Below are 72,089 nucleotides of genomic sequence, written 5' to 3' on the forward strand. Positions count from 1 at the left end.
GCAGTCTCTGACCATCTTCTGTATTAAGTCTGCAGTCTCTGACCATCTCCTGTACCATGTCTGCAGTCTCTGACCATCTTCTGTATTATGTCTGCAGTCTCTGACCATCTCCTGTACCATGTCTGCAGTCTCTGACCATCTTCTGTATTATGTCTGCAGTCTCTGACCATCTCCTGTATCATGTCTGCAGTCTCTGACCATCTTCTGTACTATGATTGCAGTCTCTGATCGTCTCTTGTATCATGTCTACAGTCTCTGACCACCTCCTGTACTATGTCTGGGGGCTCTTTCTAACAGACTCTCTAACAGACGCCCTCTCTGTGTGCATCAGAGAGACTCCCCTCCAGGTCTCATTAGTATACGCTCTTCCTGTATTTTCTTTATTGTTAAAAGATCATGGGAGGATCCTAGGGTAACGAAGACTTCTTAGGGGAGCATCTCTGTTTGAGTCGTTGCCATAGTAACATTTGTAAACTGGAGGAGTTGGTAAAGATGATCACGCCCACGTGGGGGCGCCAGAAATATTTCTGCACCCAGGCGTCTGTGACCCTAGGATCGGCCCTGTTTGGTGGTATATAATCACTCCTGGGTTTTTTATTGTTTCCTAAAGAAACAAAAAAAGACCAAAAATGAAATTAAAAAAAAGTTTTTCTTAGTTTAGTCAGCCACCAATTGTGCAAGTTCTCCCACCTAAAAAGATGAGAGGCCTGTAATTGTCATCATAGGTATACCTCAACTATGAGAGACAAAATGTGGAAACAAATCCAGACAATCACATTGTCTGATTTTTGAAAGAATTTATTTGAAAATTATGGTGGAAAATAAGTATTTGGTCAATATCAAAAGTTCATCTCAATACTTTGTTATATATCCTTTGTTGGCAATGACAGAGGTCAAACGTTTTCTGTAAGTCCTCACAAGGTTGTCACGCACTGTTGCTGGTATGTTGGCCCAATTCTCCATGCAGATCTCCTCTAGAGCAGTGATGTTTTGGGGCTGTCGCTGGGCAACACGGACTTTCAACTCCCTCCAAAGGTTTTCTATGGGGTGGAGATCTGGAGACTGACTAGGCCACTCCAGGACCTTGAAATGCTTCTTACGAAGCCACTCCTTTGTTGCCCGGGCGGTGTGTTTGGGATCATAGGTGTGCGCAGCCTAATGCATTAGGGTGTGCACCCTTAAGCTCAAACACTCATGCATGTGTATGTATCTACATATATTTATGACCCCGGAACATTGATCTCCCTGCTGGCACAGTGAAAGAGAAAAGGATAAACACTTCTCTTAAGGCAGAGCCGGTAAGAGGGAGATCTTTCCCATGTTCCTGTTGCTACACAGAACGATAACACTAATGCGCATGGGGGGATTAGGGTGTGCCTGGGCACACCCGACACACCCTGTGTGCATGCCTATGTTTGGGATCATTGTCATGCTGAAGGACCCAGCCATGTTTCATCTTCAATGCCCTTGCTGATGGGAGGAGGTTTGCACTCAAAATCTCACGATACATGACCCCATTCATTCTTTCATGTACATGGTTCAGTCCTTTTCCCTTTGCAGAGAAACAGCCCCAAAGCATGATGTTGCCACCCCCATGCTTCACAGTAGGCATGGTGTTCTTTGGTTGCAACTCAGCATTCTCTCTCCTCCAAACACGACGAGTTGTGTTTCTACCAAACAGTTCTACTTTGGTTTCATCTGACCATATGACATTCTCCCAATCCTCTTCTGAATCATCCAAATGCTCTCTAGAAAACCTCAGAAGGGACCAAGACATGTACTGGCTTAAGCAGGGGGACACGTCTGGCACTGCAGGATCTGAGTCCCTGGCGGCATAGTGTGTTACTGATGGTAGCCTTTGTTACGTTGGTCCCAGATCTCTGCAGGTCATTCACTAGGTCCCCCCGTGTGGTTCTGGGATTTTTGCTCACCGTTCTTGAGATCATTTTGACCCCATGGGGTGAGATCTTGTGTGGAGCCCCAGATCGAGGGAGATTATCAGTGGTCTTGTATGTCTTCCATTTTCTAATTATTGCTTCCACAGTTGATTTCTTCACACCAAGCTGCTTGCCTATTGCAGATCCAGTCTTCCCAGCCTGGTGCAGGTCTACAAAATTTTTTTTCTGCTGTCCTTCGACAGCTCTTTGGTCTTCACCATAGTGGAGTTTGGAGTGTGACTGTTTGAGGTTGTGGACAGGTGTCTTTGATACTGATAACATGTTCAAACAGGTGCCCAGGGCCGATCCTGGACGGGGTGCACGGGGTGCAGTGCACCCGGGCGCCACAGAGGTGGGGGCGCTGCAGCACCAGAGTGCTCCCCTCCCTCGTCCTTCTCCTCTCCTTGTCCATAGTATGCGGCTCTCTCCGCCGGTCACCGCAGCCGCTGCCGCTTTGTTTTTTGCTGAAGCCCATCCCCCCTCCCTCCTCCTGTCAGAGGAGGAGAGCGGATATAGCTGGAGATCGAAGCGGCTGTGTCTCTGTGTGCAGAGAGACCAGCCATTCAGTGGCGTCACGGGGGGGGGGGCGGTCTGTGCCCGTGTTCCAGCTCTCCTCATCCTGTGTGCAACTCCCGCCTGCTTCCCAAGCCTGACACACTCTCGCTCTGTTCTCCACCCGGGCACCGCGGCTGCACACTGTCCTCTCCTCTCCAGCTGCCGCCCGGGTGTTTTTTAATTAGCTCAATGGAGGGGGTGGTTTGTCGGGAGTCTATACTAATGGAGGGGGGGTTGTCCTGGGGGGGTCTATACTAATGGAGGGGAGGGTTGTCCTAGGGGGGTTCTATACTAATGGAGGGGGGGTGGTTTGTCCTGGGGGGGTCTATACTAATGGAGGGGGGGTTTGTCCTGGGGTCTATACTAATGGAGGGGGGTTTGTCGTGGGGGGTCTGTACTAATGGAGGGGGGTGCTTTGTTCTGGAGGGTCTGTACTAATCGAAGGGGGTGGTTTGTTCTGGGGGGTCGGTACTAATGAAGGGGTGGGTGGTTTGTCCAGGGAGGGTCTATACTAATGGAGGGGGGGTGGTTTGTCCTGGGGTGGTCAGTACTAATGGAGGGGGGGTGGTTAGTCCTGGGGGGGGTCGGTACTAATGAAGGGGTGGGTGGTTTGTCCAGGGGGGGTCTGTACTAATGGAGGGGGGGGTGGTTTGTCCAGGGGGGTCTATACTAATGTAGGGGGGTAGTTTGTCCTGGGGGGTCTGTACTAATGGAGGGGGGTGGTTTGTCCAGGGGGTCTATATTAATGGAGGGGGGTGGTTTGTCCTGGGGGGTCTGTACTAATGGAGGGGGGGTGGTCTGTCCTGGGGGTCTGTACTAATGGAGGGAGGTGGTTTGTCCTGGGGGGCTCTGTACTAATGGAGGGGGAGTGGTTAGTCCTGGGGGGGTCAGTACTAATGAAGGGGTGAGTGGTTTGTCCAGGGGGGTCTGTAATAATGGAGGGGGGTGGTTTGTCCTTTGGGGGGTCTGTACTAATGGAGGGGGGTGGTTTGTCCTGGGGGGTCTGTACTAATGGAGGGGGGGGTGGTTTGTCCTGGGGGGTCTGTACTAATGGAAGGGGGTGGTTAGTCCTGGGGGGGTCGGTACTAATGAAGGGGTGGGTGGTTTGTCCAGGGGGTCTATACTAATGGAGGGGGGTGGTTTGTCCTGGGGGGCTGTACTAATGGAGGGGGGGTGGTTTGTCCTGGGGGGTCTGTACTAATGGTAAGGGGGTGGTTTGTCGAGGAGGGTGGTTTGTCCTGGGGGGTCTGTACTAATGGTGGGGGGGTTTGTCCTGGGGGGTCTGTACTAATGTGGGGGGGTGGTTTGTTCTGGGGGGGTCTGTACTAATGGGGGGTGGTTTGTTCTGGGGGGTATGTACTGATGGAGGGGGGTGGTTTGTTCTGGGGGGGTCTGTACTAATGTAGGGGGGGTGATTTGTCCGGGGGGTCTGTACTAATGGAGGGGGGTGGTTTGTTCTGGGGGGTCTGTACTAATGAAGGGGGGTGGTTTGTCCTGGGGGGTCTGTACTAATGGAGGGGGTGGTTTGTTCTGGGGGTCTGTACTAATGGAGGGGGGGTGGTTTGTCCTGGGGGGTCTGTACTAATGTAGGGGGGTGGTTTGTCCGGGGGGTCTGTACTAATGGAGGGGGGTGGTTTGTTCTTGGGGGTCTGTACTAATGGAGGGGGGTGGTTTGTCCAGGGGGGTCTGTACTAATGGAGGGGGGGTGGTTTGTCCTGGGGGGTCTGTACTAATGGAAGGGGGTGGTTAGTCCTGGGGGGGTCGGTACTAATGAAGGGGTGGGTGGTTTGTCCAGGGGGGTCTATACTAATGGAGGGGGGTGGTTTGTTCTTGGGGGTCTGTACTGATGGAGGGGGGTGGTTTGTTCTGGGGGGGTCTGTACTAATGTAGGGGGGGTGATTTGTCCGGGGGGTCTGTACTAATGGAGGGGGGTGGTTTGTTCTGGGGGGTCTGTACTAATGAAGGGGGGTGGTTTGTCCTGGGGGGTCTGTACTAATGGAGGGGGTGGTTTGTTCTGGGGGTCTGTACTAATGGAGGGGGGGTGGTTTGTCCTGGGGGGTCTGTACTAATGTAGGGGGGTGGTTTGTCCGGGGGATCTGTACTAATGGAGGGGGGTGGTTTGTCCTGGGGGGTCTGTACTAATGGAGGGGGGTGGTTTGTCCAGGGGGGGTCTGTACTAATGGAGGGGGGTGGTTTGTTCTGGGGGTCTGTACTAATGGAGGGGGGGTGGTTTGTCCTGGGGGGGTCTGTACTAATGGGGGGGTTTGTTTTGGGGGGTCTGTACTAATGTAGGAGGGGTGGTTCTATACTAATGTAGGGGGGGTGATTTGTTCTGCGGGGGTCTGTACTAATGGAGGGGGGTGGTTCTGTACTAATGGAGGGGGGGTGGTTTGTCCTGAGGGGGGGTCTGTACTAATGGAGGGATGGTTGGTTTGTCCTGAGGGGGGGTCTATACTGATAGAGGGGGGTGTTTTGTCCTGGGGGGGTCTGTATTGAGGGAGGGGTTTATACTTAGTGGGGGATCTGCACTGACAGAGGGTGGTCTATACTTTGTGGAGGGGGGTCTGTACTGAGGGGCGACTACAGTTGGTGAAGGGGGGATGATACCATGTTTTACCGCACCGGGCGACACCCCTCTCCCTCTGCTCTTCGCGCGCTCTGCTGTACTAGTGAGCGGTGCACTATGTTTCTTCCCCCCCGCCTTCATATCGGCCAGGGAAGAAAAAAAAATGGAGCAAAGAAGAGGATTGTGGGATATGTAGTCCCGAGGACTGGTAGCCCCACTGTAACACGGAAACTGCAGCCCACACAGCATGCTCAGCTGAATGGGAGAGAGAGAGAGAGCCAGGAGCCCGGGAAAGCTTTCAGGGAAGTACACCCAGAACTCCAGAGGGAGAGGTCAGTGCTGAGAGAACGCCATCAAAGAGAGAACCCCGCTGCCCTGAGCCACCAGAGGGAAAGCCACACAGCCTAGCGCCATCCCAGGCGGAGAAAGGAATGGAGTCATTGCCACGAAACAGATCTGGGTGCTACCCAGCGGAGTCGCCACGGGCAATTCAGAGTGAGCTGAGCTGACTCCTGATCAGAGGAACCGTTGTTGCTGTATCGCTGGGTCAGGTGAGAGGGCCAATCGGCCATTATCTACTAAGGTCCATAGGAACTGCAGTCTCTGACCATCTCTTCTAACATGTCTGCAGTCTCTGACCATCTCTTGTATCATGTCTGCAGTCTTTGACCGTCTCCTGTACTATGTCTGCAGTCTCTGACCATCTCCTGTATTATATCTCCAGTCTCTGACCATCTCTTGTATCATGTCTGCAATCTCTGACCATCTCCTGTACTATGTCTGCAATCTCTGACCATCTCCTGTACTATGTCTGCATCCTCTGACCATCTCCTGTATTATATCTCCAGTCTCTGACTGTCTCCTGTAGTATGTCTGCAGTCTCTGACTATCTCCTGTATTATGTCTGCCGTCTCTGACCATCTCTTATAAAATGTCTGCAGTCTCTGACCATCTATTGTAACATGTCTGCAGTCTCTGACCATCTCTTGTATCATGTCTGCAGTCTCTGACCGTCTCCTGTATTATGTCTCCAGTCTCTGACCATCTCTTGTATCATGTCTGCAATCTCTGACCATCTCCTGTACTATGTCTGCATCCTCTGACCATCTCCTGTATTATATCTCCAGTCTCTGACTGTCTCCTGTAGTATGTCTGCAGTCTCTGACTATCTCCTGTATTATGTCTGCCGTCTCTGACCATCTCTTATAAAATGTCTGCAGTCTCTGACCATCTATTGTAACATGTCTGCAGTCTCTGACCATCTCCTGTACCATGTCTGCAGTCTCTGACCGTCTCCTGTATTATGTCTGCAGTCTCTGACTGTCTCCTGTAGTATGTCTGCAGTCTCTGACCATCTCCTGTACTATGTCTGCAATCTCTGACCACCTCCTGTAATATGTCCGCATTCTCTGACCATCTCCTGTACTATGTCTGCAGTCTCTGACCATCTCCTGTACTATGTCTGCAGTCTCTGACCATCTTTTGTAACATGGCTGCAGTCTCTGACCATCGCCTGTATTATATCTCCAGTCTCTGACCGTCTCTGTAGTATGTCTGCAGTCTCTGACCATCTCCTGTATTATGTCTGCCGTCTCTGACCATCTCTTGTAACATGTCTGCAGTCTCTGACCATCTCTTGTAACATGTCTGCAGTCTCTGACCATCTCTTGTATCATGTCTGCAGTCTCTGACCATCTCTTGTATCATGTCTGCAGACTCTGACCATCCCTTGTAACATGTCTGCAGTCTCTGACCATCTCTTGTATCATGTCTGCAGTCTCTGACCATCTCTTGTATTATGTCTGCAGTCTCTGACCATCTCCTGTAGTATGTCTGCAGTCTCAGACCATCTCCTGTACCATGTCTGCAGTCTCCGACCATCTTCTGTATTATGTCTGCAGTCTCTGACCATCTCCTGTACCATGTCTGCAGTCTCTGACCATCTTCTGTATTATGTCTGCAGTCTCTGACCATCTCCTGTATCATGTCTGCAGTCTCTGACCATCTCCTGTACTATGATTGCAGTCTCTGATCGTCTCTTGTATAATGTCTACAGTCTCTGACTATCTCCTGTACTATGTCTGGGGGCTCTTTCTAACAGACTCTCTAACAGACGCCCTCTCTGTGTGCATCAGAGAGACTCCCCTCCAGGTCTCATTAGTGTACGCTCTTCCTGTATTTTCTTTATTGTTAAAAGATCATGGGAGGATCCTAGGGTAACGAAGACTTCTTAGGGGAGCATCTCTGTGTTTGAGTCGTTGCCATAGTAACATTTGTAAAGGGGAGGAGTTGGTAAAGATGACCACGCCCACGTGGGGGCGCCAGAAATATTTCTGCACCCAGGCGTCTGTGACCCTAGGATCGGCCCTGTTTGGTGGTATATAATCACTCCTGGGTTTTTTTTATTTTTTCCTAAAGAAAAAAAAAAGACCAAAAATGAAATAAAAAAAAAGTTTTTCTTAGTTTAGTCAGCCACCAATTGTGCAAGTTCTCCCACCTAAAAAGATGAGAGGCCTGTAATTGTCATCATAGGTATACCTCAACTATGAGAGACAAAACGTGGAAACAAATCCAGACATTCACATTGTCTGATTTTTGAAAGAATTTATTTGCAAATTATAGTGGAAAATAAGTATTTGGTCAATATCAAAAGTTCATCTCAATACTTTGTTTTATATCCTTTGTTGGCAATGACAGAGGTCAAACGTTTTCTGTAAGTCCTCACAAGGTTGTCACACACTGTTGCTGGTATGTTGGCCCATTCCTCCATGCAGATCTCCTCTAGAGCAGTGATGTTTTGGGGCTGTCGCTGGGCAAAACGGACTTTCAACTCCCTCCAAAGGTTTTCTATGGGGTTGAGATCTGGAGAATGGCTAGGCCACTCCAGGACCTTGAAATGCTTCTTACGAAGCCACTCCTTCGTTGCCCGGGCGGTGTGTTTGGGATCATTGTCATGCTGAAAGACCCAGCCACGTTTCATCTTCAATGCCCTTGCTGATGGGAGGAGGTTTGGACTCAAAATCCCACGATACATGACCCTATTCATTCTTTCATGTACATGGATCAGTCGTCCTGTTCCCTTTGCAGAGAAACAGCCCCAAAGCATGATGTTGCCACCCCCATGCTTCACAGTAGGTATGGTGTTCTTTGGTTGCAACTCAGCATTCTCTCTCCTCCAAACACGACGAGTTGTGTTTCTACCAAACAGTTCTACTTTGGTTTCATCTGACCATATGACATTCTCCCAATCCTCTTCTGGATCATCCAAATGCTCTCTAGCAAACCTCAGAAGGGGCCAAGACATGTGCTGGCTTAAGCAGGGGGACACGTCTGGCACTGCAGGATCTGAGTCCCTGGCGGTGTAGTGTGTTACTGATGGTAGCCTTTGTTACGTTGGTCCCAGATCTCTGCAGGTCATTCACTAGGTCCCCCCGTGTGGTTCTGGGATTTTTGCTCACCGTTCTTGAGATCATTTTGACCCTATGGGGTGAGATCTTGTGTGGAGCCCCAGATCGAGGGAGATTATCAGTGGTCTTGTATGTCTTCCATTTTCTAATTATTGCTCCCACAGTTGATTTCTTCACACCAAGCTGCTTGCCTATTGCAGATCCAGTCTTCCCAGCCTGGTGCAGGTCTACAAAATTTTGTTTCTGCCGTCCTTCGACAGCTCTTTGGTCTTAACCATAGTGGAGTTTGGAGTGTGACTGTTTGAGGTTGTGGACAGGTGTCTTTGATACTGATAACATGTTCAAACAGGTGCCCAGGGCCGATCCTGGACGGGGTGCAGTGCACCCGGGCACCACAGAGGTGGGGGCGCTGCAGCGCCAGAGTGCTCCCCTCCCTCCTCCTCCTCCTCTCCTTGTCCGTAGTAGGCGGCTCTCTCCACCGGTCACCGCAGCCACTGCCGCTTTGTTTTTTGCCGAAGCCCATCCCCCCTCCCTCCTCCTGTCAGAGGAGGAGAGCGGAGATAGCTGGAGATCGGAGCGGCTGTGTCTCTGTGTGCAGAGAGACCAGACGTGCAGTGACGTCACGGGGGGGGGCGGTCCATGCCCGTGTTCCAGCTCTCCTCATCCTGTGTGCAACTCCCGCCTGCTGCCCAAGCCTGACGCACTCTCACTCTGTTCTCCACCCGGGCGGCGCGGCTGCACACTGTCCTCTCCTCTCCAGCTGCCGCCTGGGTGATTTTTAATTAGCTCAATGGAGGGGGGGTTTGTCGGGGGTCTATACTAATGGAGGGGGGGTTGTCCTGGGGGGGTCTATACTAATTGAGGGGAGGGTTGTCCTGGGGGGGTCTATACTAATGGAGGGGGGGTGGTTTGTCCTTGGGGGGTATATACTAATGGAGGGAGGTGGTTTGTCCTGGGGGGTCTATACTAATGGAGGCGGGGTTTGTCCTGGGGGGTCTGTACTAATGGAGGGGGGTTGTTTTTTTCGGGGCGGTCTGTACTAATGGGGGGGGTGGTTTGTTCTGGGAGGTCGGTACTAATGAAGGGGTGGGTGGTTTGTCCAGGGGGGGTCTATACTAATGGAGGGGGGTGGTTTGTCCTGGGGGGGTCTGTAGTAATGGAGAGGGGGGATGTTAGTCCTGGGGGGATCGGTACTAATGAAGGGGTGGGTGGTTTGTCCAGGGGGGGGCCTGTACTAATGGAGGGGGGTGGTTTGTCCAGGGGGTCTGTACTAATGGAGGGGGGTGGTTTGTCCTGGGGGGGTCTGTACTTATGGAGGGGGGTGGTTTGTCCAGGGGGGTCTATACTAATGGAGGGGGAGTGGTTTGTCCTGGGGGGGTCTGTACTAATGGAGGGGAGTGGTTTGTCCTGGGGGGCTCTGTACTAATGGAGGGGGGTGGTTTGTCCTGGGGGGGTCTGTACTAATGGAGGGGGAGTGGTTAGTCCTGGGGGGGTCGGTACTAATGAAGGGGTGGGTGGTTTGTCCAGGGGGGGTCTGTACTAATGGAGGGGGTGGTTTGTCCTTTGGGGGGTCTGTACTAATGGAGGGGGGTTGTTTTTTTCGGGGCTGTCTGTACTAATGGAGGGGGGTGGTTTGTTCTGGGGGGTCGGTACTAATGAAGGGGTGGGTGGTTTGTCCAGGGGGGTCTGTACTAATGGAGGGGGGTGGTTTGTTCTGGGGGGTCTGTACTAATGAAGGGGGGTGGTTTGTCCTGGGGGGTCTGTACTAATGGAGGGGGTGGTTTGTTCTGGGGGTCTGTACTAATGGAGGGGGGGTGGTTTGTCCTGGGGGGTCTGTACTAATGTAGGGGGGTGGTTTGTCCGGGGGGTCTGTACTAATGGAGGGGGGTGGTTTGTTCTTGGGGGTCTGTACTAATGGAGGGGGGTGGTTTGTCCAGGGGGGTCTGTACTAATGCAGGGGGGGTGGTTTGTCCTGGGGGGTCTGTACTAATGGAAGGGGGTGGTTAGTCCTGGGGGGGTCGGTACTAATGAAGGGGTGGGTGGTTTGTCCAGGGGGGTCTATACTAATGGAGGGGGGTGGTTTGTTCTTGGGGGTCTGTACTGATGGAGGGGGGTGGTTTGTTCTGGGGGGGTCTGTACTAATGTAGGGGGGGTGGTTTGTCCTGGGGGGGTCTGTACTAATGGAGGGGGGTGGTTTGTTCTGGGAGGTCTGTACTAAGGGAGGGGGTGGTTAGTCCTGGGGGGTCGGTACTAATGAAGGGGTGGGTGGTTTGTCCAGGGGGGTCTATACTAATGGAGGGGGGGTGGTTTGTCCTGGGGGGCTGTACTAATGGAGGGGGGGTGGCTTGTCCTGGGGGGTCTGTACTAATGGTAAGGGGGTGGTTTGTCCTGGGGGGGTATGTACTTATGGAGAGGGGTGGTTTGTCCAGGGGGGTCTGTACTAATGGAGGGGGGTGGTTTGTCCTGGGGGGGTCTGTACTTATGGAGAGGGGTGGTTTGTCCAGGAGGGGTCTATACTGATGGAGGGGGGGTGGTTTGTCCTGGGGGGGTCTGTACTAATAGAGGGGGGTGGTTTGTCCTGGGGGGCTCTGTACTAATGGAGGGGGGTGGTTTGTCCTGGGGGGGTCTGTACTAATGGAGGGGGAGTGGTTAGTCCTGGGGGGGTCGGTACTAATGAAGGGGTTGGTGGTTTGTCCAGGGGGGTCTGTACTAATGAAGGGGGTGGTTTGTCCTTTGGGGGGTCTGTACTAATGGAGGGGGGGTGGTTTGTCCTGGGGGGGTCTGTACTAATGGAGGGGGGTGGTTTGTTCTGGGAGGTCTGTACTAAGGGAGGGGGTGGTTAGTCCTGGGGGGTCGGTACTAATGAAGGGGTGGGTGGTTTGTCCAGGGGGGTCTATACTAATGGAGGGGGGGTGGTTTGTCCTGGGGGGCTGTACTAATGGAGGGGGGGTGGCTTGTCCTGGGGGGTCTGTACTAATGGTAAGGGGGTGGTTTGTCGAGGGGGGTGGTTTGTCCTGGGGTCTGTACTAATGGTGGGGGGTTGGTTTGTCCTGGGGGGTCTGTACTAATGGTGGGGGGGTGGTTTGTTCTGGGGGGGTCTGTACTAATGGGGGGTGGTTTGTTTTGGGGGGTCTGTACTAATGGAGGGGGGTGGTTTGTTCTGGGGGTCTGTACTAATGTAGGGGGGGTTTGTCCGGGGGGTCTGTACTAATGGGGAGTGGTTTGTTTTGGGGGGTCTGTACTAATGGAGGGGGGTGGTTTGTTCTGGGGGGTCTGTACTAATGTAGGGGGGTGGTTTGTCCGGGGGGGTCTGTACTAATGGAGGGGGATGGTTTGTTCTGGGGGGTCTGTACTAATGGAGTGGGGGTGGTTTGTTCTGGGGGGTCTGTACTAATGTAGGGGGGTGGTTTGTCCGGGGGGGTCTGTATTAATGGAGGGGGGTGGTTTGTTCTGGGGGGTGGTTTGTCCTGGGGGGGTCTGTACTAATGGTGGGGGCGTGGATTGTCCTGGGGCTCTGTGCTAATGGTGGGGGTGGTTTGTTCTGGGGGGTCTGTACTAATGGGGGGTGGTTTGTTCTGGGGGGTCTGTACTAATGGAGGGGGGGTGGTTTTTTCTGGGGGGTCTGTACTAATGTGGGGGGGGGGTTGTCCGGGGGGTCTGTACTAATGGAGGGGGGTGGTTTGTTCTGGGGGTCTGTACTAATGAAGGGGGTGGTTTGTCCTGGGGGGTCTGTACTAATGGAGGGGGTGGTTTGTCCTGGGGGTCTGTACTAATGGAGGGGGGGTGGTTTGTCCTGGGGGGTCTGTAATAATGTGGGGGGGGTTTGTCCGGGGGGGTCTGTACTAATGGAGGGGGGTGGTTTGTTCTGGAAGGTCTGTACTAATGGAGGGGGGTGGTTTGTCCAGGGAGGGTCTGTACTAATGGAGGGGGGGTGGTTTGTTCTGGGGGTCTGTACTAATCGTGGGGGGTGGTTTGTTCTGGGGGGTCTGTACTAATGGAGGGGGGTGGTTTGTTCTGGGGGTCTGTACTAATGTAGGGGGGGTTTGTCTGGGGGGGGTCTGTACTAATGGGGGATGGTTTGTTTTGGGGGGTCTGTACTAATGGAGGGGGTGGTTTGTTCTAAGGGTCTATACTAATGTAGGGGGGGTAGTTTGTCCGGGGGAGTCTGTACTAATGGAGGGGGGTGGTTTGTTCTGGGGGTCTGTACTAATGGAGTGGGGGTGGTTTGTTCTTGGGGGTCTGTACTAATGTGGGGGGTGGTTTGTCTGGGGGGGGTCTGTACTAATGGAGGGGAGTGGTTTGTTCTGGGGGGTCTGTACTAATGGAGGGGGGTGGTTTGTCCAGGGGGGTCTGTACTAATGGAGGGGGCTGGTTTGTTCTTGGGGGTCTGTACTAATGGAGGGGGGTGGTTTGTCCTGGGGGGTTCTGTACTAATGGAGGGGGTTGGTTTGTTTTGGGGGGGTCTGTACTAATGTAGGAGGGGTGGTTCTGTACTAATGTAGGGGGGGTGGTTTGTTCTGCGGGGGTCTGTACTAATGGAGGGGGGTGGTTCTGTACTAATGGAGGGGAGGGGTGGTTTGTCCTGAGGGGGAGTCTGTACTAATGGAGGGTGGTTGGTTTGTCCTGAGGGGGGTCTATACTGATAGAGGGGGGTGTTTTGTCCTGGGGGGTCTGTACTGAGGGAGGGGTTTATACTTAGTGGGAGATCTGCACTGACAGAGGGGGGTCTATACTTAGTGGAGGGGGGTCTGTACTGAGGGGCGACTATAGTTGGTGGAGGGGGGATGATACTATGTTTTACCGCACCGGGCGATACCCCTCTCCTCTTCACGAGCTGCTGTACTAGTGAGCGGCGTACTATGTTTCTTCCCCCCCGCCTTCATATCGGCCAGGGAAGAATAAATAAATGGAGCAAAGAAGAGGATTGTGGGATATGTAGTCCCGAGGACTGGTAGCCCCTCTGTAACACGGAAACTGCAGCGCACACAGCATGCTCAGCTGAATGGGAGAGAGAGAGAGAGAGCCAGGAGCCCGGGAAAGCTTTCAGGAAAGTACACCCAGAACTCCAGAGGGAGAGGTCAGTGCTGAGAGAACACTATCAGAGAGAGAACCCCGCTGCCCTGCGCCACCAGAGGGAAAGCCACACAGCCTAGCGCCATCCCAGGCGGAGAAAGGAATGGAGTCATTGCCAGAATACAGATCTGGGTGCTACCCAGCGGAGTCGCCACAGGCAATTCAGAGTGAGCTGACTCCTGATCATAAGGAACCGTTGTTGCTGTATCGCTGGGTCAGGTGAGAGGGCCAATCGGCCATTATCTACTAACGTCCATAGGAACTGCAGTCTCTGACCATCTCTTGTAACATGTCTGCAGTCTCTGACCTTCACTTGTATCATGTCTGCAGTCTTTGACCGTCTCCTGTACTATGTCTGCAGTCTCTGACCATCTCCTGTATTATATCTCCAGTCTCTGACTATCTCTTGTATCATGTCTGCAATCTCTGACCATCTCCTGTACTATGTCTGCAATCTCTGACCATCTCCTGTACTATGTCTGCAATCTCTGACCATCTCCTGTACTGTCTGCAGTCTCTGACCATCTCCTGTATTATATCTCCAGTCTCTGACCGTCTCCTGTAGTATGTCTGCAGTCTCTGACCATCTCCTGTATTATGTCTGCCGTCTCTGACCATCTCTTATAAAATGTCTGCAGTCTCTGACCATCTCTTGTAACATGTCTGCAGTCTCTGACCATCTCTTGTACCATGTCTGCAGTCTCTGACCGTCTCCAGTATTATGTCTCCAGTCTCTGACCATCTCTTGTATCATGTCTGCAATCTCTGACCATCTCCTGTACTATGTCTGCAATCTCTGACCATCTCCTGTACTATGTCTGCAGTCTCTGACCATCTCCTGTATTATATCTCCAGTCTCTGACCGTCTCCTGTAGTATGTCTGCAGTCTCTGACCATCTCCTGTATTATGTCTGCCGTCTCTGACCATCTCTTATAAAATGACTGCATTCTCTGACCATCTCCTGTACTATGTCTGCAGTCTCTGATCATCTCCTGTACTATTTCTGCAGTCTCTGACCATCTCCTGTACTATGTCTGCAGTCTCTGACCATCTTTTGTAACATGTCTGCAGTCTCTGACCATCTCCTGTATTATATCTCCAGTCTCTGACCATCTCCTGTAGTACGTCTGCGCTCTCTGACCATCTCCTGTATTATGTCTGCCGTCTCTGACCATCTCTTATAAAATGTCTGCAGTCTCTGACCATCTCTTGTAACATGTCTGCAGTCTCTGACCATCTCTTGTATCATGTCTGCAGTCTCTGACCATCTCTTGTAACATGTCTGCAGTCTCTGACCATCTCTTGTATCATGTCTGCAGTCTCTGACCATCTCCTGTAGTATGTCTGCAGTCTCTGACCATCTCCTGTACCATGTCTGCAGTCTCTGACCATCTTCTGTATTATGTCTGCAGTCTCTGACCATCTCCTGTACCATGTCTGCAGTCTCTGACCATCTTCTGTATTATGTCTGCAGTCTCTGACCATCTCCTGTATCATGTCTGCAGTCTCTGACCATCTCCTGTACTAAGATTGCAGTCTCTGATCATCTCTTGTATTATGTCTACAGTCTCTGACCATCTCCTGTACTATGTCTGGGGGCTCTTTCTAACAGATTCTCTAACAGAAGCCCTCTCTGTGTGCATCAGAGAGACTCCCCTCCAGGTCTGTGTACGCTCTTCCTGTATACGCTCTTCCTGTATTTTCTTTATTGTTAAAAGATCATGGGAGGATCCTAGGGTAACAAAGACTTCTTAGGGGAGCATCTCTGTGTTTGAGTCGTTGCCATAGTAACATTTGTAAAGGGGAGGAGTTGGTAAAGATGACCACGCCCACGTGGGGGCGCCAGAAATATTTCTGCACCCAGGCGTCTGTGACCCTAGGATGGGCCCTGTTTGGTGGTATATAATCACTCCTGGGTTTTTTATTTTTTTCTAAAGAAAAAAAAAAAAGACCAAAAATGAAATATAAAAAAAAAGTTTTTCTTAGTTTAGTCAGCCACCAATTGCGCAAGTTCTCCCACCTAAAAAGATGAGAGGCCTGTAATTGTCATACAGTAGGTATACCTCAACTATGAGAAACAAAATGTGGAAACAAATCCAGACAATCACATTGTCTGATTTTTGAAAGAATTTATTTGCAAATTATGGTGGGAAATAAGTATTTGGTCAATATCAAAAGTTCATCTCAATACTTTGTTATATATCCTTTGTTGGCAATGACAGAGGTCAAACGTTTTCTGTAAGTCCTCACAAGGTTGTCACACACTGTTGCTGGTATGTTGGCCCATTCCTCCATGCAGATCTCCTCTAGAGCAGTGATGTTTTGGGGCTGTCGCTGGGCAACACGGACTTTCAACTCCCTCCAAAGGTTTTCTATGGGGTTGAGATCTGGAGACTGGCTAGGCCACTCCAGGACCTTGACATACTTCTTACGAAGCCACTCCTTCGTTGCCCGGGCGGTGTGTTTAGGATCATTGTCATGCTGAAAGACCCAGCCACGTTTCATCTTCAATGCCCTTGCTGATGGGAGGAGGTTTGCACTCAAAATCTCATGATACATGACCCCATTCATTCTTTCATGTACACGGTTCAGTCGTCCTTTTCCCTTTGCAGAGAAACAGCCCCAAAGCATGATGTTGCCACCCCCATGCTTCACAGTAGGTATGGTGTTCTTTGGTTGCAACTCAGCATTCTCTCTCCTCCAAACACGACGAGTTGTGTTTCTACCAAACAGTTCTACTTTGGTTTCATCTGACCATATGACATTCTCCCAATCCTCTTCTGGATCATCCAAATGCTCTCTAGCAAACCTCAGAAGGGGCCAAGACATGTGCTGGCTTAAGCAGGGGGACACTTCTGGCACTGCAGGATCTGAGTCCCTGGCGGTGTAGTGTGTTACTGATGGTAGCCTTTGTTACGTTGGTCCCAGATCTCTGCAGGTCATTCACAAGGTCCCCCCATGTGGTTCTGGGATTTTTGCTCACCGTTCTTGAGATCATTTTGACCCCACGGGGTGAGATCTTGTGTGGAGCCCCAGATCGAGGGAGATTATCAGTGGTCTTGTATGTCTTCCATTTTCTAATTATTGCTCCCACAGTTGATTTCTTCACACCAAGCTGCTTGCCTATTGCAGATCCAGTCTTCCCAGCCTGGTGCAGGTCTACAAAATTTTGTTTCTGCTGTCCTTCGACAGCTCTTTGGTCTTCACCATAGTGGAGTTTGGAGTGTGACTGTTTGAGGTTGAGGACAGGTGTCTTTGATACTGATAACATGTTCAAACAGGTGCGAGTGCCCTCTATATACAACCTTGCCTCTGCTTGTATCTTCGGCTGCTGCCACCTCCTGACTTCACACAGAGACAATCCCAGTGCACAGCTTTGACCCAATCTACTATTTCAGATTTCCCTCTCTGAACACTGAGTTCCAATATACTTTTTCACGTCACTCAATGTAATATCTGTTTATGTGTATATTATGACTTTATTTCATTATCCTAAGCGCCAGGTCTCACCCTTGTTTCTTTGTACCTTTAATCCTTTGGACTTGTCCTAAGTCCAATAATCTTAATTAGGTAGCTGGATGTCTCCAACCCATCATTTTTCTATATTTATAGAAAACTATATTTTCATAAATTCTTGGAATTTCCTGGTACAAGCGTCAGTAATTTCCACATAGTACCTACACAAATATTTTTCTCATACCTTTCCGTTTTTTTCTACTCCTGACCTGCTGTATGACCGATGGTTTCAGAAGAATGAATTTCTATGTCATCTGAATATACAACCCGTATGTCACTCTGTGGAAAGGTGGCATTCATCAGATGCCTTTGTAGGCATCTAACCAGAAAGACTAGAAAGAAATATTGAAAGTAAACTCATCTGAGCAACTTAAAGAAAACCAATAAATGGTATGAAACCCTCAGAACACCATGGGGTACGGACAGGCAGCCATCCTCCTCTTGCTTCTCTATTATACAGGTCAGTTTGATTTCACTATTCTTTTGTTCATTCACTAAGAGGAGCATTGCATCGTTGTTATATTATGGGAGGTATTGAACAACGGACTTAGGCTGGCCATACATTATACAATTTTCTTGTTCAATTTCCTTTAGATTTACTTAAACTATGTAGTGTAAGGGAAATATTTTTTCAAGAAAATTGCATAATGTATGGTCAGCCTTAGTTTAGTGGCATGATGTAGGGAACACTATCAGTATATACTGACACAGAAACGGACGCTTAATTTCTTCATTATGAGAGCAGCTGAAGCTAATCTCTCATTGCTATCTAATCTATCTATCTATCTATCTATCTATCTATCTATCTATCTATCTATCTATCTATCTATCTATCTATCTTTTTTTCTATCTATTTCTCTTTTCTTTTCTTTCTTCCTTTCTTTTATTTTTTTTTCTTTCTTTCCTTCCTTCTTTCCTTCCATCCATCTTTTCTTCTTTGCTTCTTTCCGTCTTTCTTATTTTTTTCTTACTTTTGTTTCTTCCTTCTTTCCTTTTTTCCATCCTTCCTTCTGTCCTTCTTTTCTTCCATCTTTGCTTCTTTCCTTCTTTCATTCGTTCCATTCTTTCTTCTGTCATTCTTTTCTTCCATCTTCCTTCTTTGCTTCTTTTCTTTTTTCCTTCCTACCTTCTTTCTCTTTCTTTCGTTCCATCCTTCCTTCTTTCTCCCATCTTTGCTTCTTTCCTTCCTTCTTTCTTTTTCTTTCTTTCTTTCGTTTCATCCTACTTTCCATCCTTCCTCCTGTCCTTCTTTTTTCCATCTTCCATCTTTCCTTCTTTCATTCCTTCCTTTCATCTATCTAGTCGATTACATTGTAATCACTCCACCTACATCACAGTTGCTTTAAACAACACCCTTCCGGAGTAAGCTTGATAGTAAGACTTGTGATAGATAGCCATGAATGATATCTGTCTATCTTATGAATGGTTGGGATTTGCTTGTGTCCAATGTGACTTCCCCATAAGACAAGGGTGTTGTCTCATTCCACACCTTGTCTCCATGATCAAGCAGACCTGCATGTCCCTGGAACAGTTCCACTGTTGCTTGCCATACTATTTCTAGTAAGGAATTTCTACTTACCGTAGAGGTAAGATGGAGCAGAAGCGCGTTTCCTACGCATTACGTGTAGTGCAGCCCATTCATTTCAATGGGCTGCCCTACAAGCGAGAAACATACAAAAGAAGTCCCTGAACTGTTTGTAAAATCGTGCCGCATGGTGCGCGTATTAGGAGATGTGAGGGGTGGTATTAAGAATTAATTGCACTGCTGAACATCTGCTAAAGGCAGCACATTTCTGTGCATGTCGGGAAAATACGTGACTTTGCATGAGTTCCCAACATGCAACAGTGTGAATGTAGCCATCATCTACCTTGTTCTGGCCATTGTCTATCACCCTTTGTTTCTTCGTTTTGTGGAATTCAGTCATGGCCACTTTTCTTACGAGGGAGATAACAGAGGAGTTTATTGGCACACATGGATATAAATGTTCAGTATATATTCTGTAATTTAAGTATTTATACAATGACCTAAACACATAATTGGTGAGCAGTATTTACAGGCATTAAAAAGCTTTGACAGAAAAATAATCTGAACAGATTAGCAAAAGTGGGATCACGTAAAAAGGAGATTGCCTCCTACAAAGGTAGGATTTTGAAGGATATGAGGCTGTCACTGAGGTGAGCACACAATCAAGGTAATATAAACATGTTTATCCCCTTAGCGCCGACCGTACACACATATGCGGCCTCGGCTTTCAGGGGTTATACCAGGGTGATGCTTGCAGCTGCAGGCATCACCCCGGTACCGTTTTTTAGAGCGGGCGGTCGGCTCTTTAGGGATAACAACCGTTGCAGCTAAAAGCTGCTCTGTTGTTATGCCACAGGAGCGGGAGGGGAAATCCCCCCTCCCGCTGCCTTCTGCCGATGTTCCCAGGCCTCCCAACCCACCATGAGACCCGATCCATGATCCGGCACTTCTGCTGGCTAGAGAGAGACTGAATCAAAGCCGGAAAGGGCTTCGTTCCAGTCTCCTATGTGCAAACTGGCTGCCAATAGCGCCAAATTTAAAAGAAACTACAGTATTCAGAATCGTCATCTTTGGCAATCTGAATACTTTGAAGTGCAAAGGAGGGATTTGGGGTCTTTTAGACCCCCGATCCCTTCATAAAGAGTACCTGTCACCACCTATTACTGTCACACTGCGGGACAAGGTTTTTTTACCTTAATGCATAGAATGCATCAAGATAAAAAACCTTCTGCCTTTACAACCACTTTAACTGACCTAATGCTATAGGAATGGCATTGTAAACTGACTATATGGCCGAGCCCAATATATTCCCTAAAAGGTGATATCACTCTACAAACAATTTACTCACACACTAGTCCTGTATTAAAGCTAAAACTTGTAAAAGTGAGTCTCATCTCAGAGCTGAAATTACAAACGCATCTAATATGATCATTTGTGCCACGCCATAAGGACGGGGACTCCGTGGTGAAAAAGGCATCTATAGCTAAGTATTTTTGTTATATTTTCTAATATTATTACATTTGTTATCTGTATCTGCCATTACTTAAATAAACATTACACATATAAGTGTTTGTGTGATCTCTCTTTTGCACATCTCAAATAAACCCCAAAAATGTAAACTATCATGTAACAGTGATAAAACACCTGGGAGTTCTTAACAGGAGTTAATAACAGGAGTGAATCTTATCAGCTTTAGGCCTACTTCAGAATCCTTTATTCAATATGAAGCTTTTGCCTTGTCTATGTGTTGGGACTGTGCTGGGTGTGGCTGCTTAATGCAGCCCATTTGTCTAGTGTGAACTTGCCATAAGGCTCGGTTCACATCTATGCAGTTTGCGATTGGTGCATTCTACAGTGCGTTTTGCTGTGCGCTTTTGCACACACGATTTTGACGCGAATTGCGTTCTTTTTGGCCAATTTTCATTGCACTACATGCTCTTCTGCAGCTTCTCCATTGAAGTCTATGGAACCAAAAAAGCAAAAAAAAAGCACCATTTTGCGTTTAAAAAAAGCCCCTGAGCCTTTCCAAAAATGCAGCGGCTGAAAAAAGCACAGATGTGAACGTATCCCATAGGAAACCATGTTAAGTGGACTGTAGTGCGTTTTTGCAAAAAGCACCAAAAAAAGTATAGATGTGACCCTGAATCTGAGTGTATCCTGGTCCTAATATTTCCAATTATTTGGCTTCATAGGCAGAATAAAGGGAATAAATGGGACTGCTGATGGGGACACTGATTTAAGGGGACTGCTGATGGGGACACTGATGTAAGGGGACTGCTGATAGGGACATTGATGGAAGGGGGCTGCTGATGGGGACACTGATGTAAGGGGACTGCTGATGGGGACATTGATATAAGGGGACTGCTGATGGGGACACTGATGTAAGGGGACTGCTAATGGGGACATTGATGTAAGGGGGCTGCTGATTGGGACACTGATGTAAGGGGACTGCTGATGGGGACATTGATATAAGGGGACTGCTGATGGGGACACTGATGTAAGGGGACTGCTAATGGGGACATTGATGTAAGGGCGCTGCTGATGGGGACACTGATGTAAGGGGACTGCTGATGGGGACACTGATGTAAGGGGGCTGCTGATGGAGACACTGATGTAAGGGGACTGCTGATGGGGACACTGATGTAAGGGGACTGCTGATGGGGACATTGATGTAAGGGGGCTGCTGATGGGGACACTGATGTAAGGGGGCTGCTGATGGGGACACTGATGTAAGGGGACTGCTGATGGGGACATTGATGTAAGGGGGCTGCTGATGGAGACACTGATGTAAGGGGACTGCTGATGGGGACACTGATGTAAGGGGACTGCTGATGGAGACACTGATGTAAGGGGACTGCTGATGGGGACACTGATGTAAGGGGACTGCTGATGGGGACACTGATGTAAGGGGACTGCTGATGGGGACATTGATGTAAGGGGGCTGCTGATGGGGACACTGATGTAAGGGGGCTGCTGATGGGGACACTGATGTAAGGGGACTGCTGATGGGGACACTGATGTAAGGGGACTGCTGATGGGGACACTGATGTAAGGGGACTGCTGATGGGGACACTGATGTAAGGGGACTGCTGATGGGGACATTGATGTAAGGGGACTGCTGATGGGGACACGCAAAATTAAAGTGGGCCAGTCTGGATGAAGTCCAGGGCCAAATTTTTGTCCCAGTCCAGCCCTGTGCCTATGTAAAAAAGGCAGATCATCGCTCTGTGAGAGGGGAATGTACTGATCCTGTGTTTCTGCTAAGCAGGAACATGGATCTTTACCTTCCCCCAGTCAAAGCACCTCCCCCACCCCATAGTTAGCAAGCACTCCCTAAGAACACATTTAACCCTTTGATTGCCCCCTGATGTTAACCCCTTCCCTGTCAGTGTCATTAGTGCAGTGTCAGTCCCCCTATAAGTCGCTAATCACCGCCAAATAAAAAAAATAAAATAAAGAAAAAATAAAATAAAATATCCCTTAGTTTGTAGACGCGATAAATTTTGCACAAACCAATCAATATACGTGTATTGAAGTTTTTTTGTTTTTTTTTTACCAAAAACATGTAGCAGAATACATATTGGCCAAAATTGATGAAGAAATTAGATATTTTTTAAAAATTTTATTGAATATGTGTTATAGCACAAAGTAAAAAATATTGTTTTGTTTTTTTCAAGATGTCTGTCTTTTTTTGTTTATAGCGCAAATAAAAACCACAGAGGTGACCAAATACAACCAAAAGAAAGCTCTGCTTGTGGGAAAAAAAATGACATTCATTTTATTTGGGCACAGCAATTGTCAGTTAAAGTAACGCAGTTCCGTATCACAAAAAATGACCTGGTGAAGGGGAGCAAGTCTTCCGGAGCTGGAGTGGTTAAATACTAGCAGATTTGACCTCATCTCAGCCTACAACAGTCCCTGTACAGCAGGGCTGGAGTGTGAGAGGAAGTACCAGCACAGGTAGCCAATCTGCTCATGTATTGAAAAAAGGCATGCTGATAGGGGGAGAAATCAGAGTGACAGAGAGATGAACTCATGTTGCCTCTCTTTACTTATCCAATCACAGACTGCGGTGGATTCAGGATGACCTGGGCTCACAGAAAGTAGGTTATATTATGCTGTCCATACTGAATGAGGACATCTAGTGACAGAAAAAAAAAACTCCTGCATGGGACAATTTCTGTATTGAACCTGGATATTGCAGCAAAATTGGTTTTGCCATGTTGTCTTTTAATGGACTATTCATGTCAATTATGTTATTTTCTGCTTTAACATTCCTTGCAACTACTGTATGGTCACAAAAGGATCCAATGACTTGGAGCACTAGGATTGTGATTGCATGCAGTGTGTGTATTTATCTTATCATACAAACATAACCACTTTATTTATTGTCATCTCATGCAGATGCTGATGTACAAATGATTGCACCTTCAGCCTATACAGCCACCCTCGGATCAGAAGCTAACATTCCCTGCACATTCATATCGGATCAAAAGCTCATGGCTTCTGCAAAGTTTGCAGTTTATTGGCATCATAATGATTCAGCTATTGTAGCAACTGATGATTCGGTGGGGTATACATCCAAATATTCCATGGATAGAGACCAAGCTTTAAATGGCACTGCAAATCTGAGGATCTATAACATATCTATGGCAGATCGTGGAATCTACAAATGTTCAGTGAGCAATGCACAACTCCGAGAGCAAAAAACTACAGTGATGACCATTCAAGGTACGGTATATTAGATGTGTCCACACATTAAAGAGGAACTTCACCCATGTTTAATATATAAGTGCATACTCCATGAGGAATGTGTAAATGTCATTATAGCTTACATATATTTGTAGTCATGTATTTTACATATACATTGAAACTGACCTCATAATACTGGTTTTGTACTTTTTTTTTTTATATTTAACAGCTGTTCCGAAGATCACAGTTGTTAATGATGATGTCATGATAAATAAAATGAGTTTCCTGTGCTGTGAAATCTCTGGATTCTACCCGGTGGACATTTACATCACATGGCTCCGGGATGGAGAGCCATTGGGCAATGTTCTAGAAGGAAAACTTCAAAACAATCCGGATGAGACATACAGTAAAAACAGCTCGATAATACTAAGATTCACTGAGGAGGACAGAGAGCGGAACTTCTCCTGCAGAGTCCAACATGTGTCTTTACCTACACCTCTGAATAAAGACCTTCAACTCTATATATATGAAGGTAATGACGCTGTTTATTTTGCCTAAAGCAGCCTTTCTAAACCTCGTTTTTTTTTTTTTTTTTACCCCAGAGGAACACCTAAAATAATTTTCAGGTCTTGAGGAACCCCTACTAAATCCAATTTATTCAGGGTCAATGGGAAAAATGTCCCTTACATTGTTGGTCAGTAGGAAGAATGCAACCCCTACAGACAGCTTAAAAGATCATTGGTGTCATGCTGCTGGCTCTGCCAAGTGGTGTTGGCCTGGGAAGTATGGGAGCATCATCAGAGGGGAGATAAATCAACCACAGTTCAAGGAACATCCCTGGAGGAATCCTGGACAAGAACGGCTGGCCCAAAGCTTCTTTCAGATAGGGGGCTCGAACTTTGGCGATCTGACCAGAAGTAGTAGTGGGTCAAACCCAGGTACCCACTCCCCCCTTCTCCCCAAAAAGTGCCAAATGTGGCTGTGGAGGAGGGGGAAGATGCAAACAAGCAGAACTCTCCATTTTTGGTGAAGTTCCGCTTTAGTCCCGGTTCACACTGATGCTGTGCGGGGAACTGTATGTGATTCAGACAGAAATCGCACCACATTGAACCAATTCATTGCACGCGCACGAAAAAGGTGCATGCACCTTTCTTTGCCACACTGGAATTGCACTGGAAGTGTCACATGAACAGAGTGCGATTGTGATGCGGAAAACGCACATGAATCGCTGCAAATCCCACACCGCATCAGTGTGAACTGGGACTTAAGCTGTCCACAGATGGACCAAATTTTGTCTGGTTTAGCAGAGATCAGTCGAATTTTGATCCATGTGTCGTCACTTCCGCTCGACAGAAGTCGATCTTAGGCCTCATGCACATGCCCTGATCCTAAAACCCACATTTTTTGCCTAAGCCCCTGAACACAACTCTATAAAAGCCTATGTGTCCATACACACATAGGCTTTTACGAGAGTTTAGGAGGAACAGCATTTAAAGGCAGTTAATGCTTCTCTCCTGAATGAATAAGAATCATGTTCAGGAGAGGAGAGCAAAAATGCATGTAAACGCATGTTAGCGCTTGTGCATTACTTATTTTCAATGGCTAGAATAAGTTATTATTTAGCCCAATGAAATGAATCCACGCCCAAGTGCTTGATGCTGCTAAACACGACACACGCGTTTACCAGTGTCCATCGTTTTTCTGCTGCCAGAGAGAGGCACCTAGGGAGAGTCCAGAGTGTAACCTTCCTCACAGGGGAGACCTGCACAGCAAATCAGGGCACTGATTATCAGTGCAGCCCCAACAGTGCCCATCAGTGCACACATCAGTCCTGCCTATTAGTGCCCATCAGTGCTGCATATCAGTGCCCATCAGTGAAGGAGAAAAACTACTTATTAACAAAATTTTACAACAGAAACTAAGAAAAACGTTTTTGGCTTTTTTCAAAATATTCAGTGTTTTTTGTTTTTTTTTAGCAAAAAATAAAAAAACCCAGTGGTGATTGAGTACCACCAAAAAATTATAAAAACCTCATATGAGTAGTGTTGCATGACCGTGCAATTATCATTGAATGTGCGACAGCGCTGAAAGCTGAAAATTGGTAAAAGTGGCCGGTATTGAAGTTGTTAAACTCCTATTTATAGGTATATTAATCTGTACCTGTATATCTTATGCATGTCTTCCATCTGTTGCCCTCAACTTTAGGTCTGTTCTTAACTATATACAGTACTTTAGATTCAATATCCAGCCTTGATTCCCATTTCCTGTCTGTTGGTCTTGGTTATTGTCTTCTGTCTGTGTGCATAAACTCTATCATTACAGCTTAATATAAACCCGTGTTTTACTTTATAAACCCCCCCTTTTTTTTTTCCTCTCATCACATACTGTATGCACCTTTTTTCACTTCCAGGGAGTAGAGGAAATGCCCAATAACCAAGTACCGAAGAGTATATGACTAGTTCTATGCAATGTTCTAGTTCTTGGTAAACAGCCCAGTGCTGTAACATAAGGGCAGGGAGAGGATCCTTAGAACCATAAAGACTCCTTTCACACGAGTCTATTTACACCTGCCGAGTGCCGACATCCAATCCGATCTGCTCCATTCCCCTTTCATCTGGTGGATCGGATGGCAGTCAGGTGCAAACTGACAGGCTGTTTGTTTATATCTGACCGCCCATAGAGGAGAGAGAGCTGTGTCTGTGTCCCCTCTGCATAGCGGAGTAGGGATCAGCAGACAGATTCCCCACTGAGCTGGCGGACGTCATGTGGAGTACCGAGAGTCTACACAGTCATAGTGCTGTGTTTCTTCATTCATAGTGGCTGAGCAGGTGGCGCAGCAAAGAAGCAGGGACTGTGGAAACCTTCAGTTCCTCAAGAGCGGGGGCTAGCAACCTGTTTATCGCAATCTACCAGTCGATCACAGCCAGGTGACTGGTAGATCGCGCCCTGAGCTTGCCAACCTGCCATTTTCCAGAACAGTGAAGAGTGGAGCCTGCTCTGCTGGAGTGAGAAGGCGGCCACACTCCAACAGAGTCATACAAACTGCACTCCGCTTCTCTGTATCTGGCCTAGGAAAAGGCTGCGCCTGGATGGGAAAGGTGCCCCGGGAGTAGAGCTCACATGTGTGGAAGGGGCACATTGTGCTGCACTCTCAGTGCCGCGGTCTTGGAGAAAGACCAGGACCTGAAACCATAGCTCCCAACTGTCCCTGATTTCGAAGGACTGTCTCTGATTTGGAGCAATGTCCCTCTGTCCCTCATTCCTCCTCAATTGTCCCTCATTTTGGTCTGATCTATATAGATGTATATAAAATGCACTTTTTATCGATTGAAAAGTGTTTTCCAGTGCTAAACCTTTCATCTGATTTCTAAATTGCTGCATTTGTAAATTCCAAAAGCCAATATAAAGAAATAGTAGTGGTAAAAAAAGCACTTGTGGGTTTAACCAATCTTGTTTTTTGTACAATTCCCCTTTAAGGGGGCCTGGCAAGGGGTGTGTCCTATGCCTGCATACTTTTGCTGATAGGTGTCCCTCATTCCCATCTCAAAAAGTTGGGAGGTATGCTGAAACACTCACTAAGTGAACTGCACAGGAGGAAATACACCTCTCCAGCATACTGTTCTACACTCTGCCCACTGGCTGCTGCTTTCCTAGTTCCCTCGTAGTAAATACCTTGCCCAGCCACAGAGTGGTAAACTGACAACCATTGGAGGCTGCAGAAACCTTGCAACCTTGTGCAGTCTAATGACAAAGGGGTTAAAGCAGGTGGTAAGGAGGTGTTGTATCTCCTACTCACCACCTGTTTTAACCCGTGGACCCCGCGCTGGCATGCTGCAACTGCATGCAAAGCACATGGTTGTGGGGCATTTGTGGAGAGGCCCTATTCATTTGAATGGGTTGCAATCTATGATAGGTAGTATAACTTCTGCTGCAGCATGTGTTTAACCAGTTGCGGCTGGTGCTCAATAATTTGGGGGGGGGGGCTCGGCAATCTAACGGCAGCCACCGCCCTCCAAACCCCCGCCCCCCCGGAGATGGACGGAAAAGGGGGCGGTCTCCCCCCACCCATGGGAGACGGACGGGGTGGCAGCGATCAGAGGCCTCCTTACCTTAGGAGGCAGATGACAAGGATCCAGGGTAGGGCTGCTGCTCCTTGCTGCAACTTCCCCAGAAAAAGAGCCACGGCCATTGCTTCTCCTCCCGGCTAAACAGGAAGTGGGACTTAAGACTCCCTGGAAAATTGGGTCTCAGGACTCGCTTCCTGATTGGCCGGGAGAAGAATCAGAATTTGCTATTGTCACACAACTGGATGAGCTAATGGCGCAGTGCTTTTTCCCCCTCCCCCAGAGCCCACCCTTTTTTAAAGCTGATTCGAGCCACAGGTTCTAATCATGTACTTAAAGGATCACTAAAGATAATTTTTTTTTTTTTTAAATAACAAACATGTTATACTTACCTCCACTGTGCAGCTCGTTTTGCACAGAGTGGCCCCGAATCTGGTCTTCTGGGGTCCCTCAGTGGCTGTCTCGGCTCCCCCCGCAAGGACTTAATGGTGTTGAGTGCTTGCGGGCGCGTTCCTGTGATACACCCGGCGGCCATGGCCGCTCACTGTATCACTCCGCCCCGCCCCCGGGCGAGCGGCGTCATTGGATGTGATTGACAGCAGCACGAGCCAATGGCTACGCTGCTTTCAATCCATCCACTGTAACCAATCAACGGCCAGGCTGAGCGGCGAAGAGGATGTCGGGGGCGAGCGCGGGACTTTCGAGGGGTCAGGTAAGTAAAATGAGGGGGGGGCTGGGGGGGCCGGTATTGGCAGATGTTTTTTCACCTTAATGCATAGAATGCATTAAGGTGAAAAAACTTTTACCTTTACAACCCCTTTAAAAAAAAAAACATTGAAATACATGCATCCAGTGCCCTGCATGTATATTAGGGGACGGGCACATGGATTAGGAGGGGCGGTGCCCCTGTGCCCCTTATGGACAGGCTGCCACTGTGTATAACCTCATCTGCTGCCTCTGCAGCTAAAGGGGGTAGGAGTCTGTGTTCCTGTGTGATTCAGTGTAGTGCAATTTACAGTCCATTCATTTAAATGGGATGTGTATTGCACCAAATCACACAAAAATAGTGCATGCACTACTTTTCAAAAACACAGTGCACCCTCTCTCCCCTGATTGGCTGACTGATTTTGATTGGCAGCTGCGGGAGCCAATGGCGCTGCTGCTGTGTCTCAGCCAATCAGGAGGAGTGTCCCGGATGGCTTAGACACTCGTGGACATCGCTGGAGAGAGATGGGGCTCAGGTAAGTAATTAAGGGGTGCTGGGGAGGCTGCTACACACAAAAGTTTTTTTATCTTAATGCATAGAATGCATCAAGATAAAAAACCTTCTGCCTTTACAACCACTTTATCTGATCTAATGCTATAGGAATGGCATTGTAAACTGACTATATGGCCGAGCCCAATATATTCCCTAAAAGGTGATATCACTCTACAAACAATTATGATCATTTACTCACACACTAGTTCTGTATATACTACAGCAAAAACTTGTAAAAGTGAGTCTCATATCAGAGCTGAAATTACACACGCATCTAATTGATCATTTGTGCCACGCCATAAGGACGGGGGACTCCGTGGTGAAAAAGGCATCTAAAGCTAAGTATTTTTGTTATATTTTCTAATATTATTACATTTGTTATCTGTATCTGCCATTACTTAAATAAACGTTACACATATAAGTGTTTGTGTGATTTCTCTTTTGCACATCTCAAATAAACCCAAAACATTTAAACTATCATATAACCGTGATAAAACACCTGGGAGGTCTTGGAGAGTTCATAACAGGAGTGAATCTTATCAGCTTTAGGCCTACTTCAGAATCCTTTATTCAATATGAAGCTTTTACCTTCTCTATGTGTTGGGACTCTGCTGGGCATAACTGCTCAGTGCAGCCCAGTTTGTCTAGTGTGATCCTGCCATAAGGCTCGGTTCACATCTATGCATTTTACGATTGGTGCATTCTACAGTGCATTTTGTTGTGCATTTTTGCACACACGATTTTGATGCGAATTGCGTTTTGCGGGTTTTTTTTGGCCAATTTTCATTGCACAACATGCTCTTCTGCAGCTTCTCTATTGAAGTCTTTGGAACCAAAAAAGCAAAAAAAGCACCATTTTGTGTTTAAAAAAAGCCCCTGACCCTTTCCCAAAATGCAGCGGCTGAAAAAAGCACAGGTGTGAACGTGTCCCATAGGAAACCATGTTAAGTGGACTGTAGTGCGTTTTTGCAAAAAGCACCAAAAAAAGTATAGATGTGACCCTGAATCTGAGTGTATCCTGGTCCTAATATTTCCAATTACTTGGCTTCATAGGCAGAATAAAGGGAATAAAAGGTGACTGCTGATGGAGACACTGATGTAAGAGGACTGCTGATGGAGACACTGATGTAAGGGGACTGCTGATTGGGTCACTGATGTAAGGGGACTGCTGATGGGGACACTGATGTAAGGGGACTGCTGATTGGGTCACTGATGTAAGGGGACTGCTGATGGAGACACTCAAAATTAAAGTGGGCCAGTCTGGATGAAGTCCAGGGCCAAATTTTTGTCCCAGTCCAGCCCTGTGCCTATGTAAACAAGGCAAATCACCGTTCTGTGAGAGGGGAATGTACTGATCCTGTGTTTCTGCTAAGCAGGAACATGGATCTTTACCCTCCCCAACCCCATAGTTAGCAAGCACTCCCTAGGAACACATTTAACCCTTTGATTGCCCCCTGATGTTAACCCCTTCCCTGTCAGTGTCATCAGTGCAGTGTCAGTGGATATTTTTTTCACTGATCACTGTATTGGTGTCTGGTCCCCAAAAAGTGTCAAGTCGCTGATCACCGCCAAGTAAAAAGAATAAAATAAAGAAAAAATATAGAAAAATATCCCTTAGTTTGTAGACGCGATAACTTTTGCACAAACCAATCAATATACATGTATTGAGATTTTTTTTTTTTTTTTACCAAAAACATGTAGCAGAATACATATTGGCCAAAATTGATGAAGAAATTTGATTTTTTTTTACATTTTATTGAATATGTTTTATAGCAGAAAGTAAAAAATGTTGTTTTGTTTTTTTCAAGATGTCTGTCTTTTTTTGTTTATAGCGCAAATAAAAACCGCAGAGGTGACCAAATATGACCAAAAGAAAGCTCTACTTGTGGGGAAAAAATGACATACATTTTATTTGGGAACAGCATCGCATGGCCGCACAATTGTCAGTTAAAGTAACGCAGTGCCGTATCACAAAAAATTACCTGGTGAAGGGGGGCAAATCTTCCAGGGCTGAAGTAGTTAAATACAGATTTGACCTGGTCTCAGCCTACAACAGTCCCTGTACAGCAGGGCTGGATTGTGAGAGGAAGTGCCAGCACAGGTAGCCAATCTGCTCATGTACTGACAAAAGGCATGCTGATAGGAGGAGAAATCAGAGTGACAGAGAGATGAACTCATGTTGCCTCTCTTTTCCTTATCCAATCACAGACTGCGGTGGATTTAGGATGACCTGGGCTCACAGAAAGTAGGTTATATTTTGCTGTCCATACTGAATGAGGACATCTAGTGGCAGAAAAAAAAACTCCTGCATGGGACATTTCTGTATTGAACCTGGATATTGCAGCAAAATTGTTTTTGCCGCGTTGTCTTTTAATGGACCATTCATGTCAATCGTGTTATTTTCTGCTTTAACATTCCTTGCAACTACTGTATGGTCACAAAAGGACAAAAGGATCCAATGACTTGGAGCACTAGGATTGTGATTGCATGCAGTGTGTGTATTTATCTTATCATACAAACATAACCACTTTATTTATTGTCTTCTCATGCAGATGCTGATGTACAAATGATTGCACCTTCAGCCTATACAGCCACCCTCGGATCAGAAGCTAACATTCCCTGCACATTCATATCGGATCAAAAGCTCATGGCTTCTGAACATTTTGCAGTTTATTGGTATTATAATAATTCAGCTATTGTAGGAACTGATAATTCGAAAAGGTATAATACGTCCAAATATTCCATGGATAGAGACCAAGCTTTAAATGGCACTGCAAATCTGACGATCTATAACATATCTGTGGCAGATCGTGGAATCTACAAATGTTCAGTGAGCAATGCACAACTCCGAGAGCAAAAAACTACAGTGATGACCATTCAAGGTACGGTATATTAGATGTGTCCACACATTAAAGAGGAACTTCACCCATGTTTAATATATAAGTGCATACTCCATGAGGAATGTGTAAATGTCATTATAGCTTACATACATTTGCATTATGTATTTTACATATACATTGAAACTGACCTCGCATTACTGGTTTTGTACTTTTTTTTTTATATATTTAACAGCTGTTCCGAAGATCACAGTTGTTAATGATGATGTCATGATAAATAAAACGAGTTTCCTGTGCTGTGAAATCTCTGGATTCTACCCGGTGGACATTTACATCACATGGCTCCGGGATGGAGAGCCATTGGGCAATGTTCTAGAAGGAAAACTTCAAAACAACCCGGATGGGACATACAGTATAAACAGCTCGATAATACTAAGACTCACTGAGGAGGACAGAAAGCGGAACTTCTCCAGCAGAGTCCAACATGTGTCTTTACCTACACCTCTGAATAAAGACCTTCAACTCTATATATATGAAGGTAATGACGCTGTTTATTTTGCCTAAAGCAGCCTTTCTAAACCTCGTTTTTTTGTTTTTTTTTTACCCCAGAGGAACACCTAAAATAATTCTCAGGTCTTGAGGAACCCCTACTAAATCCAATTTATTCAGGGTCTATGGGAAAAATGTCCCTTACATTGTTGGTCAGTAGGAAGAATGCAACCCCTACAGACAGCTTAAAAGATCATTGGTGTCATGCTGCTGGCTCTGCCAAGTGGTGTTTGCCCGGGAAGTATGGGAGCATCATCAGAGGGGAGATAAATCAACCACAGTTCAAGGAACATCCCTGGAGGAATCCTGGACAAGAATGGCTGGCCTAAAGCTTCTTTCAGATAGGTGTTTACGTTGCATCTTGCAGTCTTGTCTTAAAGAGAAGCTCCAGGGTCCCCCCAAAAAATTAAAAGTCAGTAGCTACAAATACTGTAGTTGCTAACTTTTATTATAAGGAAAGTTACCTGTCCAGGGATCCAGCGATGTCCTCACCTGAGCCCATTCCTCAGGCTTCAGGTCCAGGCCCTGGCATTTTAGGTATGGGAAACCGGCAGTGAAGCCTTGCAGCTTCATAGCCGGTTTCCTACTGTGCATGCGAGAGCCGTGCTGCACCTTGTGAATGGTCCCACAGTCTTCTGGGTCCTGTCATGTGTACCAGAAGGCTGTTTTGGGGGAAGGAGGGGGTTTCGAACTTTGGCGATCTGACCAGAAGTAGGAGGGGGTACCAGTCAAACCCAGGTACCCACTCCCCCCTCCTCCCCAAAAAGTGCCAAATGTGGCTGTGGAGGAGGGGGAAGATGCAAACAAGCAGAACTCTCCTTTTTTGGTGAAGTTCCGCTTTTGTCCCGGTTCACACTGATGCTGTCCGGGGAAATGTATGTGATTCAGACAGAAATCGCACCACATTGAACCAATTCATTGCACGCGCACGAAAAAGATGCATGCACCTTTCTTTGCCACACTGGAATTGCACTGGAAGTGTCACATGAACGGAGTGCGATTGTGAAGTGGAAAACGCACATGAATCGCTGCAAATCCCACACCACATCAGTGTGAACTGGGACTTAAGCTGTCCAAAGATGGACCAAATTTTGTCTGGTTCAGCAGAGATCAGTCGAATTTTGATCCATGTGTCGTCACTCCCGCTCGACAGAAGTCGATCTTAGGCCTCATGCACATGCCCTGATCCTAAAACCTACATTTTTTGCCTAAGCCCCTGAACACAACTCTCTAAAAGCCTATGTGTCCATACACACATAGGCTTTTATGAGAGTTTAGGAGGAACAGCATTTAAAGGCAGTAAATGCTTCTCTTCTGAATGAATAAGAATCATGTTCAGGAGAGGAGAGCAAAAATGCATGTAAACGCATGTTAGCGCTTGTGCATTACTTATTTTCAATGGCTAGAATAAGTTATTATTTAGCCCAATGAAATGAATCAACGCCCAAGTGCTTGATGCTGCTAAACATGACACACGCGTTTACCAGTGTCCATCGTTTTTCTGCTGCCAGAGAGAGGCACCTAGGGAGAGTCCAGTGTGCATGAACCCTAACCTTCCTCACAGGGGAGACCTGCACAGCAAATCAGGGCACTGATTATCAGTGCAGCCCCAACAGTACCCATCAGTGCACATCAGTGCCATCTATCCATGTGGCCCATCAGTGCTGCCTATTAGTGCCCATCAGTCCCGCCTATCAGTGCCTACCCATCAGTGCCACCTCATTAGTGCCCATCAGTGCAGCCTATCAGTGCCCATCAGTGCTGCATATCAGTGCCTACCCATCAGTGCCACCTCATTAGTGCCCATCAGTGAAGGAGAAAAACTACTTATTTACAAAATTTTCCAACAGAAACTAAGAAAAACGTTTTTTTGTTTTTTTTTTCAAAATATTCAGTGTTTTTTGGGGGTTTTTTTTAGCAAAAAATAAAAAAACCCAGTGGTGATTGAATACCACCAAAAGAAAGCTCTGTCTCCAAAAAATGATAAAAATGATAAAAACGTCATATGAGTAGTGTTGCATGACTGCGCAATTATCATTGAATGTGCGACAGTGCTGAAAGCTGAAAATTGGTAAAAGTGGCCGGTATTGAAGTTGTTAAACTCCTATTTATAGGTATATTAATCTGTACCTGTATATCTTATGCATGTCTTCCATCTGTTGCCCTCAACTTTAAGTCTGTTCTTAACTATATACAGTACTTTAGATTCAATATCCAGCCTTGATTCCCATTTCCTGTCTGTTGGTCTTGGTTATTGCCTTCTGTCTGTTTGCATAAACTCTATCATTACAGCTTAACCGCTTCAGCCCCAGAAGAATTTACCCCCTTCCTGGCCAGAGCACTTTTTGCGATTCGGCACTGCGTCACTTTAACTGAAAATTGCACGGTCGTGCGACATGGCTCCCAAACAAAATTGACGTCCTTTTTTTCCCACAAGTATAGCTTTCTTTTGGTGGTATTTTATCACCTCTACGGTTTTTATTTTTTGCGCTATAAACAAAAAAATAGCGACAATTTTGAAAAAAACGCAATAAGCGATTATTGATTGGTTTGCGCAAAAGTTATAGCGTTTACAAAATAGGGGATAGTTTGATGGCATTTTTATTAATAATTTTATTTTACTAGTAATGGCAGCGATCAGCGATTTTTTTTTTTTGTAGAAGCAACATTATGGCGGACACATTGGACATTTTTGACACATTTTTGGGACCATTGTCATTTATACAGCAATCAGTGGTATAAAAATGCACTGATTCCTGTCTAAATGACACTGGCAGTGAAGGAGTTAACCACTAGGGGGCGGGGAGGGGTCAGTACTAGGGAGTGTTTTCTAACTGTATGGGGGATGGGCTAGCTGTGACACGTCACTGATCTCTGCTCCCGATGACAGGGAGCTGTGATCAGTGACACTTGCCACTAGGCAGAAAGGGGAGATGCTTGTTTACATCAGCATCTCCCCGTTCCTCCTCTCCATGAGGTGATCACGGGTATCCCCGCGGCGATCGAGTCCGCGGGACCCACGCACGCAATGTCACGGTGGGGAATTCAAATGGGACTTACAGGTACGCCCATTTGCCCAGCCGTGCCATTCTGCCAATGTACATCTGCGTGCGCCAGTCGGGAAGTGGTTAATATAAACCCGTGTCTTACTTTATAAACCCCCCCCCTTTTTTTTTCCTCTCATCACATACTGTATGCACCTTTTTTCACTTCCAGGGAGTAGATAAAATGCCCAATAACCAAGTACCGAAGAGTATATGACTAGTTCTATGCAATGTTCTAGTTCTTGGTAAACAGCCCAGTGCTGTAACATAAGGGCAGGGAGAGGATCCTTAGAACCATAAAGATCCCTTTCACACGAGTCTATTTACACCTGCCGAGTGCCAACATCCAATCCGATCTGCTCTGTTCCCCTTTCATCTGGTGGATTGGATGGCAGTCAGGTGCAAACTGACAGTCTGTTTGTTTACATCCGACCGCCCATAGAGGAGAGAGAGCTGTGTCTGTGTCCCCTCTGCATAGCGGAGTAGGGATTAACAGAGAGATTCCCCACTGAGCAGGTGGACTCCATGTGGAGTAACGAGAGTCTACACAGTCATAGTGCTGTGTTTCTTCATTCATAGTGGCTGAGCAGAGAGGTGGCGCAGCAAGGAAGCAGGGACTGTGGAAACCTTCAGTTCCTCAAGAGCGGGGGCTAGCAACCTGTTGATCGCAATCTACCAGTCGATTACAGCCAGGTGACTGGTAGATCGCGCCCTGAGCTTGCCACCCTGCCATTTTCCAGAACAGTAAAGAGCGGAGCCTGCTCTGCTGGAGTGAGAAGGCGGCCACACTCCAACAGAGTTATACAAACTGCACTCCGCCTCTCTGTATCTGGCCTAGGAAAAGGCTGCGCCTGGATGGGAAAGGTGCCCCGGGAGTAGAGCTCACATGTGTGGAAGGGGCACATTGTGCTGCACTCTCAGTGCCGCGGTCTTGCAGAAAGACCAGGACCTGAAACCATAGCTCCCAACTGTCCCTGATTTCGAGGGACTGTCCCTGATTTGAAGCAATGTCCCTCTGTCCCTCTTTCCTCCTCAATTGTCCCTCATTTTGGTCTGATCTATATAGATGTATATAAAATGCACTTTTTATCTATTAAAAGGTGTTTGCCAGCGCTAAACCTTTCATCTGATTTCTAAATTGCTGCATTTGTAAATTCAAAAAGCCAATATAAAAGAATAGTAGTGGTAAAAAAAAGCACTTGTGGATTTAACCAATTTTATTTTTTTGTACAATTCTCCTTTAAGGGGGCGTGGCAAGGGGTGTGTCCTATGCCTGCATACTTTTGCTGATAGGTGTTCCTCATTCCCATCTCAAAAAGTTGGGAGGTATGCTGAAACACTCACTAAGTGAACTGCACAGGAGGAAACAAATGTCTCCAGCATACTGTTCTACACTCTGCCCACTGGCTGCTGCTTTCCTAGGTCCCTCGTAGGGATGAGCCGAACACCTCACGGTTCGGTTCGCACCAGAACTTGCGAACGGACCGAAAATTTGCGCGAACGTTAGAACCCCATTGAAGTCTGAGGGACTCGAAGGTTCGAAATCAAAAGTGCTAAATTTAAAGGCTAATTTGCATGGTATTGTCCTAAAAAGGGTTTGGGGACCCGGGTCCTGCCCCAGGGGACATGTATCAATGCAAAAAGAAGTTTTAAAAACCAGCCGTTTTTTCGGGAGCAGTGATTTTATTGATGCTTAAAGTAAAAAAAAAAAAGGGAAATATTCCTTTAAATATCGTACCTGGGGGGTGTCTATAGTATGCCTGTGAAGTGGCGCGTGTTTCCCGTGCTTAGAACAGTCCCTGCACAAAATGACATTTTTAAAGGAATAAAAGTCATTTAAAACTGCTTGCGGCTTTAATGTAATGTCGGGTCCTGGCAATATGGATGAAAATCAGTGAGACAAACGACATGGGTACCCCCCAGTCCATTACCAGGCCCTTTGGGTCTTGTATGGATATTAAGGTGAACCCCGCACCCAAATTGAAAAAAGGAAAGATGTGGGGCCCCCAGGCCCTATATACTCTGAACAGCAGTATACAGACGGTGCAAACAAGACAGAGACTGTAGGTTTGTTGTTAAGTAGAATCTGTTTGTAATTTTGAACTGGTACATTTTTAAAGTGTAGCTCCAGCCAAAAAAATCTATTTTTAAGCTTTTTGGAAAACATAGGGAAGGGTTATCACCCCTGTGACATTTGTTTTGCTGTCTGTGCACCTCTTCAGCAGTTTTCACCTCACTTTCTGTCCCAATGACAAATGTTTTTTTGACAATTTTGGTTTTTAGTGAAACAAGGATTGGTGATAAAGCATCAGTGGAAAGGAGAAATGTTTTTCCCATATTAACTCTTACAGGAGAGAATTTCCCTTCCTAGGGGTAGATTTCATCTCACATCCTGTTGTCTCCTTCTGTTTGCAAGTAGGAGTCGTTTGTAAGTTGGATGTTTGAAAGTAGGGGCCTGCCCTATATACTCTGCAGAAATTGGGGCCTTAAGTGTTGGTGTTGCCACAACACTGTAATGCCCCGTACACACGGTCAGACATTGATCGGACATTCCGACAAAAAAATCCTAGGATTTTTTCCGACGGATGTTGGCTCAAACTTGTCTTGCATACACACGGTCACACAAAGTTGTCTGAAAATCAGATCATTCTGAACGCGGTGACGTAAAACACGTACATCAGGACTCTAAACGGGGCAGTAGCCAATAGCTTTCATCTCTTTATTTATTCTGAGCATACATGGCACTTTGTGCGTCGGATTTGTGTACACACGATCGGAATTTCCGACAACGGATTTTGTTGTCAGAAAATTTTATAGCCTGCTCTCACATTTTGTGTGTCGGAGAATCCGATGGAAAATGTGTGATGGAGCCCACACACGGTCGGAATTTCCGACAACAAGGTCCTATCACACATTTTCTGTCGGAAAATCCGACCGTGTGTACAGGGCATAAGCCCTCACACTTATTCTTGGTGGGCACAGAAACGGACCCTGCTGTGAAATATTAGATCAAGAATTGTAATTACATGTCCCTGTTGAACAGGGGCAGAAAAATTGGGCCTTTGGTGGTGGTGGTGGTGTTGCCACAACACTGTAAGCCCTCACAATTACTCTTGGTGGGCGCAGAAACGGGCCCTGCTGTGAAATATTAGATCAAGAATTGTAATTACATGTCCCTGTTGAACAGGGGCATAAAAATTGGGCCTTAGGCACTGGTGCCACAACACTGCAACCCCTCACAGATATTATAGTTGGAGTGCATGAATGAGCCCTCCTGCAAAATATTGCATCAAAAATTGTAATTACACGCCCCTGTTAAACAGGGGCTGAAAAATTGGGCCTTAGGCACTGGTGCTGGTGCCACAACACTGCAACCCCTCACAAATACTCTAGTTGAGCGCAGCAATGAACCCTCCTTGCAAAATATTGCATCAAAAATTGCAATTGCACGCCCCTGTTAAACAGGGGCTGAAAAAGTGGGCCTTAGGCGCTGGTGCCACAACACTGCAACCCCTCACAGATACTCTGGTTGGAGCGCAGGAACAGGCCCTACTGCAAAGTATTGCATCAAAAATTGTAATTACACGCCCCCCTGTAAATGTGCGTTCCGAAAGAACGCTGGATGAAGGACAGGCCAGTAGCTCAATTGCATACTGTACAAGCTCTGGCCAGTGATCCATCCTCAAGACCCAGTAACCCAGAGGATTTCCGGTGGGAAAGGTTTCCAAGTCAGATCTTGCCCCTAGGTATTCCTGCACCATGTAAAACAGACGCTGGCAATGGTTGCTGGAACCGATCATACCTTGGGGCTTCGGACCAAAAAATTGTCTGAACGCATCGGTCAGACGGCCTCCTTCTCCACCGCTCCTTCTTTGACTGACCAAAGCCTCAGCAACACGTTGTCCAGCAACAGGTGTTTGTAACCTCCCAGTCTCTGGACACAGACCTTTCTGCAAGGCCTGCCGAAGATGTTTCATCCTCTGCTCCCTCTGCGACGGCAAGATAAGGTCCGCAACCTTACCCTTGTAACGTGGATAAAGGAGGGTTGCCAGCCAGTATTGATCCCTCTCCTTGATACCACGAATACGAGGATCCTTACGCAGGCTTTGCTGGATCAGGGAGGCCATGCAGCGTAGGTTTGCTGAGGCATTCAGTCCGGAGTCCTCTGGGTCACTAAGGACGACATGATCCGCAGCCACCTCCTCCCAGCCATGTACAAGTCCATGGGTTTCTTGGGACTGTAAATGATCCCTTAAAGACTGCTGCTGATGCTGAGTGCCAGGCACCACCTCCATGCTGACACAATCCTCCTCTTCCTCCTCCTCTTCCTCCTCCTCTTCCTGTGTGATCGGCGGGCACGCAGGAACACTGTCTGGATAAAGGGGGCCTTATGAGCTAAGGAAGTCCTCTTCTTCTTGCCTCTGTTCTGCCTCAAGTGCCCTGTCCATTATTCCAAGCAGCGTGTGCTCCAACAGGTGGCCAAGGGGGACAGTATCACTGATGCATGCACTGTCACTGCTCACCATCCTCGTGGCCTCCTCAAATGGTGACAGGACAGTGCATGCATCCCTGATCATTGCCCACTGGTGTGGGGAAAAAAAACCAAGCCCCCCTGACCCTGTCCTGGTGCCATAGTCGCACAGGTACTCATTGATGGCCCTCTGCTGCGTGTGCAGCCGCTGCAGCATGGCCAACGTTGAGTTCCACCTGGTGGGCATGTCACAGATTAGGCGGTTCTTGGGCAGGTTAAATTCCTTTTGGAGGTCAGCCAGCCAAGCACTGGCATTATATGACTTGCAGAAATGCACACAGACTTTCCTGGCCTGCCTCAGGACATCCTGTAAGCCCGGGTACCTGCCCAAGAACCGCTGCATCACCAAGTTAAGGACGTGAGCCAAACAGGGCACATGGGTCATATGAAAAAAATGCGCCGCGCCTAGGGGTGTAACTGAATAACTGTAAATCTAAGTACAAATCATAGATAATAAAGAGTGCAAATCAAATAGAGCCTAAAGCTCTGATCACTTACTAAGATCACCTGCTGTGTGAATCCTAAAGCTCTGATCACTTACTAAGATCACCTGCTGTGTGAATCCTATGAACAAACACACTAACAAATAACTAGTGCAATAAAACACAAAGTGCAATGTGCATAGGAAAACGTAATAAGATAAATATACAATCCACAGTGATTAAAATATAATCATTCCTAATAAGGTGTATATGCTAAAAAATGTTACACATATGTAGATCCACTGTGATTAAAATGAAAAAGAAAAAAAAAAAAAAATTAAATAAAACAATATATATATTCGTAAAGCACAAACAGAGTAAATCAATCACATGCATGGGCGAATTGAAACTATAATCGCCCTAATAAAGGTGTTCAAATCACATCCGTGAAAGAATCTTCCAATCCAGTAACATAAAGTGACCAAGTTCAAATAAAAGTCAGTGTAATGGTGATGGTTCAAAGAAAAAGTTCCGGTTTTGAATCAAACGTGCCCAAGAAAAACATGCTGTGAAGTGCCTTGGTGACCCCCAATGTGATTGCGCTCACCTTGGAGCGTGTGACACAGGTTTTAATTGTGTCAATACACGCTTTTGGAGCCACCCCTGGGCTCAGTATTAGGTACAGCTGATTCCCACACTAGATTCTTTATGGCTCCACTCACATCAGACCATATAAAAGAAAAAGGCTAATATAGTATAATACCGTAGGATACTTTTATTAAAATCACATCCAATCCCCACATGGGGTACTCACATTTATAAGGTGCTCATGTGCACCAAACATAACATAGGAAAAAACGGCTGTGCGGCGTGCTGCAGGGTGTGAGAGCTCCACAACCCAGCTCTGTGCTGATCGCTCCGTCCTGGCCCCTCCCCTACGCGTCTTCGACACAGGGAGTCACGTGTCTTCATCAGGGGGATATGATTGGACGGGCGCTCTACAGTTTAAATACCCTACCGGCGGCCATTTTGCGTAAGACCGCAGACATTAATATGCTGGGCTCCACTCCTCCTAGTGAAATTAAAGCCATTAACAGTGGCCATTTTACGTGGGACCGCAGACATATATACAATGGGCTCCGCTTTGAATACTCACAGCACAAAAATAATGCATCTATACGAATTCCAAATATAACTATATCCTGTAATAAAAATATCCTGTAATAAAAATACCCAGGACGGAGCTAGGAAGGGATTGGAAACTCACACCGCTCAGCATACCCTCAAACTAAATAAATACTAGTAAACATGGAAATGACTGTAATGATGATTAATAAATAATATGCAGGCATAGTGCAGACATGGTGATTAAATGTATAAATGTATAACCTACCCTTTAGATAAACTCCATAAGAATATATGCTGGGAAACAACTACCCGTATCATCATAATAAAAACAATAAAAAAATCTTTAATAAAATAAAATTGGGTTTTAGGGCAAACAAAAAAAAAAAAAAAAAAAAATTGGGTTTTATGGCAAGCTGATAAACGCCCTTTAATCGCATGATCTGCGAGTTGAATGTCATAATCGCATGGTATATGAATATAGATCAACATAGAAAACTAATTTTAAAACCTAGGTCAGGTTTATACATGCCCCACAATCGCACAACATGCGACCAAATAATATTTAATCGCATGGTGTGAAATATAATATAAAACATCAATAATTAATTAAAAACAAACGAAAAGGAGCTGATTTGATTAAGTCTAAGGTCAAGTTCGTGTGTGACCATCGATCGCACAACTTACAACTAGGTGTATAAAATCGCATGGTGTGTAGATACAGTAAAAAATCTCAAAAATTACTTAGAAAACATATCCTCAAACTAAGTAAATACTAGTAAACATGGAAATGACTGTAATGATGATTAATAAATAATATGCAGGCATAGTGCAGACATGGTGATTAAATGTATAAATGTATAACCTACCCTTTAGATAAACTCCATAAGAATATATACTGGGAAACAACTACCCGTATCATCATAATAAAAGCAATAAAAATTCTTTAAAATAAAATTGGGTTTTAGGGCAAACAAACAAAAAAAAAAAAAAATTGGGTTTTATGGCAAGCTGATAAACGCCCTTTAATCGCATGATCTGCGAGTTGAATGCCATAATCGCATGGTATATGAATATAAATCAACATTAAAAACTAATTTTAAAACCTAGGTCAGGTTTATACATGCTCCACAATCGCACAACATGCAACTAAATAATATTTAATCGCATGGTGTGAAATATAATATAAAACATCAATAATTGATTAAAAACAAACGAAAAGGAGCCGAAAAGTCTAAGGTCAAGTACGTGTGTGACCATCGATCGCACAACTTGCAACTAGATGTATAAAATCGCATGGTGTGTAAATACAGTAAAAAATATCAAAAATTACTTAGAAAACATGCGAGATCAAATTCCTTGTTCAACCCACCAGGCGACAAGGAGCCAAGTTGGTATATCCACCATGACTCGCGTTTGCTAATGTCCCTGGTATAGTTAGAGCCTCTCCAATTACGTTTTGGGGCCTCCAATCCCCAAAAACTCATACCCTGCGTGCTCTGATTATGCACATTCTTAAAATGTACGTATAAAAAATGGCTATCAGATCCATTCCGTATGTTCCTAACGTGCTCCTCCATACGGTCTTTTAAAGCCCTAATAGTACGGCCAACATAGAACAAATTGCAAGGGCACTGGATTACATATACCACTCCAATGGTGTCACAAGAAACAAAATCATCTATCTTGTATATTTGTCCATTACGGGGGTTATGGAATTCTTTAACTCTCTTAGTGTTAGATGGTACTCTGATACAACTATAACATCTCCCACATCCAAAAAAGCCCTTTAAATCCCAGAACATCTTCGGTTTTGGTAGGGGAGGTTCTACTACATTGTGTACTAATCGGTCACGTAGACAGGGTGCTCTTTTATAAACAATCTTAGGACTGTCAGGTATCAATTCTCTTAAATGACAGTCCTGTTTGAGTACATTCCAGTACTTTTTTAAAATCTTCTCTACGTCCTTACTTTGTAGACAATAATCCAAAACTATACAAGTTCCATCATATTCATCATCACCCACAGTAATATCTTTATCTTTCAGTAAATCATCCCTCTTATAATTCTTCACCAAACTTTTCTCTTTTTCTAAAAATTCTTCCTTGTAACCTTTATCCAGAAACATCTTTTTTAATCTATCCGCTTGGGAATCAAAGTCATCATCTTGCGTACAGTTTCTCCTCATTCTTGTGAACTGTCCTCTGGGGATATTGCTAAGCCACGGTTTGTGATGGCAACTAGTAGTAGGAATGTAGGAGTTGCGATCAGTAGTTTTAAAAAAAGACCTCGTAATAACACCATGGGTTGTGGTCACAATCTCTAAGTCAAGAAAGTGTATGCGGTCCCTACTAATCTCCCAAGTCAGAGAGATACCTCGATCGTTATTATTCATAGACTCCAACAATTCCGTTAGTGATTCTGCACTCCCCTTCCATATGATCAAAAGATCATCTATAAATCTTCTGTACAGTAGTAAGTCTCCATATTGCTCAATTTGCACTGACTCCTCTTCCCATTTGGCCATGTACAAGTTTGCTACACTCGGGGCGAATTTCGCGCCCATGGCCACACCCCTTATTTGTAGGAAGAACCTATTATCATACCAAAAAAAGTTATGGTGTAAACAAAAATTTAAACACTTTAAAATGAACCCGCATAGGCCCCTATCAAAATCTTCTTCCTTACTTAAGGCCCATTCCACGGCTTCCAAGGCCCCTTCATGATTAATGTTGGTATATAATGAAGCTACATCACCCGTAGCCATTATTATATTGCCATCCGTGACGTATTCATCCAACAATTGAAGGGTATGCTTAGTATCCTTCAAATAAGCACGTGTTTTCTTTACTAGGGGCTGTAGATGAAGGTCAATGTACTCCCCCAATCTAGAAGTGAGGGACTCAATCCCACTCACAATGGGCCGTCCTGGTGGGTTCACACTATCTTTATGAATTTTGGGAAGATAATATATTACTGGGATCCTACTAACTGTGGGAATTAAGTATTTAGCTTCTTGATTATTAAGGAATTCATTATCCACCCCGTATTTTATAATCAAATCTAGTTCCTTCCTGAAATCCCTAGAGGGATCAGTACTTAATGCTTGGTATGTGCTCTCATCATTCAATATCCTATTCATCTCATCCTTGTATTGCTGTAATGAGAGTACCACGATACCCCCCCCCTTGTCCGCCGGTCTGATGACAATATCTGTTCTTTTTTCCAACGACTCCAGTCCCTTTTTGAAATTCCTATGTTCATGCACTTTTTTAATAGGCAGCTGTTCAAGTTCTGTGTTGACCAATTTTTTAAAAAGGTCCACATACTTATTATTAGCCACAAAAGGGTTGAAGACAGAATTATTTCTCAACCCCGTAAATTTCTCATTAATAGCTGTTTTTTCTACCGGATTTAAAGCGAAATACTTTTTAATATTAAGCTTCCTAATGAACTTCTGCACTCCTACATATGTATCAAATTTATTAAGACCCTTTTTAGGTGCAAACTTTATCCCCTTATCAAGTATTGAGATCTCTTCCCTTGATAAGTCCTTGCCACTCAAATTGAAGATTCCTTCACCTAATCTTCCCGCCTTCTTTTTCTGCTGTAACCTTCGTCCGGATCTTCTTCCCCTCTTCCTGGATTTCTTCCTTCGCGGGTAAATCCATCCCGGTTCTTCCCTAAAAAAGACTCATCAGAATATCGATCACTATTGTCTGCAAGTGGTTGGTAGCTGTTATATACTGGAACCCCATATTGATCTTGTGTGTGTCTATCATAACGTGTCCTCTGGGGTTTAGGTGAATAATAAACTCCATTTCTTTGGGGTTCATCCCTATATTGAGGGAACCGTCCATAACCTTGAGGTGGGGGTGGTGGAGGTGCTGGAGGACCCCCATATGGTGGACGTCGATCACCCCTCATCGGTGTCCCTTGTTGGTAACCTTGATTTCTATTATATTGTGGTCCATAGGAACGATTTTCACTATGTTGTGCACCCCTCCTATTTGGTGTATGGTAGGATTGATGTCCTCTGCCATATTGATTTCCACCGTAGTAGGGTTTAAAACCATTTCCCCTATGATGCGGTGCCCCATAACCCCAATTTCCTTGGTTAGTAGGGGGACCTTGATATGGGTTATCATATCTTCTTCCGTTCAACCCTTGATGTGTGTCATAATCCATCTGCGCCCTTCTTAGGGGTTGCTGAAGAGGTGTATAAGGTTGCTTATCCTCATATTGATGTGGTGGATGTCCTCTATTAGGTGGTCTTCCATCCTGCTGTTGTTGATTTGGTGGATAGGGTGCTCTAGCACCTACATTTTGGTCACCCGTATTATCTATCTGTGAATTATTGGCAACATTATTTTCCAACGTTGCTTGCCATCTGTAAACTCGTTTATTCTGGTAATCATCCAGATCTCTCTGGTATTTTTTCTTTTTTCCATTTCTGTTCTCTAAATCCTTTTTCTGCATATTTTTCTGCAGTTCACCCATGTGCTTATTATATTCCGGTGTATCTTTAAAAGGAGAGATTTTATCCCTAATTTCCTTAATCTGATTCTCCAAAGATTTCAATTTGCGTTGTTTCCTTTTAATCAGAAATTCCATAATCTCTCTCCCTTTACTTTCAAAGAACGAGTACCATTCATCTATATCCTCATTTCCCAATAAACCATCATTGATTGGGACATCCCATCTGAGTTTTCTGGGGATTAAGTTATCTTTCAAATATTTTTCCATCGTGGATTGGTCCCACCAGACATTACTCTTTTTATCCATACAGTGGCCTAACTTCCTAAACAAATGTGCAATATCATCATCTCTGGGTTTCTTATCTGAGAATAGATCCTCCAGATCCAATTCTCTATTATCAAAAAAGGCAAACGGATCCATAGGCTACAAACAAGTATATGAATTAAAAGACAGAATTATGGAAAAAAATCCTGCGAGCCACAATTATCCAGTGCCTTAATGGAAATTCAACCAAACAGCTACCCGGCTGCAGGCGCAGATCACGTATTCATGACCGTGCGATAAATGATATATGAAAAAAATGCGCCGCGCCTAGGGGTGTAACTGAATAACTGTAAATCTAAGTACAAATCATAGATAATAAAGAGTGCAAATCAAATAGAGCCTAAAGCTCTGATCACTTACTAAGATCACCTGCTGTGTGAATCCTAAAGCTCTGATCACTTACTAAGATCACCTGCTGTGTGAATCCTATGAACAAACACACTAACAAATAACTAGTGCAATAAAACACAAAGTGCAATGTGCATAGGAAAACGTAATAAGATAAATATACAATCCACAGTGATTAAAATATAATCATTCCTAATAAGGTGTATATGCTAAAAAATGTTACACATATGTAGATCCACTGTGATTAAAATGAAAAAGAAAAAAAAAAAAAATTAAATAAAACAATATATATATTCGTAAAGCACAAACAGAGTAAATCAATCACATGCATGGGCGAATTGAAACTATAATCGCCCTAATAAAGGTGTTCAAATCACATCCGTGAAAGAATCTTCCAATCCAGTAACATAAAGTGACCAAGTTCAAATAAAAGTCAGTGTAATGGTGATGGTTCAAAGAAAAAGTTCCGGTTTTGAATCAAACGTGCCCAAGAAAAACATGCTGTGAAGTGCCTTGGTGACCCCCAATGTGATTGCGCTCACCTTGGAGCGTGTGACACAGGTTTTAATTGTGTCAATACACGCTTTTGGAGCCACCCCTGGGCTCAGTATTAGGTACAGCTGATTCCCACACTAGATTCTTTATGGCTCCACTCACATCAGACCATATAAAAGAAAAAGGCTAATATAGTATAATACCGTAGGATACTTTTATTAAAATCACATCCAATCCCCACATGGGGTACTCACATTTATAAGGTGCTCATGTGCACCAAACATAACATAGGAAAAAACGGCTGTGCGGCGTGCTGCAGGGTGTGAGAGCTCCACAACCCAGCTCTGTGCTGATCGCTCCGTCCTGGCCCCTCCCCTACGCGTCTTCGACACAGGGAGTCACGTGTCTTCATCAGGGGGATATGATTGGACGGGCGCTCTACAGTTTAAATACCCTACCGGCGGCCATTTTGCGTAAGACCGCAGACATTAATATGCTGGGCTCCACTCCTCCTAGTGAAATTAAAGCCATTAACAGTGGCCATTTTACGTGGGACCGCAGACATATATACAATGGGCTCCGCTTTGAATACTCACAGCACAAAAATAATGCATCTATACGAATTCCAAATATAACTATATCCTGTAATAAAAATATCCTGTAATAAAAATACCCAGGACGGAGCTAGGAAGGGATTGGAAACTCACACCGCTCAGCATACCCTCAAACTAAATAAATACTAGTAAACATGGAAATGACTGTAATGATGATTAATAAATAATATGCAGGCATAGTGCAGACATGGTGATTAAATGTATAAATGTATAACCTACCCTTTAGATAAACTCCATAAGAATATATGCTGGGAAACAACTACCCGTATCATCATAATAAAAACAATAAAAAAATCTTTAATAAAATAAAATTGGGTTTTAGGGCAAACAAAAAAAAAAAAAAAAAAAAAAAAAAATTGGGTTTTATGGCAAGCTGATAAACGCCCTTTAATCGCATGATCTGCGAGTTGAATGTCATAATCGCATGGTATATGAATATAGATCAACATAGAAAACTAATTTTAAAACCTAGGTCAGGTTTATACATGCCCCACAATCGCACAACATGCGACCAAATAATATTTAATCGCATGGTGTGAAATATAATATAAAACATCAATAATTAATTAAAAACAAACGAAAAGGAGCTGATTTGATTAAGTCTAAGGTCAAGTTCGTGTGTGACCATCGATCGCACAACTTACAACTAGGTGTATAAAATCGCATGGTGTGTAGATACAGTAAAAAATCTCAAAAATTACTTAGAAAACATATCCTCAAACTAAGTAAATACTAGTAAACATGGAAATGACTGTAATGATGATTAATAAATAATATGCAGGCATAGTGCAGACATGGTGATTAAATGTATAAATGTATAACCTACCCTTTAGATAAACTCCATAAGAATATATACTGGGAAACAACTACCCGTATCATCATAATAAAAGCAATAAAAATTCTTTAAAATAAAATTGGGTTTTAGGGCAAACAAACAAAAAAAAAAAATTGGGTTTTATGGCAAGCTGATAAACGCCCTTTAATCGCATGATCTGCGAGTTGAATGCCATAATCGCATGGTATATGAATATAAATCAACATTAAAAACTAATTTTAAAACCTAGGTCAGGTTTATACATGCCCCACAATCGCACAACATGCAACTAAATAATATTTAATCGCATGGTGTGAAATATAATATAAAACATCAATAATTGATTAAAAACAAACGAAAAGGAGCCGAAAAGTCTAAGGTCAAGTACGTGTGTGACCATCGATCGCACAACTTGCAACTAGATGTATAAAATCGCATGGTGTGTAAATACAGTAAAAAATATCAAAAATTACTTAGAAAACATGCGAGATCAAATTCCTTGTTCAACCCACCAGGCGACAAGGAGCCAAGTTGGTATATCCACCATGACTCGCGTTTGCTAATGTCCCTGGTATAGTTAGAGCCTCTCCAATTACGTTTTGGGGCCTCCAATCCCCAAAAACTCATACCCTGCGTGCTCTGATTATGCACAGCCGAGCACTGGCATTATATGACTGGCGGAAATGCACACAGACTTTCCTGGCCTGCCTCAGGACATCCTGTAAGCCCGGGTACCTGCCCAAGAACCGCTGCACCACCAAGTTAAGGACGTGAGCCAAACAGGGCACATGGGTCAGTTGTCCCTGTCGGAGGGCGGAGAGGAGGTTGGTGCCATTGTCACAAACCACAATACCTGCCTCAAGCTGGCGTCGCGTCAACCACCTCTGAACCTGCCCCTGCAGAGCTGACAGAACCTCTGCCCCAGTGTGGCTCCTGTCCCCCAAGCACACCAGCTCAAGCACCGCATGGCATCTTTTTGCCTGCATGCTTGCGTAGCCCCTTGAACGCCTACGGAGCACCGCTGGTTCCGAAGACAAAACAGCACAGGAAGAGGCCATGGAGGAAGAAGAAGAGGAGGGGGTGGAGGAGAGAGGTGTGGCAGAATCACCACTATTTTGGAGGCGTGGTGGCGGAACAACCTCCAACACTACTGCACCCTGTCCTGCATCCTTCCCAGCTGCCAGAAGAGTCACCCAGTGTGCGGTGAAAGATAGGTAACGTCCCTGTCCATGCCTGCTGGACCATGAGTCAGTGGTAATATGCACCTTACCGCTGACCGCCCTGTCCAGCGAGGCCAAGACATTGCCTTCCACATGCCTGTAGAGAGCCGGAATCGCCTTCTGTGAGAAAAAGTGGCATTTGGGAACCTGCCACTGAGGAACCGCACATTCCACAAACTCACGGAAGGGGGCAGAGTCTACCAACTGAAAAGGCAGCAGTTGAAGTGCTAGCAATTTAGCCAAGCTAGCATTCAACCGCTGGGCATGTGGATGGCTGGGAGCGAACTTCTTTCGGCAGTGCAGCAGCTGGGGCAGGGAAATTTGCCTGGTACAATCTGATGTCGGTGTACCGATAGCAGCTTGCCCCCAAGTACTTGGCTGTGACACACCTAATTCTACACCTTCATTTCTCTCAGTGCAGGTCTCAGAGGACTGAAGGTATAGTGGGGTTGGAGATCCCAGCTGATGAGGAGCAAGGAGAGGTCCTCTTTGTTCTTTGGTGTGGGTCTTTTAGGTGCGCTTGCCAACGAACTGCATGGCAGGTCGACATATGTCTGGTCAAGCATGTGGTGCCCAAGCAGGTGATGTTTTGGCTACGCGAGATACGCTTGAGACATATGTTGCAAATAGCAGCAGTGGGATCTGATGCACTTGTCTCAAAAAAGGCCCACACCAAAGAACTTTTGGAATAACGCGCAGAGACAGCAGCGCCCTGCACATGCGGAGCTCTGCGGTGTGATGCAGTGGGTGTGCTGCCCTTAAGCTGGCAGGTTGGTGATGTGCCTCCTCCTCCTCCTCTCTCCTATCAGGCACCCATGTGGAGTCAGTGACCTCATCATCCCCTCCCTCCTCATCACTGGAGCAAAGTTGGCAGTATGCTGCAGCTGGGGGAACATGACTGCCAGATTGCTGTCCTTCTTGGGCACCCCCTCTCTCTGGGCTCACATTACTGCCTTCCTCTAGCTGGGTACCATCATCGGAGCCTTCAAAACGCTGGGCATCCTCCTGGAGCATGTACCCAACACTGTGGTCAAACAGTTCGTGGGATTCCTCAAGAGGACATGGTGGGGCTAGGGAAGAAGTGACTGATGCCATTGAGCAGAGGGAAGAGGCCGCGTTGGCAGCTGCTTTGCCAGACAAAGTACCCTGAGCCTGGGTGAGAGAGGATGAGGAGGATGAGGACGGCTGGGTCATCCACTCTACCAAGTCTTCTGCATGTTGCGGCTCAACACGGCCAGCTGCCAAAAAAAAGGACAAGCGTGTCCCGCGGCCACGTGCTGATGAGGATGCACTGTCTCCATGACCAGCACTGTTGCCTCTAGACACAGAGCCTGCTTGCCCTCTTTTATTGGCTTGTGACTGTCTGTCTCTCCTTGTTGGCCTTCCAGACATACTAATGGCCTGCAGTGAGATGTAGCTGCACAAAGCTGGGATGTATATATATACTGATACTGCAGCTAGCAGAATCAACTGCCTGCCTGTAGTATTATTAGTATGAAAACACCAGCAATTGTCTTCAGGTAGCTTTAGATGCACACTGTGCAGAGGACACAGTACACTAACTTTAAAGAGGGAGTCCGGCGAAAAAAAAATGTTTTAAAGTCAGCAGCTACAAATACTGCAGCTGCTGACTTAAAATAAGGACACTCACCTGTCCCAGGGTCCAGCGATGTCGGCACCCGAGACCGAATCGTCCCTCGGTCCTCGGGTGCTGCCGCCGCCATTCCTTGTAAGGGAATCAGGAGGTGAAGCGCTGCGGCTTCACTTCCCGGTTCCCTACTGCGCATGCGCAAGTCGCACTGCGCTTCCTAACTGGTCCCCACTGTCTCTGGGACCCATGTGTGTCCCAGCAGACAGCGCGGTGGGGACGGGAAGAGGCATAGACTCCCGTGGGAGTCTATGCCGGAAGTGTGTGCAAATACCTGTCTTAGACAGGTATCTGCACCCCCCTCCCCCCTGAAAGGTGCCAAATATGACACTGGAGGTGGGGAGGGTTCCAAAAAGCGGAGGTTCAATTTTTGTGTGAACCTCCACTTTAAATACTGTAGCTGCCTGTCTGTGGTATTAATAGGAGCAGAACAACAGCAATTGTCTTCAGGTAGCTTTAGGTGCACACTGTGCAGAAGACACAGTACACTAATTGTAAATACTGCAGCTGCCTGCCTGTGGCATTAATAGGATCAGAACAACAGCAATTGTTTTCAGGTAGCTTTAGGTGCACACTGTGCAGAAGACACAGTACACCAACTGTAAATACTGCAGCTGCCTGCCTGTGGTATTAATAGGATCAGAACAACAGCAATTGTCTTCAGGTAGCTTTAGGTGCACACTGTGCAGAGGACGCAGTACACTAACTATAAATAGTGTAGCTGCCTGCCTGTGGCATTCATATAGGATCAGAAGAACACCACCAATTTTATTCAGGTAGCTTTAGGTGCACACTTCTCTACAGGTTTCTAGGGGACCTTGAGATGTGGATCACTGACATCCAATTTGATGGTGCCTTCATAGTTCTTGGGACAATGCCAATTGATAGACCCAATGCCATGACACCAGTGGCCCTTTTTAGTTGTCTGTAAGTGGGATGTTCTTCTTACCATCCACCAATGTAAGGAGTATTCTTCCCACTTGTTTTTAACAGAGGTTATCCTAGAGCTGAAAACTATTTTAAGAGCTCCTCTGGTGTAAGAAGTATCTTCTTCTCACCCACATAATGCATATGTGCAGCAGAAAAAAAGGTGTCCCTTAACGCCCACATGGCAAACATATGCGTTCATGGACAGCCAAGGTTTCTGTGCTCACTACACACTCCCAGCACAGAGACTGAGTGGTCATGGACAGTTCTTGGTCTCTAGGAGTGTTCAGGAACCAGTGGGATGGGCTCCCAATTTTGTGACCACTGTGACAGCCAATCACAGTGGTCACGTGATTGGGTAGCCAGTCCCCTACTGCAAGCATAAAGATTGACTAAAAGGGATACTGGGGTTGGGCAGGGAGGAGTTAACAAAGGCAGGTATGAAACCTTTTTTATGACTTTAACCTCTTTGAGACAAATGAAAGAATTGAACATTACAGTATTCACTGTGTCCAACTGCTCTTCACTTCTCTATCCCTACTCTCAGTTTTACCTGCTTATCTGCGACATTTTATGTTTGTGGTTAATTAGGAAACACCTTGAAGTTTAATTTATAGGTAAACATTTTTCTTTCTGCAGATGAAAAGATGTCCTGTACCAATGACCGTGAACAATATAAAAATGCAACTATTATTCTTGGCTTGTTTCTTGGGGTCTCCGTCTTGCTATTAGCCATTTGGTTTCTTTGGAAAAAACAAACACCAGGGAGAGCAGGTAGGAAACAACATCTTTCTTAATGACTCAACTGTTTGGTCTTTGTAACCAAATATCACATGACTATGACAAAACTGCACCTACACTATATTACCAAAAGTATTAGGACGCCTGCCTTTACACGCACATGAACTTTAATGGCAGCCTGGCTCGCAATCTCCACTCTAATTCATCCCAAAGGTGTTCTATCGGGTTGAGGTCAGGACTCTGTGCAGGCCAGTCAAGTTCCTCCACCCCAAACTTGCTCATCCATGTCTTTATGGACCTTGCATTGTTTGAGCACCAGTCCAAATAATTTGGTGCAGGGGGGATTATGTGGTGGTGGTTGTTTTTCAGGGGTTGGGCTGTGCCCCTTCCAGTGAAGGGAACTTTTAAGGCGTCAGCATACCAAGACATTTTGGACAATTGCTCCCAAATCTGTGGGAACAGTTTGGGAATGCCCGTTCCTGTTTCAACATAACTGTGCACCAGTGCACAAAGCAAGGTCCATAAAGACATGGATGAGCAAGTTTGGGGTGGAGGAAATTGACTGGCCTGCAAAGAGTCCTGACCTCAACCCAATAGAACACCTTTGGTATGAATTAGAGCAGAGACTGCGAGCCAGACCTTCTCGTCCAACGTCAGTGCCTGACCTCACAAATGCGCTTCTGGAAGAATGGTCAAACATTCCCATAGACACACTCCTAAACCTTGTGGACAACTGAGAATAAAATGTGAAAAACAAAGTGTAGCGCTATACATAAAACAATATAACAGCGATAGACTGAAAATATTATTGTATAAAACATGTAAACATATGATACAAACATCCAAGATGTAAGTCCAATGTTCACATGTACAAAAAGGCAAATCGGTGAGGATAAAGTTCAAATAAATACATCAAATGAATAAACTTCCTAGGAAGTGTGTCCATCAAATAAATGACTGGTGAATCCTCTATCAAGGATGGTGGTAATGCAACAAAGTAAATGTGGCTGTGAGACAAGAACATCCTCTGTTAAGAAGATGTTGATGGGTACTATTACCAGACAAGATGGACCCATTTGCCAGCGGCAGTGGGTCAATCGGGCTCGTATTGGCCGAACGCCTTGGGATCTAGAGTTGTGCCGACTTTAGTTCTGGCAGAAACCTGAAAGGTGGTCACTCCAAATGAGGTAAGACCACTTGTCAGCAGTGTGGATTTGGCCAAAGACCCAGGACTCGGATTCTTCTCCAGACAGAATGAGACTACCACCCAATGGGAAAGCCATCTGGAAGCTGATGGGAGGTGAAGGAATAAACTCGGTCAAACCGGAATGAGAAAAAAATGTAAAGGCTCCATATGGTGCAGGTCAAAAACAGAGAGATTTATTTTTAAAAGTACAAAACATCAATGATGTGTACAAAAAATTTAGTTTTCTTTGTGATCACAAGATAAAATTTTTAAAAGCAATGTGGGAAGCAAGTAGAGCAAACGACGCATTTTGTCCCAACAGACTTAAGTACGTTTCGTCCCAACGGACTTCAACTGGGGCAATGCCCCAGTTGAAGTTCGTTGGGACAAAACGCGTCGGGCTTGCTCTACTTCCCATATTGCTTTTAAAATTTTCATCTAGTTTTTGTTTAGTTTATTCCTTCACCTACCATTGGCCTCCAGACGGCTTTCCCATTGGGTGGTAGTCTCATTCTGTCCGGAGAAGTATCCAGTCCTGGGTCTTTGGCCAAATCCACACTGTTGACAAGTGGACTTACCTTGTTTGGAGTGACCACCTTCCAGGTTTCTGCCACAGCTAAAGTGTGGCAGAAACAACTCTAGATCCCGAGGCGTTCGGCTAATACGTGCCCGATTGACCCACTGCCGCTGGCAAGTGGGTCCACCTTGTCTGGTAAGAGTACCCATCTACAACTTCTTACCAGAGCATCCTCCTGTCTCACAGCCACATTTACTTTGTTGCATTAGCACCATCCTTGATCCTAGGAAGTTTTTTCACTTGATGTATTTATTTGAACTTTATCCTCACCGATGTGCCTTTTTGTACATGTGAACATTGGACTTACATCTTTGTATGTTTGCATCATATGTTTACATGTTTTATACACTAATATTTTCAGTCTATCGCTGTTATATTGTTTTATGTATAGCGCTACACTTTGTTTTTCACATTTGGTTAGGACTTTGTTTGTTTTAGTGTCATCAGCTTTTTTCTGTATTTGTTTAGCGCAGTAATTTCCCCTTATCACTCCCACAGCTGAAAATAAAACACAGGAGCCACTCTAAGTACAGTATGACAGTAGATTTATTTTCACAAATAGATATGGGTACTCAGTAACAGGCATTTAGGCACAATATGCCAAACATCCGTGAAGGAGATGCACTCGTGAGGCTACTTGCTGGTGACTCAGAGCTGGCTGCGCCGGTGATCGCCGACACTTCCTGGGTCTGGAACACTCACAGGGAGCTGAGGGATGTCGTCACTTCCAGGTAGAGGAGAACCAATAGGCGACGCGTTTGTGGAGCATGCATCCTTCTTCAGGCCTAACGGGGGCCATGTTGGATGAGGGCTTATAAGCACAGGAATTGTTGCTACTGGGTCCTAAGATCCCACGGCTATATACATCTATACACACATTTATAATTGCTTGAGAGAGAGAGAGAGAGAGAGAGAGAGAGAGAGAGAGAGAGAGAGAGAGAGAGCGCTAAGTGGATCAAGATGTAAAACTACCTGACTAATTGGGCAAGCAAAGTAAGGAACTTAATAGAAACATTTAAGACATTAAAATTACTCTTATAAAACTGGCATTATAATACAGCACATAACAGTGAAACGCAAACATATATACACACAAAAGCACACACATGCACATAAAGTCAACTTATTGACCATTAGCCGAATTGATTGGATAAAGATTTGTCTGGTTGGATACAGTATATTGTGAGGGTCGGGGAGATCATGAGAGCTGGTGATTTGGACAAAAATGAAAAATAAAAAAATGAAATAAAAAATAAAAAATATATAATAAAAATTAAAATGAATCTAAATAATATTAAAATTAAAAAATAAAAATAAAATAAAAAATATATAATAAAAATGATATATTAATTTATATATTATTACCGTATACATTTTTTTTCATTTTTATTATATATTGTTTTTATTATATATTTTTCATTTTTATTTTTAATTTTAATATTATTTATATTTATTTTTATTATTATATATTTTTTTTTATTTTCATTTTCATATATATATTATTTTTATTATTTTTATCTATATTTATTTTTATTTTCATTTTTTCATTTTAATTGTTGTCATTTTTCATTTTTGTCCAAATCACTATCATGATTTCCCCGGTCCTCACAATATATCCAACCAGACAAATCTTTATCCAATCAATTGGGCTCATGGTCAATGAGTTCACTCATGTGCATGTGTGTGTATTCGTGTGTATATATATTTGGATTTCACTGTTATGTGCTGTATTATAATGCCGGTTTCATAAGATTAATTTTAATGTTCTTAATGTTTCTTTTAAGTTCCTTACTTTGTATGCCCAATTAGTCAGGTAGTTTTACATCTTGATCTGCTTAGCGCTCTCTCTCTATATATCCACATCAAGCAATTAAAAATGTATGTATAGATGTATATAGCCGTGGGATCTTAGGACCCAGTAGCAACAATTCCTGTGCTTATAAGCCCTCATCCAACATGGCCCCCGTTAGGCCTGAAGAACGCATGCTCCACAAACGCGTCGCCTATTGGTTCTCCTCTACCTGGAAGGGACGACATACCTCGGCTCCCTGTGAGTGTTCCAGACCCAGGAAGTGTCGGCGATCACCGGTGCAGCCAGCTCTGAGTCACCAGCAAGTAGCCCCACGAATGCATCTCCTTCACGGATGTTTGGCATATTGTGCCTAAATGCCTGTTACTACTTTACTCTTGTGAGTACCCATATCTATTTGTGAAAATAAATCTACTTTCATACTGCACTTAGACTGACGCCTGTGTTTTATTCTCAGCTGTTCCAGAAGACCCTTATTATCTTCCACTGGGCTGCCTTCAAGATGCTTTTAAATGGAATTTATGTATTTTTTATGAGTCGGCTTTTAATCCCCTTCAACCATTAATTTCTCCTATGAGCTCACATCGAGTCTGGTGCAAGCGCTGACTTATTTTCTATGTGTAAACCTTGTGGACGGCCTTCCCAGAAGAGTTGAAGCTGTTATAGCTGCAAAGGGTGGGCCGACTCAATATTGAACCCTATGGACTAAGACTGGGATGCCATTAAAGTTCAAGGCAGGTGTCCCAATACTTTTGGTAACATAGTCAATCTATCGTAACATAGTCAATCTATCAGTAGCTTGCATAGATTAAAGTAGAACTATGGGCAAAACTTTTTTTTCATTTTGGATAGGATAAAGGAGGATTATATCCCCCATCAGTTTTTACTTGCCATCGTTGTCCATTGGGGAGATTTCCCTTCACTTCCTGTCCCATCGCCAAACAGGAAGTGAGAAGAAACCCCTGCAAATTAAAGGAATCTATTGGAGCCCCCCCACGTCACCAGAACTAGTGCCCCCATTTGAAGCTTTCCCCTCTATTACTTTTCTGGGGACAACCGAAAATACTTTCACTTTTGATGATAACGTTAAACAGGACATGCTAGTCCATCTAACACTCCCCTCCCCCATATTACCAATGCTACTGTCCAAATCTGCCCCCTGTGCTCCTTCATCTAGAGTAGATGCACCCTAATACGGGAGGAGTGTTACTGGCTAAATCACTGGGTGAAAATAGAAGGGAAAAAGTCTAATAAGGTAAAATAATGCAGCCGCCACATCTAAGGATTGGTAAGCTGCAATATATTACATTTTTGGTTTTGGGTTTAATACTGCTCCGTCACCATAAGATGTTTTAGACAGTGGACGCTACAAGGAGAGGTCTCCCTCTAACCCTAATATCAATCTTCCCCATGGCTTTGATTCTAACAACAAACCTCTCTGTAACTCTAGCATTAACCCTAACCAAAATTATAGCCCTAACACTAACCCTTCCTTTAACTCCAACCTTAATACTAACCCCATCCGTAACACAAAGATAAACCCTTCCCATAACTCCAACCCTAACACTAAACCTATCCATAACGCTAACATGAACCCTTCCCATAACTCCAACCATAACACTAACCCCATCCATATCACTAACATGAACCCTTCCCATAACTCCAACCCTAACCCCATGTATAACCCTAACATTATCTATCTCAATAACTCTAATCCTAACCCTTCCTTTAACTCCAACCCTAATACTAACCGCATCCGTAACACCAAAATGAACCCTTCCCATAATTCAACCCGATAGAACACCTTTGGGCTGAATTAGAGCGGAGACTGCAAGCCAGGCCTTCTCATCCAACATCAGTGCCTGACCTCTCAAATGTGCTTCTGGAAGAATGGTCAAACATTCCCATAGACACACTTCTAAACCTTATGGACAGCCTTCCCAGAAGAGTTGAAGCTGTTATAGCTGCAAAGGGTGGGCCAACTCAATATTGAACCTTACGGACTAAGACTGGGATGCCATCAAAGTTCATGTGAGTGTATATCCCTGTGCGTGTAAAGGCAGGTGTCCCAATACTTTTGGTGAAATAGTGTATATCAGTCTGCTACCACCCCTTGTAGCTTTTTCTTTCCTTCCTCATTTTTCTATGTTCAAACTATCTGAACCTGCTGTAAGCCCTTTTCTGCATTTTGAATGCTTCTACAGATGAAATTCCGTTTTATCATTCTTATATTGTGCTGTATACGGTATACATATTTAATGGCATTTTCATTTACATTACTGATGTTTAATTCATTATTTTAAAAATGTGCTGTAGATGCCAACATTCCCATGATCCCTGTTCAAAGAAATGATGGAGATGCGATTGCAAGGGGAGAAAATGACCAACAGCCTGAGCAAGAAGAGAGGGAACCCTTGAACCAATAATAAATCGGCACACCCCAGAGGAGAGCCATAAGGCAACAAGACACAGCTCTATGAACATGAACAATGCAGACCAGATGATCAAAGTCCAGCAGCCAAGGAAGCCAAAACCACCACCACATCCTTATTGAGAGATAATCCATCCTCTAGATCAGGGGTCTCCAAACTTTTCAAACAAAGGGTCGCTTTATTGTTTATTTGACGCAATGCGGTTGACGCAATGCGTAGGAGGAGTCAGTGACGTACAGCATCGAGGCTGTTCAACAGCTCCATACTAGCGGTGTGAGGACTCACCGCGCCCCAAGCGGCTGATTGTTTTCTATCCAGGCTATAATTATCCAGGCTCATGTGAGTGTATCCAGTGAAGTCTTTCTAGTTTAAAGCAATTCATACTTTGTTCATTGCACAATGATGTCTCTTCTTTTTTATTTCATGTATCCTTGGTAATTGAAAACATTCATCCGTATGCCCTTTACTTTATACAGCAATATAAGGGAACTTTGTGAACAGACTTATTTTTGGCATATATGGGATTTTGTTCAATAGCATATATCAGTCCAGCGTATAATCTTCTGCAAATAAGAACGGCTATCGACATATATCTTCAAGCTATAATAATATTATAAGAGGAGTTTTCTGAATGGACTAGATATTGGACGATATATATAGCAGTCATTTATTTTTTACAGGTGGTAACCTGCGGTTTATTCATTTTGTGGAGCATATGATCATGATTTAGTGGCTATATGTTTTCTGACCACACCATATTTATTTATTTTATTGACACTTAGAGGTATTGATTTATTAACCAATTTTGCACTGGATTTAATATTGATTGGAAGGTTAATATTAGCGCAACACATTATTTCACTTGTTGCTCACTATAGGTGTCTAAACACTTTTAAGTTTTGCAGCTTTTATTATTTGGTTTTCTTGAATATTTTCACAGTTTTGTAATTTTCAGCAATGGTTTAGTCTCATTTAAATCCATTTCAGCGCTTTAGTACATTTTTTAATTTAATTTATCTACTACACTATGTGGCTTGATTTTCTTCTCTGTCTCCCTACTCTTTAACTGACATCTGTCTGCAGAGTGGAACTTTCTGCCTTTTGATCCCACAAGAACGTATGGCTACTCAATAGATAGGGTGCCATTTATTTATCTGGTAAGGAGTATGTGTTTTCTACTCCCTGTCTCGGAATCCTTTTGCAAGCCCTGGAGTAGAATGTTGCACTGCACAGTGTTGTGCGTATTTTGAAGCACACATATTTGTGGACTTTGTATGCTCAACTGAGATTAGTTACAGATTTCTTTCTGTATGACCTGGCTTTTTTTTTTTAAATACAATGAATTTTTTTCACCTTTTTCATACCCTGTGACCGATTTGCAATCACTCCAGCAATGACCAGGGTGGGTTCCTTGAAGGCGTGAACAGTGGATCATGCCTGCATAAAGTGTGGTAAAACAACTATTTGTAGTCTCCATAAAAATGTGGCAGTTTGACAACACACAGTTGGGAGATATGGATGGAGCGTTGTCACCCTGTAACAGGAAGTGCTTGAATAAGGACATTAATGGCAGGATCACCAGAGAGTCAGAATTTAAAAAATATTACAATTATTATTAAAATATATTGATATGTTAATGATTATAACAAATAAATGTAAGCATTTCTAAAAATCACAATCAGAACAATTGTCTTTCCTAGAATTTTTTTTAAACAAACATATATTAGAAATGTATAAACAAAGCTAGGTTAAAGTTACATTTTGGTTTTGGTAATAATAAATAAATAATATACAAACATAAATAAACATATACATATAAATAAAATAATGAAATAAAAAACACACACACAAAAATAAAAAGGAAAAAGCACTAACAAATTGTTATAGTTATATATGTTGCCAAAGTAAATAAAAACAGGAAACTCATCCAATCTCTGTGTGATTATGCTAAAACCTATTGTTTTTGTGTATTTTTTGTGTATTTTTTTTGTTATTTGAGGTTTTTTGAATAGGGAACGTGTACAAACATGCCTGTGTAATTAAAAGTGTAACAACTACCATGTACAAAATACACTTGTAGGTAGGTGCAGTCTGTTTTCTCCACTGCAGGAGGCGCTCAAACAAGTGGTACAGCAGCCTGTAGAGTGTAGAGGAAGTCAAGGGAAACCTGGTTTCTTTGTGGTTTCCTGAGTCATGGAGCAGTGTTCCTGGTTGGCTACGCTGCATCCATGTGACCCCTGGTAGCCATCTTGGGTCAGCAGAGTCATAATTCCCTGCCTCCAGGTTTTGGTGCACTTTTACCAAGTGTGTAGATTTGGGAGAGAGACCTGACCGGGAAAGTGATTAGTGGCAGGGAAAGGTTCCTGATGAGTAGGGACAGGCTAGGGATTCTCTATCCTCAAGGAAGCCTCCCCTTTTTGGGATCGAACTGGCCAGGCTGCACTTCACCCTCTGAACAGACCCTGTCGGTGCATCTCTTCTCGCTGCATCTCTTCATTTAAACTGAACTGTGAATGTTTCCCTAAGCAGCACTTTTTTGTTTTTAGTTTAGCATTCTCTTCATTACAAGCTCCAAGTTTTATTGCAACCGGCTCTGTGTGTATACTGCGTCTGCACAACACTGCACCTTCCCATGCACCGAAAAAGAAAAGAGAAAAAATGTAAAAAGAAAAAAAATATTTTGCTATTCAGATTCTGTATAGACATACCTCAAATTTGAAAATTCAGAAATTCAAAAAGTCGGAAATTCAAAAATTTGGAAATCCGAAAATTTTCGAATTCATGAATTTATTCAAACTAACTAGATTCGAAAAGTCGGAAAATTCAAAGTCGGGAAATTTTAAATCCGAAAAGTTGGAGATTCGGAAATTCGAAAAATCGAAAATTTGGAAATTCTAAATACGAAAATTGGAGAATTCGGAAACTTGAAAATTTGGAATTTCGAAAAATCTGAGTTTCGAAAGTTTGGAAATTCGAAATCCGAAAATTCAGAAATTCGATCTGAAATTCAGAATTTCGAAAATCCAAAAATAAGAAAGAAAACCCCAAAGGTCGAAAGAACGAAAATCCCAAAATAAGAATGAAAATATGAAAATCCAAAAATTTGAAAATCCAAAATAACAACTAACTAATAATAACTATTGAATTATAGGTATTGGAATTTCCTTTCAAATTTGGCTGTTAGTGAACGTAATAAATACGAATTTATCCGAAGTTACGAATTATCCGAAATAACAAATGGAACGTAACAAATTAATAAATAATAATAAAAAATTATTATTGTTATTCATTTTTATTAATTTGTTACATTCCATTTATTTAGATGTGGCATTCGTTATTTCGGATAATTGGTAACTTCGGATAAATTCGTATTCATTACATTCACTAACAGCCAAATTTTAAAGGAAATTCCAATACCTATAATTTACTAGTTAGTAATAGTTATTATTAGTTAGTTATTATTTCAGATTTTCGAATTTTCGGGTTTTCACATTTTTGGATTTTCCTTCTTTCGAATTTTTGGATTTTCGTTCTTATTTTCGAATTTCTGAATCTTCAACTTTTCAAATTTTTAGAATTTTAGAATTTCTGAATTTTTGGACTTTTGAATATCGGAAAAATTCATTAAACAGGTTTTCCATTAATTCTATATTTGCAAATTAAAGAATTTGTAAATTTTTTTTAAAACAAATTCGGAATGAATTACACATGTCTAATTCTGTTTTTTCTAAAAATCCTCAAAAAATTCACAACAAGCTGAAAAGGGAATACCCAGAACACAAAGAAGAGCACACCTTAAAGCAATTTTAAGGCATTATAAACCTTCCTGTCTGCGTGTATTTTACCTACATAAATTGCTCATTGATAATGTTGTTTCTTGGTGTCGTTTGCTGCCCTGCCTGTACACATAGCCTATAATAGAGCAAATCTTCACAATTTGGGGTCAGAAGTTTTTGTTTTTTGCTATGCATCGGGGGGGGGGGGCGCCTCACGCCATTTTATTTTCACAAATTTTTCATTGACGACATTCTATTTTTTACATGTAGCTGTAAGTGGGGAAACCCGCTGACAGCTGATGAGTCATCGGTTGTTAAGGGTGTGGCTGCTGGCTTCCTGGCCCACTCCTTATCAACAAGCTATTCTTCATATAGAACTCAAATCGGTCAATCAATTTTCGGCTTCATGTACACTAGCCTACACTGGCACTTGAGTTTAGGAGCTTTTGCCATTTTTTTGCCAAAGCTCCTTAACTCAACTCCATAAAAGCCTATGTGTCCATGTACACATAAGCTTTTAGCAGACAGGATGCCATGCATAAGCACAGTGAGCCTTGCTGTCTTCTATGACAAGCCCATAGACCAGTGACACTCCCATAGTTCAGTCATATGCTCCTAGTCCATAGTGATTGATAGCTGCTTCCATACACGAATGCATCCAGTATGTAGACACCAGAGCACTCAAAACTGCTCCTTTGATATGTGACTTTGGTGGAAGCTGCCATTCAACACAAGGAGTCTCCCCCCCCCTTACTCCCCCAGAGCCCTGAAATACTGCACTGAGCAGTCAGGTGATCACTTTACAAATATCATCAAAAAAGTATTTATAACATTTTTTTTATTTTACTTTACTCTTGTGGATGCAATAAAAAACTTAAAGGCATTTTAAATGTTATCCTATGTGTTCATATACACTTGAATTATTTTTTAAATCTTTGCAGGAAAGAACCAGGCTTCACTTCAGGAAGGAAAGAATTGTACAAAATTTCATACAGCAGAAAACAACGAGCCTCAATCATTTGACCAACAACAAACATGCAAACATGAAAAAGAAACCTTAAAAGAAAGTTATCAAAAGCAACCGCAGTTTGTGATCTTGTGAAAAAAGACAACATTGACACGGACTTAGCACCCAATAGTTCTTCCTCCAAACCGGAGCCAGATGATCAGGCACAATCCACCAATCTTGATAACACGGAGGAAAAAAAACCTTAAACGAAACCCTCCCGATTCCAAATATTCAAAAGAGAATGTAGCAGACTCATCTACGAAGATGGAAAAAGACTATAAAGAAGATCCTTGTCTAGGAAGTCAAACACCCAACCAAGAAGAAATCATTGACTTCATCTTACCATTAGGCATTCCCTCCCCTAAATTGGAGGGAGGAGATACAGAGGAACCCACTTTTCTTGATAACACGGATGTAAAGGACCTGACACAAAATTACCACAATTCCTCATATGCAGAAGAAGATCTATGAGAATTGTCTATGAAAAAGAAGAAGGAACATAAAAAAAAAGTGGGAATTATAAAATCTGACCAAGAATAGCTCATTGACACCCTCTTACCAATAGACATTTCCTCCCATCAATTGGAGGGGGTGAAGAAGAATAATACACCATTTTTAATAACATGGATGTAAAGGACCTGACACAAAATCCCTCCCATTCCTCATATGAAAAAGAAGATTGTGGAGAATTTTTGACAAAGATGGAAAAACAACACACAGGTGATTAAAGTCCAGCAGATCAATCATCTACACAAGAAATAGACACTAACTAACACGTACCTCGTATGTGAGCCTGACGTGCAGAGGGTGACCTCTTGTACAGCCCTGGTTCCTGGATCACTGGAGTTGAGGACAGTGACCGTAGGAGCACAGTGGGGTAAGAGTGCCTGGTGGATTCTCTGGAACTAGAGATGATGTCCACTGGGAGGCACTGGAACCGGCTGGAGTGCTGGGTGCAGGTAAGCTGGATGCAGGTCAGCGGGCTGCAGGTGAGATGGATGCAGGTCAGCAGGCTGCAGGTGCACCAAGAAGCAACAAGCGCACGTGGGTGCGCACAGCAGGCAGAAGCAAGGTCAGACAAGCCGGGTAATACACAACGGATCAGTTCAACAGAATCGGCAGGCAAGGAATGGTCAAGTTCAGGCTTGTTCTGGTAGCAGGAGATCAGGCAGGCAGGTAAACAGGATCAGGGTCAAGGAAAGCCAAGGTTCAGGATTGGAGACAGTAGCGTGGTCAGGGAGCTAGGTCGGAAGGTGATCGGATGCAGGTTACAGGAGCAGGTCACAGGTGAAGCTGCAGATCAGACAGCAAGAGCTGAATGGTGGGAGCCCCTCTTAAAGGCCACTGGGCGCCAAAGCTGCGTCACTGTGCGCGCGTGCACAATCTCCGCGATCGGCGCACACACATGCGCATTGGCGCATGCCTGTTCGCTACTGGGGACCTGTTGGCGGGGATGCGCCTGAGCCCTGTTGCAGGTTTGGAAGTAGTATGTCCATGACATTGCGCCCCCTTAAAGGGCAACCTCCGGGTGCCCAAAAGAGCTCTTTTCTGAGGATGTCTGTGGAAGAAGGCCTGGATAAGTTCTTGGGCATGCACATTTTGCTTAGGTTCCCATGAGTTCTCCTCTGGTCCATACCCCTTCCACTTGATTAAATATTGAAGTTGGTTACCTCTCCTCCTGCAGTCTACGACAGCCTCCACCTCATATTCCTCGTCCTTATTAATAACAACGGGTTCGGGTGGCTGTCCGGGAAAGGGTCAGGTACTGTGGGTTTAAGCAGAGACACGTGAAACACTGGGTGCACTTTGAGCGACTCAGGCAAGGTAAGTTCATAGAGAGATTCAATTTCCTTTTAACTGGGAAAGGGCCAATGAATCTGGGTGCCAGCTTCTTTGAAGGGCAAGCCATCTTGAGGTTGGTGGTAGATAACCACACCTGATCACCTGGTTGGAGACGTAATTCACCTCTTCTCTTCCTGTCATAAAGCCTCTTGTTGGTGGCCTGCGCTTTGGCCACAGCTTCTTGCAACAACTTGTTGTTGCGACCCAGGAACTCGACAGTGCTTTGTACTGCTGGAACTGGAGATTTCGTGATAATGTTATGCAGGAAGACAGAATGGAACCCATAATTTGCAAAGAATGGTGACTGACCTGTGGCTGAATGGCTGGCATCGTTGAAAGCAAATTCCGCTAGATGCAAAAGTGCTACCCAATCGTCTTGGACAAATGAGGTAAAACAACGGATGTACTATTTCAGGGTTTGGTTCATCCTCTCAGTTTGACCGTTAGTCTGGGGGTGGAAAGCAGATGACATGGAAAGTTCAATTTTCAGGATTTAGCATAGTGATCTCCAGAAGCGGGAGGTGAACTGGAATCCCCTGTCAGATACAATGTTGGTTGGTACCCCATGCAGCCTTACGATCTCCCTGATGAACACCCGAGCGGTTTCCAAAGCAGATGGCGTATTCTTTAGGGGTATGAAGTGGGCCATTTTGGACAAACGGTCAACCACTACAAAGATAGCTGTATGTCCTTCAGAAGGGGGTAGTTCCACTACTAAGTCCATGGCAATCATGCTCCAGGGTCTGTCCGGAATTGGTAGTGGTCTGAGGAGACCCCAGGACTTGGTCCTGGCAGACTTGTTTTGGGTACAGATGACACATGACTTGACATAGTCCTTACAATCTTTCTCAAGCTTCGGCCACCAAAACATGCGCTGGATTAGTTCAAGAGTCTTGTGAACCCCAAAATGTCCAGCCAGTGGGTGGTCATGACACAGGCTCAGTACTTCTGTCCGGCACCTTTCTGGCACAAAAATTTTGCTGTCCTTCCAAAGCATCCCATCCTTGGGTATCAAGGTTGATCCTGGTGGACCGGACACCCCCTCTGAGGCTTGTTTTAGACCGGACATCAGGTCTGTGTGGAAAAGCAAATAAATATGTAAAGACCGCGCCAATCCAAACCATCAAGGTAGCAGCCAACACTACAAAACGACTAATTTGTGCACAATAACTAAGTAATATAAGTGTAGCGCTAAAGTGAAAGGGAAATTTTAAATAAATTTGAATAAATAATGTAGGTAAGGGTGAAGGATGGAAAGTAGTCAATCTATGTCTAAAAAGACGAGTGACCCCATTCAATCCTAGACACAAAAAATGTGTATGATGAGTGATTATAAAAATAAATTTAACCACATCTAAAAGCACGTGAGACACTCTTTCTTCTCAGAGAAAGTACAGAAAATCACAATGTATATGATAGATAGTGACGGCAAATTCTATATTAAAATATCCAGATTTGTGAAAATAAATTTGCATAAATAGTAACAAAAGTGTCCGTAATATTGGTGGGGAGATATGACTCCCAAGTGAACAACATGAATATGACGAATTAGTCCATATAGTGCAACCAGTAATTGGCCCAACTTGAATCCAAGGCAGATATCATCACAATAGACATCCAGATCAAAGTAAGGGATAAATTACTCTTACCGACTTCGGTGGACTCACAGGCCGTGGGCGGTGAGTCAGATAGGCTTGTACTGTCTTAGGATGGATGACAGTGTGAAAATGGCTTGTACATCAGATGGAGGGCTGGGGACCTGCCCAGACGGTTTCCACGGTCAGCGTCTTTGTCAGCAAACATGGACCACGTGTAAAGAGAAAACAGGGAGCCTCCACATAGTGTAAATCCAAAGATTATTAAAAAATGATGTTTATTAGATCACTCAAGATCGTCAAACAATCCATAAAAAACTTTGTAGAATCGATTCAAATTGCAAAGATGGGTATGAAAACAATAAGCGTGGTATAGGTGGCTGGGTACAGCAAGAAACCCGACCGGTTTCGTCCACAAAGACTTCGGCTGGGGTGTATGCCATCCTGCCACCTCCACGCTTTTATACATATATTGTAATACTCAACTGAAAACAGCTGTTACAGCGTCATGCAGACTTACTTCCTGAATCAGTGGCGTGCGCTCCATTCAGGGTCATGTGTTATCTCAATTAGCCAATGGGGGGATAAAGCGATGGGTTCACCTCTATTTCCCAAGCCTCGATGTGGATGTCATCTCGGCGCACGCACTCATTGGAAGGAAGAGTGCGTTCCTCAGTTGTTCACCCAATAAGGGCCGCCGCCGTGTGACGTACATATAACGAACGTCACGTGATGGCGCCTGACGTACCCATAGGTGTCCATCATTGTACTCTGCCGGAAGTATAACCACATTACCGAGGCTGTTGGAACGCAAACAGCGTTCCAAACGGATCATTAAAGAAGAAAATAAATGATATAAAAACCGAAAACAGACAAACGGCGATCGTTATAATCAGCCGTAATACTAAATATATGAACCCAATTTGGATTTTAAAAGACCTTTGTTATTTATACTAGAATGTTCTATCGGGAAGTAAGTAGGCATTGCAGCCATATCACAATTTCTAAGAACAGAAAAGACTATGTAATAAATGACCATTGCTATACATTAAACATATACATATACTAATGTGCTCTAAAAAACATGTAGCCATGCTAGAGTAAATCCTTCACAACAATTTTTAATCATTAAAATGAAGTAAAAAATAAAATAAAAACTGGGACTAATATTAAAATAATATTGAAAAATGAAATTAAAATTGAAATTAAAACCAAAACCTAATATTGAGCAGAATACCAATTGTAGAACTCTTATTTGTATGTAAAAAATCTAATATTGAGCAAGATACTAGTTGTAGAACTAATCTTTATATGTAGGAAGCCAGCTTGATCTATTATTCAAGAGCTAAGCTTAAAATACCTTCTAATCAATTAGACTTCCCTTACTATATATATTGTAAATAAGACTAAGGGGGGGAAATTGGTGAAGGGAAAAGGGGGGGCTGTAATCAAGATTGGTTGATGAATGAATTGATGTCCCACTCCACATTTAATCCATGAGGCGTGAAACATCTTAATTGGTGTATCCAGAAGGTTTCAAGCCTTGACACTCCCCTTATAGATGACTCTCCTCTCCAGTGAGGGGTAAATTTATCTATTATTTGGAACTTCGTGCCGGTAGGATCTCGGTTATGGCATGTTAAGTAATGGTTAGGAACGCTATGATTTGTACGCCCCTTTTTTATGGATTTAATATGTTCATTGACCCTTATGGAAAAAGTACGGATGGTCCGCCCGACGTACTGTTTCCCACAAGGGCATGTAATGAGATATACAATATACCTCGTCGAGCATGTGACAAAATGTTTAACGGCATATTCTTTCCCTGTGACGGTTGACCTAAAAGTCTCGATCTTCCGGGTTTTGAGTGTGTTAGTTATACACACCTTACATCTTCGACAGGGGAAGAAGCCCTTCATGTCCTGAAAGAAGGAAGGGACCGAAGGGGGGTCTATTACATTAGGTGCAATCTGGCCCCTCAGGGACAAAGCACCTCTGTATATCACCCCTGCTTGTTCTGGGAGAACTGGTCCAAGTACAGTATCATTTTTTAAAACCTTCCAATGCCTATGGAAGATATCTTTAACCTGCTTATGTTGAATAGAAAAATTGGTGAAAAAAGACCATTTATGTTTATTTTCTACAATGGGTTTGGGTTGTTCTGAGATAAGTATATTTCTATCAACTAGGGAGACACTTTGGATTACTTTGTCTATCTCCAATGCATCATAACCCTTATCTGTAAATCTCGACTTCAAAACATTAGCTTGGTCAAAGTAATCCGTGAGTTTTGAACAGTTGCGTCTGATCCGCAACATTTGACTTCGGGGAATGGATTTCAGCCAAGCTGCGTGGTGGCAGCTATCGATCGGAATGTACCCATTCCGATCGGTGGCCTTAAAAAAAGTCTTGGTAGTAAGATGGTTATCGACAACTGAGATCTCAAGGTCAAGGAAGTGAATGGTCGACCGACTAGCTTCATGGGTTAACTCTATCCCAATTTGATTATCATTAAGGGTGCATATGAATTTGTCTAGAGATTCCATATTCCCTTTCCATAGGAGGAGGATGTCGTCAATGTACCTAGCCCACAACACCAATTGCGGCGGGTCTAGGGCATAGACGACATCCTCCTCCCATTTGGCCATAAATATATTGGCCAAACTGGGGGCAAACTTTGCCCCCATTGCTACCCCTTTCTTTTGGAGATAAAAATCTCCATCGTACCAGAAGTAGTTGTGTTTGGTGGCAAAACACAATAAGTCCATAATAAACCTCTTCTGGGTACCCGGAATTGAGTTATTCCTGGAAAGAAAAGAGTTAACTGCTTCAAACCCGGAATTATGGGGTATGCAGGTGTACAACGCCTTAACATCGGCTGTGGCCAGAATAAGGTCATTACTATATGTGACACATTTAAGTTTGGCAATAGTGTCCTTGGTATCCTTTAGATAGGATGGTATGGATTTCACTAGCGGTTGGAGAAAAAAATCAATATATTTCCCGATACGGGAGGTTATGGAATTTATGCCACTAATGATAGGGCGACCGGGAGGTTGTGTAACATTTTTATGAACTTTCGGTAAATAATAAATTATAGGAATACGTGGGGCGACTGGAACCAGGAAACTTTTCTCTTTCTTATCAAGAATGCCCAACTGGGAACCAGTATCTATCAAATCAACCAAAATTTTCTTGAACTCCGATGTAGGATTCTTGGTTAGTTTAAGATAAGTATCTGTGTCACCAAGAATTCTCATCATCTCTGTATGGTAGTCTGCCTTATCGAGAATGACGATCCCGCCCCCCTTGTCAGCTGGGCGAATGACGAGGTTTTTTTGTTCACAAAGGGACTTAAGCCCAATTTTTAAGTTAGGGTCACTGTATATTTTTTTGTCAGGTAGCTTATCAAGGTCTTTAAGTACCAAATCTCGAAAGACTTTAATGGAAGGTGCCACTGGACAAGGAGGATTGAACAGCGATGGATTCGCGAGGCCTGAATGGACCGTATGTGACGTAATGTCACTGGTCCGAGGTCTCATGGGATTGGACATAATATATCTCTGGATATTCAACTTTCTGATGTATTTGTGTACATCTATGAAAGTTGAGAATTTATTTAGTCTTTTTGGAGGTACGTATTTCAACCCTTTATCTAAAACTGATTTTTCGGCTTTTGTTAGTTCTACATTGCTCAAATTAAAAATACCAGTGTCTTTCAAACACGTTTTCTTTTTCCTGGCGCGCCACCCCCCTCTGGAGCCGCGCCCGGATTTGGATTTCTTAGATGACTTTCCCCTTCCCTGTGAAAATCCCTCCTTGTGGATAGTCCTGGTTGATTCTGGTTATAATTAAATGGTGATCTCACATGGTATCCGTCATCTCTATCAAAATGGGAGTATCTGGAAACCTGGTCATCATTAAATCTTCTCTCTCTAAGAGGTGAAAATTTGTGAAAGTTGACCTCAGATAAAATGGTGTCCGGGACTGACGTTTCCTTGGGGTCATTGTACATCCGAGAGAGAGCGTCGGGCTTGATGTTCTTTAATCCTGGCCGGTAGGTGATGTGAAATGAAAATCTGGAAAAGAATAACCCCCACCGTGCTTGGCGCGGGTTCAAACGTTTGGCAGTTCGTAAATATTCCAGATTTTTATGATCCGTATAGATAAGTATGGGATGTGCAGCTCCCTCTAGCAGGTATCACTATTCTTCGAGCGTGGCTTTAATGGCCAGAAGTTCATGGTCACCTACATCATAATTCTTCTCGGCAGGCAAAAGCTTCCGGGAAAAGAAAGAAATGGGGTGCATGAGATCCTTGAGTCCTTGGCACCGAGAAATAACTGCCCCCACAACTGTTTCTGAGGCATCAAACTTAAGCAGTTCCTTGTGGTTCGAGGCAATAACTATAGGCAGTGGGGGAGTTTCCTGAGTCACCTGACCAGATTTAATACGGGATCCATCCACCAAGAAAACAGAAAGTCCTTGAGCCCTGTGCTGGAGTGGAATGTGTTTTGGTTGGCAAAGTTCAAATCAATAAAACAACTGCATGCACCAGAGTCTATTATTGCAGTAACAGACACAGTCTTTCCGGAAGACTGAAGGGTGATGGGAATAGCCAGGTGCGTAGAGGGAGCTGGGTGATTGTGAGATGGGATGGGTGAAGATCAATGATACTTGGCAGGACATGAATGTACATAATGGCCAGTTCCCCCGCAGTACAGACAAAGGTTGAGCTGTTGCCGACGTAGACGTTCCTCGGAGGACAACGCGGGTCTCATTAGTCCGACCTGCCCAGACTTATGAAAGTCCGGTGTTAGTTTGTTTGGTGCAGGATTAACTGGGACCAGTCTGAAGGGAACAGGACGAGAGGTTGTAGGCACTTGGGGTAACATTCAAGATGGTTTAGTCTGCTGGGTCACCCTCTCCATCCTGCGTTCCTGAAGACGACAGTCTATCTGAATAGTTAGGGTAGTCAAGGACTCCAGAGAATTTGGTACACGACCCGAGCCAATTCATCCTTTAATTCTTCTGACGAGCCTAAGCGAAACTGGTGCCGTAAAGCTGCATGATTTCACTGGGTATCTGCGCTCCAGCGCCTAAAGTCTGTTATATAGTCTTGGACCACTCTGCGGCCTTGCTGGAGCGTGC

At 44.4% G+C, this 72,089-nt stretch overlaps 1 gene segment (V, D, J or C); it reads left to right on the top strand.

Annotated features, from left to right (window-relative positions):
• Window positions 1-17,339: 17,339 nt before the first annotated feature.
• LOC141148567 (immunoglobulin heavy constant mu-like) lies at window positions 17,340-59,296 on the top strand. The segment is given in 7 exon segments: window positions 17,340-17,515; window positions 22,985-23,311; window positions 23,502-23,804; window positions 31,147-31,476; window positions 31,667-31,969; window positions 52,612-52,746; window positions 58,603-59,296. Coding segments are annotated over 7 exon segments (1,557 nt in total).
• Window positions 59,297-72,089: the final 12,793 nt, after the last annotated feature.

The sequence above is a fragment of the Aquarana catesbeiana genome, linkage group LG06 (assembly GCF_042186555.1).
Source record: "Aquarana catesbeiana isolate 2022-GZ linkage group LG06, ASM4218655v1, whole genome shotgun sequence".
NCBI lineage: Eukaryota > Metazoa > Chordata > Amphibia > Anura > Ranidae > Aquarana > Aquarana catesbeiana.